The sequence below is a fragment of the Struthio camelus genome, chromosome 4 (assembly GCF_040807025.1).
Source record: "Struthio camelus isolate bStrCam1 chromosome 4, bStrCam1.hap1, whole genome shotgun sequence".
Lineage (NCBI taxonomy): Eukaryota > Metazoa > Chordata > Aves > Struthioniformes > Struthionidae > Struthio > Struthio camelus.
The window spans coordinates 48,764,960-48,837,048 of NC_090945.1; positions in this window are offsets into that span (position 1 = coordinate 48,764,960).

A 72,089-nucleotide genomic window follows, 5' to 3' on the forward strand; every position below is an offset into this window, starting at 1 on the left:
ATCTAACCTCATCCCAGCTGAAGTCAGTTAAACTTTCCTTCTCCACTGCAGAAGTAGAATAGGACCTACTGAAGTTTCTTTAGTATCTAAGGTTGGTGTGAGTCAACATAATCCTGACTGCACAATCAGCTCCATCAGTGCAGAAAACATTGACTACTTCACTACTTCCCAAGGTATGTGGTGAGGTATCTCACACTGGAGTGCGAAAGACAGTCTGTGAGACAGAAGATACACTATGAAACAGGCATTATTAGCCATAACAAGTGAAGGGGAGGCATATGTGACTGATTTAGCTTTCCAGATTAAGATTTCAAAGACTGCTGCAATAGCTTTCCAGATTAAGATTTCAAAGACTGCTGCAATGCTGAGATGTATATCTGTGACTTGATCTTTTTCATTTAAAATATATTCTTTGACATCTTAAAATCATTTGTTCACTAACTGAATATATCTCCAATATACGTGGCTTCTGGAAACATGTAATAAGAACTATTTAATTTTTTTTGTATTTCATTCATCCACTACAACTGCTCTGCAAAATCATTGGAAATCTCATGATTACCAGAAATGACAGATTATAATTCTTAAGCCTGACTGAATTGTATGCAGCAAAGGACTAGGACGCTGGAGGAGGCAAAGACAGTTCAACATAAATAACAGAACTTTCTAGGTCCCCCAAGTTGTCAAGAGAGCTTCCATTCCTGCACACCTCTGAAGCCCTGAATTTTAGAAACCTGTAATAATCAGAAGTTGAGAATCCATTGAGGTCGTAGTGTTTGAATCTGTTTCAAACCTTTTGCATTTGTGCCCTCTACACTAGGGGTCTGCTAGTCAAAGTGTGGAGCTCATTTAATATGCCAGCAGAGACCCAGATGCATCAGCGATTCCTTTTCTGGTCCATTTTGATCCCTCTACAACAGCACAATAGAATCATATCAGGATTAAAGAGCTGCTTCATTCATGTTAGTGTGTCTTTATAATTTACTACATTTCATCCTTTTTTTGCTAGTACTCACGCCTAGGGCAGAAACGACATTCTTCTGCTTCATTCTGTCATTTTCCAGTGCTTTCAGCTGTTCTGCGGTGTTGTTATTGATGGCTCCCCCTGCCTGTTAATACTCTTTTTCTGGTTCTCTTAACTGCCTTTTTCCTTATACTAGCTGGTTTCCATTGACAGCTTCATTGAGAATGTGTATACTGGTTTCTGAAGTGCCTGTCTCAAATGCTTCCTTTCTAATGTAGGCATGGTGGCGGTTTTTCAAAAGTCCTCACCAGTGATTAATTTTTTCTATACGTTACACTAAAACTTTATTGATGTTTCTACCTGAAGAGGTCTTATTTTCTCCTGAAACACAGCACTTGAAAGCATTGTACTTCCCATATATTATCACTGAGGTTATGCTTAAGCCATATAATTCACTTTTTTGTCTTAGTGATGGCTATTTATATTCCTGCACATCACTTTCCTAGTAATAACATCACTTCATTCTTAACAACTCCATTGGATAGCATGGTGCAGCTCAGGTAGGTTAACTGTTCCATTTGCTCTATTTTTTTCCCCCTCCCAGTGGGATATTGGTGCTTAATATGTGAGTTGCAAGAAGGTTTGTTTCAGCTTAACTCATTTAGAGGTTTTTTGGTCTGTTATTTTTGTCAGATTGTCTTTGTTTAACTTTTCAGGGTTGTCACCTACTGGCATAATGTCTTCTAGACATTTGCCTCTGTCTCTGCCTTGTCGGACATACAGCTGTTTGCTACAGCTGGACTCACATGTGTCACACGCACAACAACAAGATAATTGTTTGCTTTTCCTTACCACCTCCTCCACTCCAGAAAACACTTCGTCATCTAATTAAGAAATCAACTTAAGCACAAGCACAAAATAATATCTCTAAATAGATTTCTGACCAGAGAAGGTGTATGTTCCATCAGTTTGGAGCATGGATGGAACTGGCTGTCAACTGGACCAAGTAACATGGATTGTGTGTCTGAAGAGTGTTCTGGTTTGTCAGACCTAAACCAAGTCTCATCCTCCCTGCTAAATACAACCAGAATAAAATAAATTTATATGATATGTTGCCATATCTATTTCACAAAAATAAAATGCAGTCGCTTAAAAGACTGTGAAAACATAATAATTTCACAGTGATTGAAGAATTTGAAATGATGGACACTACAGAATGAAAACCTTTCCTTCACAATGAACTTTGGAGCTTCTCTCCTTCAAAAAGCTTGAGTAAAATTATACTGGCTCATCAAGAAACTAACAAACATGATGATAAGAATGAGTATAATGCCCAGTGAACAATGAATTAGATATAACTTTGCCATCTTCTAAATTATATTTCAGAATTTCTCCTTGTTAGAACTAGGGAACTTCCATAAATCACATTCTAATACCACTATGTAAATAATAACAACTTTGGAATTATCAATTGTTAAATGAAAGAACTCAGTAGGTTAGACTTCTTTCATGTACAAGAAATAACATAATAAGTTTCTAATGATTCTTCTTACTTAACCTCACAAAATGATTCAGTTCAAGTCAAGTTAAAAACATTTGGATGAATAAATACTTGTCCATGAGGGATAAATTTATAGTTGTTAGAGACTGTTTAAAATATTGCTTTTTATTAAAGAACTTTTTATTGCTTTTGTCTTTCTTATTGCTTTATAAAAAGGAACTGATTAACTTCAATTTTACTGGCAGTTAAAAATAAGAAATGAAATAAAATTTGTTGTAAATCAGTCATCTATTCATAATATAAAATTTCATTTAAAGAGCTTACAACTAGAATATATTGACTTATTCATTGAAAACAATGCATCCTTTGAATTTGGCCTCTAAGTGTGGTTGCAAATTGTCAATGAGCAGTCACAAATTTTACTAATGCATTTCATTATTTAAAAAACTTTGATGGATTCTGCATGTGAATATATTTATGCTTATAGATTATTTGTGAACTCTCTGCCATATTAATTCATTCAAATTTTCAATAGGTAGATTTTTTTTTCCTTTGGCCAGTTACATACATCGTTTGTTGGGTTTTTTTGTTCTTGTTGAACAATATAATAATTAGATGTACCTTTTGGAAAGTTTAAAATCAAGCTGAATCAATCCATAAACTTTCCATCTGAACTTCAAGCAAACCACTTACCTTTTCTGTAAATGTAATCTGTAAAATAAAGATCATACTACTTTACCACGCAAGGCTGTTATGAGAATAGCTACAAGGAAGATTGCTGAAGTGCATAGCTATGACAGCGGCAGAGTACCAGTATAAGTATAAAAATACCGTAACCAAATAGTCAGCAGTAAAGACGCCTAAGAAACACACTGCAGTCTTTTATCTTTCATAAGAAGATGTGAAGCAATATAAAAAATTAGTCCTAATATGGAAGAAAAAAAAATTCAAACTCACAGGCTATGGGATTTCCTTGTATGTTTGTCACTAACATTTAGCTGATCTTCAGAAAATTAACACTGACAGAAAAAAAAAAAAGCATATACATCTTATGCATTTTCTTTTTATAAAACTTTTTATTAATTTATTTTTCTAAGATTCATATAGATCTGCACAATTTGGCAGACAGCCATGAGCCTTTGTCTCCATTTCTCGGTAACGTGAATGCTTAGCGTCTTGGTCGAAACAATAAGGAAGCATCAAGAAGTCTATAGACACATTATTTTTCCTACCCACTTCATGAATTATATTAATGTGATTCATTTTTGTTCATTGTGTTATGCTATCACTAACCTTTCGCCACAATCATTCATTATACATAGTTAAACCATAACTCTCTGCAGAGGCTATGCTTTCCTAGGCTTCTCAGTCTCTTTAATTGTCATACCACCAGCAAACTGGAAGCTTGCTATGTTAAGCAGTGACCAGGTAACAGCATCAACATATCAAGCATTTCATGTATCAAGCATTAATTGAACTTACGGATCTTATATTTTTTGTCACTATCCTCCATCTTTGACGTCAGTTACAAAATCTAGGTATATTATTTGTCCTAGCTGAAGGGTGAAGTAATTTTTTGGTTAAAAGCTGTCATCTAAGCTTATGTATTTGTAATTTTTTGGTTAAAAGCTGTCATCTAAGCTTATGTATTAATTATTTACTTATTTACTGACATAGTAGGCTCATGGTACTGTCTCATTAAGTGCTTCAGTTTTCAAGCTGATAAGAAACTTCTGATGAATGGCTTGTGTGACATATTTCACATATCTACCAACAGCATTTCTTTTCACAAATTGCTCTCTACATTTGTCAACATCTGTCAGTATTACATCAAATTACTGACAGAGTGGCTTTGTCTATTTGTCCACTTTTTGTCAGGAACATTTAATTTATCATATAAATAGCCTCTGCTCTGGGGTTCTGTCCTAGATTTTAGGGAACATTCACAGCACAGATACTCTTTTGCTGCAGGAACATATGCATTGTCCTTCTGTTATTTGTACTTAGCATTACAAGTCATCACAAGAAAGATAAGGATAAAAGCAGTATACTCATTTTTGCTGTGGACAGACACAGTAAAGTCTCTACGCTATTTTGTCAATATGGCAAATATTTATGTTTACAGTATTTATACATGCTGCAGATAACCACACAGCATTTCAAGGACTCAGTCCTTTTTTATTAGTGCCAAAACAGAGGACAGGATGAAAGTAACCTAATTTTCCCAGCAAAGAAGCTAGCTATTCAGTTTATGCAATTTCTCTAGACACTGTAAAGGAAAAGGTGGAAAAGGAGGAAGAGCAATGAATGACTGCTCTCTCCCTCCCCCAGCATAATTAACTGGCAGAATTTAGGTGAGATACACTACGCACATAGGAATTTGTGTAAAATTTCATTATCATACTACAGCTATTGCAATTTACTTCTGCCTGGCCTATATAAGCATACAGGCTCCTCAGCATCCATGCAGTTTGCTGCTGCAGAGACAGCTATGCTCTGCATGGCCTCTATGGCCATGGCTGCTATGCTCCAAAGCAATAAGAGAATGTCAGGCTGTTTTAATGTGATACCCTTGTTTCCCAGTCACTGATTTATGACTGCCTTCAAATTTTTGCTGGTGCTGGGATGCTTACCATTTTTTTTATGGAAGACTTCCAGGATATTCGAAAAAGACTATGTTCTTAGCAAAGACTCTTGGGTCTGCTTAGAATTCCCTGAATTATGGGAATTTTTCCACCACCTATTCCATTACCTAATATTCCATATTTCCATTGCCTATTCCATTAGGTAAAATGGAATAGGTATACTGACTGCTCTATTCTTCCTGTTTTTACACTTCCATTTAGAAGTCCTGATCTTAGTTTGCCTTTCTCCCCCCCCGCCCCAACCTTTAATACATTCACAATGACCTGGTGCCAGAATCATTACAATTTAAATATTTAGATTTGTCAGACAGCGTTTTCCAGCCACTGAATTGGATTGCTTACTGATGCATTTGCTGTACATGGGCATCACACAAAACTTACAAAGCATTTGCAGAAAGTGTGTTTTTCTGTGGAAATCACAGTTTGAATCTCTCTCTATCTAGCAGTCTTTACTTAAAAGTAGAAAATAAAATTAAGAAATCAAACTACCCCCTTGCTTCACAGAAGACTGCAATTTTATGGCCATTTAGCATTTTTTAACCTTTTTGTTTGTTTGTTTGTTTTTCTTGCCAAGTCTTTCCCTGAGCCACAGATGCCGTTTCCTATTCAGCTGCTGCTCTGTTTCTTGCAGAAACCCTGCAGATCATATGGGTAACATTCCAACCCAAATTGGATCATTTGAGTAAGCAATAGCTTCTCAAAAATCTGTTACTGCTTCCTTTGCATTCTTTACTTTATTCAGTTGTTGGTTTTGTTTAGGTTTTTTTTTTTTTGACCAAAACTTCAGATCCTTAATGCAAACTAATAAAAAAAAAACCCTAATGTAGACTTTGCTGCATTTAACTTTGTGTATCTACAGTCTCAAAAATGTTGTTATATCTAAAATCATAACCAACACCCCACCCCGGCATTTCTACTTTTGTTGTTTCACGCACAATGCCATTGCAATGGTTCATTCCTTTAGTCTTGACATATTACTTCAAAAGTAATTTCTTCTTTCTAAACTAACTATTACTGTTTTAATGTTCATTGTAAATGAAAATCTTTGAGTTTCTTCCTTCCCAGTATTTAGAATTTAGAACCAACAGTACCTGTTTATGTAGCCTGGAGACAATTTATTGGAACCTTTTAAAACTCTCAATGCTTTTTTCAATTTAAATGAATAATTCAGTGTGGTAGAAAGGAAGTGATTGAAATATTGCTGGCCAAGGGCTTGCAATTATATTTGGGCAGACTTGAAAACTGGACTGGTATGTACTACTTTATAAATGAACCTTTTAACCCAGAAAAATCATGCTCTAATGTAAACCTTAGTTCTTCACAGTTTTGCTATTTTACAGTGTAAAATATGTTAGGAAAAAGAGTTCTAGCAGTGCAGAGTGAGGCCAAATGTGATGATTTTGTCACAGTGTTTCACAAAACCCTAGTCCTTCCCCATCACACACACATACTGTTTGTTGTAGAATTATTAGAAGTATTCCCACTGCTAAGTCGCATACTTACATTTTAAACAAACACGACCATATTTCTTAACTTATCAAAAAGGTATGTTTTCCAGCCTTCCCTTTGATGATTATAAGCCTGTCCACTTTTGTTGTCTGCTGGAAACCCTGGAGGTTCTCGGAAAAAAGAAAGCGACAGAACTTTGGGGACCTGACCAATCTGAAAATTTGTTTTTCCTTAGTTTTCATGACTTTCCAAGAGCTTCAAAGGCCTTAAAGAAATTGTGTTGTGTCAGAAGACTCCTGCTGTGCTATAAAGGCTTAAATTTATCAAGATGGTGTCTGCAATTAGTGGACCCAATCTAATATGACCTAAGTCCATAAAACTGATATAATTTTTGTTAATTTTTTTCTAATTGACCTCTGATTTGTGACAATCTTACTTACTTCAGTACATAACATAATATACATCATATATTGTATTGCCTGTATTCTTCATTAGACTTTGAAGTGCAGTATTTCAATACATGCACTTTCTGTTTGGTACACGTTCCTTAAGAAGACAAATGAATACTTTTGGGTCATTTCAGCTTTCTGGTCACTGCTCTATCATGTAGTATTCCTGCAACTCAAATGTTTCCTTTATTCTCCTTCTGGCAGGGTTTTGTAAGTTGGAGAATCCTTCCTCTCATCTGCCCATTTCTTTACTGTCATAACAATACCATTTTATATTGAAAATTGGTCTAGTCTGAAGCTTAAATATTGTTTACACTTTTTATGGTTTCTATATTCCAAGTGAAAACTAAGATTTATGATGCCCTGGAGAGACCACTTGGTTTCAGTCCTTCAAAGAGAAATGTTACGTTAAAGACAGTGTTGGTACCCCTGCAGCGTATCAGGAATTTATTATGAAATATAAACTGCAGAAGAAATAAAAGATAACAGTGAACATGGGTAAGGAACTGATATAGTGTATTTATTTTCTGTTTTAAAGTGTCCTTACGAATATTTATTGCCTTTGTGAAAATTACAGTTTCTGAGCATAAAACTGTTTTTAATAGTTGAGCTACTTTTGCCAAAAACTAACCCTCCACCTCATGTCAAGTTCTCAAAGCATTCTGTGTATATCACTGCTCAGGAAGTTGTTAAACACCTCCAGAGTGTTCATCAGCTGTCTTGTAACAGAAAGATTTGTCTTTTCTTTTTTTATATAAAGTTTCAATAAATTCCACTTAATAAATGTGGCACATTTTTTAGCATCACTGTAAGTAAAAGCAGCAAAGATTTTCAATCAGTTGATACTATGTAGTTTATCTTTCTCCAGCAAAGACAGCTGCTCATGAAGCATTCTTTGATTAATATGAGAAATCCCTAATAGGGAGCTTTCATCTCTGGTATCCATTAAATTACAGGGCTATGTAGCTGGAATTGTGTCTCATCATCCGAGGCTCAAATCTGGGCTTTCAGCACAGCTACTACAGATGGACAGTCAACAGGTGCACGAATAGAAAACATCAAGGCAAATGGCAAACACCGGTCAGGCTAGATCAAATTGGCAAGTGCTGCTGAAAAATAACATGTTAAAGTTGAGAGAACAAGACTGGTAGGTATCAGTAGAGCAGCCACAGAGAGAACTTTTGGACACATTCACGTGGCATTTTGGAAAGATTCGACACGGCATGGTTATAGCAGGGATCACTGGCAGCTGATAAATGTTGATGAAGACAGTCAGTGAAACGGGGTGACTGACAAGAACAGGCCAAACTATGTCTCCTATAATTACATGAAATAGTGAATCAGGCATGTAAGTAGGAGGATAACTGTCAATGAATTAAGAAAATGAGCAAACCTTTTAAAAAATAACGGTAGTCTAGACAGCTGAAAGCCAGTGTTACCAGCATCAACAAAGTCAGAGGGAGAGCAGCTATTGCTTTTAATAATACAGGAAAGAAAAAGTGGTGGACTGTTTTGTGGAAATGCTTAGTTTTAAAAGTCTTTTTAACATTGCTAGCTCTGATTATACTAAATTGTTGTAGTCAAGTAAAAGCATATTGCCACTGAAATACCAAAAACTTTCTGGAGTCCTGTCATTACTTTTCCACTCTCTGAGGTACAATCTTAAAAAATCGGGGGGTGGGGGTGTTGATCATCACTAATAACAGGTTAATACATATTGTTGGATGATAATCTCTTACATTTCTGAGATGCCTCTGACATAACAAAACGTTATGCTTAATGTAGCATAAAAAATGTCCAAAAAGTACCGGTCTGCCAGTTACTTTAAATTTTTTATCACTTTGCTATAAAATATACTTTAATTCAACATCACCTTTTATTAAGAAATTATTTTGCTACTATCTTTATTAATAATTCATTATTGTAAGCTTAAAACCACACCTTTTTCTGATTTAGTCATAGTGGTGTGGTGAGGCTATATGAGCAAATAAGCAGCTGTCACCACATGAACAGGTCCTTTGGCCTAAAGGAGCCCTCCAAATGCCGTCCCAACCCTTCTTGCTAGAACACTGACTAGGGCCTTTGTATAAGTCCCGTTACGCTCAGTGAACTGGAGCTCAATTTCGTAAGTGACCTTAAAATTGTCGGCAAGGGATTATTTATGCTATAGAGACACTCTAAACACAGTGTCTATTTTTCTCTAAACAGGTTTCTTCTGAAGGTATCCTTTTAAACCTTGACAAAGCATAGTGTAACGCTACTGAATCTCAGCTCTATTAAAATACCTCTAATGAGCAGCCCTTGCTTCTCCTTCCATAATGACGTCACAGAAATAGTTCCAAGACAATAGCAAAATACTCTTATGAAATGTGATCCAACAGCTTTTACTCCTAGGATCCATTTTGACTTACAGTCTTCTATATTCCACTAGAGTGCAATTCTAAACAATTATTTCCATTACTTCAGAAGGAAGCCTGCACTCAGGGTACCTGCAGCGTTAGATTAATACTACTATTTGTAGCACGTTATACACCACTATACTTAATTTATCAAAAGAAAGACTGCGATTTAGTCTCACCATCAAAAATCATGAAAGGCAAACGTGGAACAACCAGACAACATTGCCTCACAGTTTCCCCACACCGTACTGTACGGCTGTAAGGCAAAAGTATTTTTGCAGAAGGAAATAACACGATGCGAACTGGGTCATGGTAATTCTTCTTTCAAATGCTGGAAGGAATGCACTGAAAAAGTTATACAGCCCTAGGATTTCTGTGCACTATGCTTTACTATTTGTGTCTACTCTGAGAGCAGGTGTTTGCAGACCCTAATGATACAGCTTTGTTAGAGCCTGCCGGTATCTGAAGAGCACCAACAGAATCTCCAGAACAACTGGGGCAAAGATGCAGACTAGTGATGGAAAATGTCTGTGGTTTTGTCACAGCTATCAACAGAGCAAGAATTAATGTTTTCCTGCTTGAAGTCCAGACATGACTCAGAATTTCACCTCAAACCATTCTGCTGTTTTGTCAACAAACTCTTCTTTTTGGTGTATCTTAAATAGCTATCACTTTTACGTTGCATGTTTGCAGAGCTTCCATTAATTTCACATCCTGTTTAAATTCAGATACTATGTCAAGCACAGACATTTTGTTGTTTTAGATTATTCATAGAGCCATTCAGCTGTTTCAGATGATGCTATCTTGTACGACCTTATTGCATCTCATGACTCAATATTGTCTTAAAAGCAGTTACAGGAATTTTCATTTAGCGAAGAAATGCAGACTGTATTTCTTTTATTTGACTAAGCTGTTTCCTATTACTTATTGTACTCTCCTGACAGTAATAAATTTCATAATGGTTTCTAGATTTCAAATCAACTATTATACTATCTAGATGGAACAGTAAATCAATAATGGATGATATAGAAATCATATCTAATAGCTGGAATGCAATCTTTTTGCCTTAAGGCGTCACACTCAGTGATCACTGTAATATTTATTGAGAAAACTGCAAAATGCTATAATATCAATAATAAATTGGCATGAATATATGAAGACATTTTCGTAAACACAGAGAACAGACCTGGGAGGAGAAAAGCTGCTCTTCCTGTGTGTGCTCTTACAGATCCTTCTCAGTGAAAGCCTGATTAATTAGTGTATTTTATCATATAACCTCGTTTTCTACCTTTCTTTTGGGGCTCCCGCTTTCAAAACCAGATAAAACTGGATTACAGCTTGGTGAAATACTCTAACAATAGCTGTTAACATTTATATTTCAATAGATCTGGCGCTTCATAGTTCTGCTTAGGAGAAGTTTCTAATATGATAATTTCTTATGTATTCATTTTTATTTTCTACTCAAAGAGAAACAGAATAAGTGTATGGTGAACCTTGATATTATGGTCAACATGACTAGAAAATTACATATTGGTACAGATGCAGTAAAAAAAAAAAACTTTATTCTGGTTCTGCACTTCATGCTAACCTTCTTATTCTCATTGGGTAAATAGGAGACTGGAATTTACAAGGAATGTATAATCAAGCCCTCGATTGCTTACTGAAGGGTGATACCAAGCATAACCCACTTTTCAAAAGTTCATATAATTGCAATTTGAATTTTATTGTCATTATTGAAAATACAGCATTATCCTATGAAGTTCTCTAAGTAATTACATTTTCATATTAAAATTGATCTTTTCAATTTAAGCAAAAAAAAAAGGAAAGAAGGTAAATATTTATTGCTGCACTTTCCCCAGATTTTGAGAAAAGTTTTGGCAACCAAATTTGGCAACCAAATTGGCAATCAAAAAGAACAAATAAAAAAAATCTATTAAACAAAAACTAGCTGAGGTATCCAGGAGATGTCCAAGGAATGAAATGGCAACATTTTCACTTTGTTGAAGTATTTATTTCGCCATTTGACTAGAATTTATCCTGCCTCCCAGATGGGTTGACTGACCTAAACAAAATGAGGGTGGATATAGAGCCCTAGCATTTTCCCCCTGTTCTCCACATCCCTGCTGCTTTGCAGAGAGAGAAAGAAGTGTGATGCTCATGATTTATTCCTGTGGCCAGTCATAAAGGTCAATGAAAGTCACACATCAATGAAAATCTTTTGTCAGTGAAACTTAGAAGCTGATTTTCCAAGACAGAGAAAAAGGAACGAATGCACTTTCTCTAAGAAGAGTTATCATTGAATCATTTTCATTGGTACACTTCTTGGAGAGGTATTAAATGATCTGCCTTGGCATGTTTCAAAGATAAATAATTTTACTGGTCGTCTTCTCTTCTAGGCACCAACATTTATCACAAGCTAGAATCAGGCAAATTAAAGCAGGAAAAGGCATCCGTGATTTAAGCAAAGAGGAGAAAAATTCTATTTTGAATTAAACTGATTAAAATATATCCAATTTCTTTAAATATGAAATATATTCAGAAATACAAAAGTTCTTTTGGGGGGGAGGGAGTAGTGTTTGCATGTACAAAACTGATTTTTAGCGTAACACTCAGACGATTTATCGCACAAGATAAAGAATCAAATTCAGGGAGTGCTTATTTCATTTGATTATTAGCTGGTTACTTCTGACAAAATAATGCACATAGGAAAAAATATATGGAGTGCTCTGTGTATCATCATCTACTAGCCAAAGTTTCAGAAGTCTATTTTCTGTGAATAATCTTCTTTACATTGTACATATGAAAGCTGACTCTCTTATGTGACAAAGGAAGCTTGGAATACTTAAGTATACATGCCTGTCTTACAGGCGTCATAAAAAGAATCTGCTTTTGCAAGTTGTTTGCTTCATAATATAATGCACCAAATGGCTTGCTGAAAAATTGGACAAATTCCAGTTGAACAGCCACTATTCAAATTGATAGTGACAGCTCATTCTGAACAAAAATGTTATTTTCAAATGATTGATATGAACTCAAAGGGGTGTGAAGAACTATCATGTTCTTATTGCTCATGAGCTGTTGACAGTTTGGCACATCTCTAATGCTGATTAGAAACAAGCCAGGACACTGCAGTTTGCATTCCCATTAAGCTTACAGACCACATTAAATTACTTGATTCACATGAACATTCAATATACCAAAATATGCCAAAAATTTCAAAATTGAATGACCTCTGTATCCAGTAGCTCATCATCTATGAGGACAATACTGAGTGACACAAAATTGATTAGGAGAATATTAACAGATATTAACTAAATCTAAGCAAGTGACTTTGATGATACTCAGTTCTCAAGCAAATCACAAATGTTTTTAGAGACATAATGCATGGATAAACGTTTGAAAATGGAACTTTAGGAAGCTTGTATACATTGTTCACATTTGACCTGTAACTAAAAGAATTGATACTTAAGAATGCTTTCCTAGTGTTTATTTACGCATTCCTTAGTTTCCTTATGTAAAAGCTAATGGTTCTAAAACTGTTTTTTTTAAAGTCTTTTATTTGATGTCCTTCCTCAATAACAGTGCTGGCACAAGCAAGTAAAAGAAAGTGTTACTGTAACTTCTGGAGCATATCATTATTTCTCAATTGGAGCCAAGCTTTGTGCTCTGTAAAATGTCAGTACTAGAAAAGGTAGCTCTCACATCCAACCCACAAAGACTGCTGGGATTTCTCTGGCTCCAGGCCACTGTGATGGGTTCCTTTGAGATAATTCCTATTTACTAACAGATGACTACTATTGCTTCACATTACCCACAAACGCCCCCAAATGCAATGCTCACTTTCAATCTCTGAATTCCAGGTACTGCACACCTAACTGCCGACCCGAGACCCCAACATATTTCTTTTTTTTAAAACATCAGTGTTGTTACTTCTCAGTCAGGCAGTAGGAAAAGAATCTCAGAGAAAATGAGAAGTTCCCCTAGGCTGAAGAAAGCGCTCTTCCCTCTTTAAGCAACAGGCAGGTAGAAACTAGTCCCCAGAAGACTGAGGATGAGCACAAGACCCTGCCATCACCTATTTAGGGAGTTCAGCAAGAGAATCACTGTCTTGTCTTTTTAGCTGCCCAGCAGTGAAGGAGGCCATCTTTCCATCTGTTCAACCTTCAAAAAACTAAATGCACTTCTTTACCCAACGAGACAACATACGGATGCTAAGCTCTAGGACAAAAAGCTTGCACATTTTCTGTAGGAAAAACAACTATATCTGGTGCAGGACAATGACAGGGACAGTGTTCACCATCTCACATCTCATGTCAATTTTGCCAATACAGACCATATAAAAGGTTGTATTAGTTAGTTCTAATCTGCTTGATTGAACAAACAACTAACATAACCATGTTCTGAACATCCCCATACACAATGTGCACTGTATTCATTATCGACTTTACATTCACCAATACAGTCTTTTTTTGGGGCATGAAATATGGATGGTTCCCTATGCTGTGAATCAAGGTACAAGCTGAAACTGACCCACAGAGTAAGAAAAAGGGAAAAGCACCACAGAATAAGAATGCGAATTTACAGATTGAATTCTTGAACTAGCATAAAAAAGCATATTGAGTAAGTCGCTTTGACCAAGGAGAAAGTTTAACTTGGATGTCCAGCACTTACGTAGTAGGTAGCTCGAGCTCTCACTGACCTTGGCAAAATCATAAGGTAACATGGTCACTAGAGTGAGTTGCCACAGAGTATTGTTCTATGTATAGTATTTTGCTTTCCCTTTCAATATCAGATATTTTTATTGTTTCCCACAATATTGTACAATTGAATGAATTTATACATTTTGCCACTGCATACCGAATGCAGTCACACAAAATCTTATATTGGTTCAGTTCCTTGATACAATATCCCTCAGGTGGAATATAAAAGCAGTGATGAGACACAGCAATCCCTGTTCTTATTAGTTCTCCTCTATATTCCAGTACCAAAGAGGAGCTTTGAGTGTACAGTGACCTTCTACACTAATAATTATGTCTTATGTGAATAGAACCGACTTTATTAATTTTATTATATTAAGATTCAAAATATAAAATTATAAAAAAGATTCAAAACTCTCTCTGTCACTTCAGCCTGAACAGTAGATCCAGTTTTAGAGGATACATGAGTAGTAGTACCGCTATTTCTACTTTAGCAGGGCAATATCTTGAAAAGCAGCAAGAACAAACTGTTAGGACAGGAGCAACAAAATGGTAAGGCCAGACTGCTGCTATTTGATTCAGTGCCAATAGCAGCAAAGTCTGTCAGAAAGGCACAGTGGTACATACATATCACAAAACCATAGATTTGTATGTGAAGTAATACCATTTTTTCACAAGATGAGATCTAAATACCAAAGAAATAGTTAAAGCCATTGTAGAAATGCTCTGTAATATCCCGCTTAAGAAACAAATGACAACCATCATTTAATAATTGCCATAATCTCTTTATGACAGCGGAGGATAAGTAGAGATAATAAGCAGGTTATTTCACTAAGAATGACTTCATGTTACATTTAGGCTCCTAAATAAATGTTTACATTCCACAGACCCCAGTGAACCTGTGGTTTGGTAACTGCCATGGATGTAATGAAAGCATTCTGCATTTAGTGTCCACTTAAGAGTTACCAGTTAAATGTATGGCTACACGATGTGTGTGGTGGTCCTAAGCTTTGTAAACCAATCAAGTCTAATATTGATGCTAGTTGTCACTTATAGCTTAATAAGATTTAGGAGAATAAATTAGCAGACGGATTTATATAGATCTCTTTTATATTCAGAATCTAAATGTATATACATATATATATGCAAGGTGCACTCTTGTTTCAGTCTAATATATCTTCAAAAATTGAGTATCTTCTAATAAGATGTACTTATTTCCAAAAAGCCCAGTAAATACAAATGTTCCAGGCACTACAGATTTTTTTTTTGTTTGCCTTCTAGAGCTTCTTTCTTATTTTTTCAGTAAGAATGCACTCCACAGCATTTTTCAAAACTGTATGAAAATACATAGAAGTTGAAACTAAACACAGAAGAACACACGTATGTCTGATAGTTATTTTTATACATACCAAAGCTACTTTTATTTGTTGTTAAAAAAGCAAAACGAAAGCAACAGAAGTCTTTTGACTGCCTTGAAGATATCTGATGTGCAAAAAGGCTAATTAGGTAATCACAAAGTTACTTTTGTGTTTTCTAATTTTCACAATTTTTTCTATTAATAATCAGAAAATGGCAGTCTTGGCTACAGTCTTTTATGCTGAAAAATCCTCAGTAATATTCTATAGCTCAGGATTTTTTTTCTGATTTTTCATTTATTATGAAAATAATTATACGGTGGGAAACTATGAAGTTAAGTAAGTATGAAAAAACAGGTAACCACAACTTTTTAATGTTTTTTATTTTTTGCTAAACAGAAAGTTTTTCATACTTTGGCTGTTCATACCCTGCCTTCCACAGGGGAAGAAAGAAAAACAGACAAAAAAATTTCCCCAAGCCCATTCTCTTAATTAATGACAATGACACTATTGTTTTTTTTAAATGCTTATTTACTTTATCATTTTTCCTCTTTTTTTGACTGGAAGTAAAACTGTAGTAACATCAATATTTTCATTCTGATTGGAAAAGTAGATTTTTTCTTTTCCACAGACTGAAAAAAGATGGCTTTTTTTTTTTTTTTGCATTTTTGAGATTTTTGTAATAGCAAATGGAAAATTGCATTCTGTTGACCCAAGACAAAAATAAAGCTATTGGTTGGAAACAACTGCCTGAAGAGTAATGCTTCACTCGAAAAAACATATCTAATTTGATATAGCTATATGAAATTAATAGTAAAGTGTTAGATTAAGATTGTTTCTATGTTTAAATACACATAGTATGTAAAAACTTAGGCAGTAGTTGTTTTCCATTCATAAGAACATATTTTAGTCTGAATGTCTTTGTACTCTGGTATTTCATCGACAGTTGTCACAATTGCACACAGTAATTCTGCATTTGTCTATGGACAGTAAATATAAGCCCATAAATGATGGCCAAAAAAAGTATGTTCCTGTCACGAGAACTCCTTTTTGAAAACGTAGATCAATTTCACATCACACGAGATGATAAATAATTTCGTTATTAGAATATGTGTAGATATTTCCAGAGAAAAATAAGAATGAAAGACGTTTGGGTGTAGAAGCACTGAATATAAGACTATTGTGGATAATGCCTACAGTATTCTTTTTCAAGTGAAACAGAAAATGTTACAGAAAGATAGCCAGACATATAATAGCTCTTCTGTGGTACAGTGTTTCACAGTGAAAAAGAGGAGCTGCTGTTTTAAGGAAATATAAAACAAATTTTATTCTCATTGTAATTCTACAGTTTATTTACTATCTCACTCTACACTCAAACAATACACCACTGTGGGAGCTACGAGTAGACTACTTCCAGTACAGAGTCAAGTTGAGACATTTCTAGCAATTCTAATTGCTATTCCTGATACTCTTTGCTGTTGGATTTACGTTTTGATACGTGTTTTTAATAGCTAGCTGCATATGGGGGAGAAAACCACTTTCATTAACAATTATAAATCTAAATATATTTCCAAATATATTGCTACTTTTTTGAATTCACTGTACTTACGAGTGTTCTGCACTTTAGAGTTTACACATGTGATTTCAGGCACCTTCATTTTTGGTATTCCAGCTTTAGAAAGCTTACCCATACATAAAAAATGGAACATCTGAAACATCTAGTCATATACCACATTCTTGAACATTTTCTTCTACTAGTCATATTTTTTACGCATATACTTGTTTTTAAAGTTAGTGGAAATACTTTAAAGGTATTGAAGAACCAGATTTTGCAAAAAAAAAAAAAAGAAAAAAAGAAGAAGAAAAGTGATCTATCCTTCAAGTCTAGCAAGATTTTCAAATTATTCACTTGTCACTGTGAGGTTTGGCACTGCATCATCTGACTTCCAGTCACCCATTTTCCAAAAAAGAATCTCTGTATCCAAGTTAGGTTTCTTAGCAGCCTGGACCATTCATGCAGAGACCTACAGGGCCTCAAAATGGAATTCATATTCTCGCCAGCCAGCACACTGATATCTAAGCTATCTTATCTGGAGACAAGAAAAGGTATTATGTAGAGGAGGCTTTAAATTTCACTCTTCTGTGGATAGCTTTATTGCCTTGCAAGAGGTTGTTAGATTACATCAGGATTCATACAGCTTCAGAGAGCTGGGTATAAATCCATTCCTTCCACAACACAGCAGAAAGTCACTGTTTTCTTTAAAAATTTTGAGGGATGGTACTGCAACTTACCCTTTCACAGAGCAATCTGGTTAGGCCACCCACACACTTAACTTTAGCACCCTCCTCAGTGTTAAGATGTTAAAAAGACACTCATTTCTTAGGAGAGTATCTAATGATTAAGCTTCAGGTGATTTTCCTTCTAAAGCTGTGCCACCATGCACAAATAACTTCAGAGTCATCAGACCATAACTTTCTAGCTCAGTGAGTAGGGCATTTACCTGGGAGATGGAAAGACCTGGAGTTGGATTTCTCCCCCAAGCTACTCTGTGCAATTTTTCAGCAAATAACCACTGAATAAAATATCAAAACACATCTTGTTAGAAGGATCAAAAGCCAGTAGTCTTCCAAGGAGGCCACGAGGCCCCCATCTAGACCAAGGCATCTGCAGGAGGAAGGTTATCCAGCATTCCCGCTGCAGAGCAGTCAGAGGCATTGCAGCTGGGGAACTTCCCAGGGAGATGGCAGCTGCTAGTCATAACTCCCTAAAGCTGAGGAAAACTGTGAATCTAGGTCATCTTCAATCAGGTTAAATTCTCTAAGCAGACTTCAGTATTACGAAAAGAGGATGCCACCCACATAGTTTCTTCCATTTTGAGATTTTCCGATAAAGGTATCTATGGTCATGTGTTTTGTTCAGGGTGCAATGCTTTCAGGGTGTTGTAATTTTTCTCAGACCACACTAACTGCTGGAACTTGCAGAAAACAAATGGAAAAAGAGTGCCTGCTTGCAAAACATCAGTTCTCAAAAAAAATGGGTTTAGGACAGGGAAGAGATTGTGGCATTCTGTCCCTAAGAAGCATTATTAGATAAAGCTTGAAACTACAAGACTTGTGGACCTGCAGACTATACTTTTTTCCTATTTAAGCAGCTTAAAATGCTTAACTCTTTTCTAGAAGTATTGGGCTACATAACTAATTCCCTTCGACTTCAGCAACATTCAAAGGCACTTAAGAGAGAAAAAATTTGTCACAGCTAAACACATTTCTTGCAATGGAATGAAGAAAGCACAATTACGTCTTAGTAGCAGTGGGGTAATCATTGCAGGGGCATGCTGAGATTTCTTTATCAGTGGTTTTGTTATTCATATCTGAATAAATAAATAATTTGACCACAGTTAGGCATAGTTTCATTCATAATATTAGATTAATTCTGTTTTCCACTTAAGGCTATTCAATAATCATGGCTGCGTACAGCTCACCTCTGGAAAATGCTAATGGCTCTCATCCAGCCTACACCTAAGTTTCTCTGCAGGACAGTAGATGAAGCGAATGGGCACTGCCAAGACACTGCCTTAACATGGAGTCATATGTAAAAAAAGCTTATACTAAACCTTTTTATAAAACTTACCAATCAACACATTTTCATTTATGAGAAAAATCTTAGCTGTTGAGCTAACATCCTTGTGTCTGGGAAATAAGTAAGTGAAATAATCTGGAAAGCAGAAATTTGTTCATCCTGCATTAATTTCTCTAGGATGAAAAAAGCTAGGTCTTACGCATTAAATACTTTTAAGTGAAAAATTCTAAAACTGATGCAATAAGTGTTTTCTTATCATAAGGTGTTTAGGTAAGCCCTACTTTTTTCTCAACTGTAACAGCAAATAAGAAGCAGTTATAATACTCATGGAAATCAATGAATAATTTTGTACATAACACTCTTGGCCCAAAGTTACCACTGGTGTCAAAATTTGGGGTATTAAGACGAAGTTCATTAAAATGATTTTCTTCCATCTGGAGAGCTTTAGAAGTAACAGTCAAATGTAAAATGTGAAACCATGATTCAGGAAGTGGAGATCTTCCTGCATGAGAACCCAGTACATCCTATAAGCAATCAAAGATAATTTTGCCACTAGAAGTACACCACTGCTATTCTATATAAATTCTATGGCTTTCTGCCAAAAGTACAGAAATTAATTAAGCATAATGCATGTTCTGGAGTTGGCAAGAACGTCAGTTTCTCTCCAGACTGAGGTCAAGAAAAGAGTGGATCTTTCTGTACACTGAAAATTTGACATTAAAATTACATTAAGAAACAGAGTTTTGGATCAGGTACTTTCAGATTCAGTCTGACCCTAAAATATTAATTCGTAGTAATAAGCTTGTGTTTTCTTAGTTCTTCTACCTTGCTGTGCAGCACAATATTTATTTAAAGTAAAAATATATGAAAAATAATTCTATTATGTCAGATTTTATTAAGCATCTTATCTACTTACAATAGGTTGATGAATGTATCAGTGGAGTTTCAATTTCCTCTGACTATAAAGTACCAGGATCAAATTAGAGACAGGAAGAGATCAAGTCTTTGATCTAGCAATGATTTAAGTGTTGTACTTTTACATCAAAATGTGACTTTGGTCACTTTTCCACAGAATACTGTAAATTCTATTTGTTAACAGAGTAGAGTATTTCAAGAGAAACAGAAAGTAAGTTTAAAACGTGCTTTTAGGGAAGGAAATAAAGATCACGAGCTACAGTTTGTTCCATCATCTTCCTAAAATCTATTGTCTTTAGGGAATTCATTTCTAGGAGGAGAAAATCCTACAAGGAAGTTGCTACACTATTATGCAATTAGGAAATATATATTTTGCCTGTTTGTGAGGAATAATACACATTAAGTTCCTGAATATGTTCATACACATACACATACAAATACATATAGATACATACAGAGAGACATTTCATGAAAAAAGGTTGAAAGTGAAACAGGCAAAAAGAAATCAAGTAAAGTCTATTGAAGGTAAATGGATGCTGACCAATTTAGCTCTTATAATTATAGCAACTGGATTATTTTAAGTGTTTAAAATGGACCAACAACTTCTTTTTGCAGATTCCAGAGTCCTTTACTATTTCAGTATGCTCTTTACATTTTCTATATATTAAAATGTTTTCCTGGCTAAAGTTGGCAAAGACGGTACTTTTTCACATATTCCATCTCATAAGGCTTTACACTAGCCCATGCATCTAAGCTGAGTGTCATCTTGTTGCCTTTTAGACAAACTCAGTATCATATATTGGCATGTTACTTGTTTGTAAAGTGTTCCCACTTTTGACTTTAACAATGTCCCACCAAAGGAAAAAAATTCTCTCATAATCATTTACTTGAAAATATTTTGCATGCAACAACCAGTAAGGAAAAAGCTGTTAAAAATGTTAATTTGGAAAATACATAATTAGCAAACAGCTAGCCAGCCACTAGCCACAGAAAAGAAAAAAAAAAAACATGCTTGGTTTACTTACACCAAGATTTAATTTTAAAATATTTGTTTTCCTTTTTTCCTTTGTATCCTGCTGACAAATTGTGCGTGCTTGCCTAATGCACGTCAGATTTAGGTTTGGTATATGTCCAAAATGTCTTCTATCTTAGGTTGCATTTATAGGAGAGGATTTTAGGCTAGAAATCATAGTGAGGGGAGGCACTGTTAGTTTTGTTCTTTTAATATACTTATACCTTTGTTTGAAGATTTCCTGGCAATTCATTCAAATTCAAATACCTCCCTCCAGGATCATTAATCCTAACTTATCCAAGAAGCAGTCTTGACTTTTTATTCTTGGTCTAGAGGTTACTGAAATTACTAAAGTGTCTTTGCCAGGTATGTGAAGACATTTCTTGCGAGGTATTCAAATACTATCAAATTGTTAACCTACTGTAAAGTTCGTTATCCTTTTGTAACTATTAAGGCAAAGGTCAAATCTGTGAAAATTTTCCCTATACAGATCTTTAATTTAAATAAATACATTAACGGCAATCATACTTCAAGTAAACATGGGAAAAAGGCCTGCTGCTCATTACTGGCTTGTAAATGAGATGAGATACAACATCATGAACATTGCTTATGCCGATGAAAGGCTAGCAGGTCTCTGTCTCTAAATGCCGATGGGGCTAGCCAGAGCTGTGAGATCTTTTCTCAGTAGTAAATGTTTTAAAAAAACTAAAAGGATTTTACACCTGAAGAAATCAGATGATACGCCAATCTAACCTCGAGTACTACATATTTTTCAAAAGTTAACTTGAGAGGATTTGGCAAAACAGAACAGGAAAAAGAGTATAAACTGATTTCCACCTGCACATTGTATACTTCTAAGGAAGTCCTTCTTTTTTCTAGACCTGGTTTTGAGCAACTTGATGACTTCATGAGCTTCACAAAACTGCTCAGAATCCTCCCTAATTCTTACAAGTTTTCCTTGCATCATAATTGAGGTCTGTCTCTGTGCTCCATCCTTCTCTCAGCAATATCTTAGCCTCTGTTTAAACTTCAGGCTTCCAGCTCTATATTGTGCCCTGCTTGTTACTGTAGCACCTTTCAGTCTTTTGAACCTTTTCTTTCCAAGAATATGTAATTCCTCACAGTTACAATTTCCCTTTCTTTCCACTTGACCCATTCATCTTAATTTTTTAAGCTATGTTCCTATAAGAAAAAACATATCAAACTGATAACAAACATTGCAACAACTCAAGGGGATGTTGTGATACTGCCAAATCCAAAATCTAATATATCTTAAGTCCCATGCATTCTGAGACTAAGAAAATATGAAACTGAGATGCAGCAATGGAAAGCTAAAGTTTTTGATTCTACTCTAAAAAAGAAAAAAGCTAACAAGAAAAAAGAGTTTTTTCCCTTCTGTAGATCAACATATGACATTATGCATTGTTTAAAAGATATATTAGAAAGTTATATTTTAATTTTGATCACAGCCTTTGTCTTCTATAAACACGTTTCAGAGATTGTGTAAGTTGCATAGGGATAGATGAAAGGCTTAGGCACAGAGTAGGGTGATTCAATAAGCTTCTGGAACTAGGCGTTTTTGGCATTGCCAAAATAATGAATGATGGTTGTCTAGTGAAAGAATCTAGTGCAAGAATCTAGCGTAAAAATATAGCGCTGCAACAATTTGGTATGGTCAGGTAACACAGGGAGGAGACAGCGGGTATTTTTTTTAGAAGTATCAGTCCATCTTTGTATTTTCTTCCTAGAGCAGTGCTAGTTATATTTTATATATTCAAAATGGGAAAAAAAAGGTATTTATTATGTGGTAAACGCTCAATCTATCATGTCACCCACTGTGCACAACCACTGGTAATTTCATGCATTATTATTTGTAACAGTGTGGCAACATAGCAGTACACAAAGTTTTACAGCCAGGAAAACATACTTAACACAAAATATACAATTTATTGTGAAGAATTCTTCTGCATTTTTAAGATTTCACATTTGTTCAAAGTATGGTCAAAAGGCTAAGTCTTATACAGCTTTCTAATGTACTCCTGTTTATTTCTGGAGATACCTCTAGTGTGATCTTGCTACTGAGGGAAGATCCTATCTGCTACCTGTGTACCTCCTTGATAAACTCATGGGCATACAACCATCAGACATTGGTAGGTCTAGGCAATATAATATCAGACTTGAAGATGTCTTTGAGCATCTCATGATTTAGCTAATATCTAGCAATACACGCAGGTTCCAATATATCTACCTCTGTTTCACTGTCTCTGTGTGGTCTCTCAAAAGCTAACATACAGCTCATACAAAGATGTGAAATGTCTTTGCTAACCTATTCCAGCTACATCTGTACCTAAGTAATTCTAACAGAGAATCTGAAATGGAGATACTATTCAAACATAAAGATCGCATTGGAACTGCCGGCTGAAATAATACTTTGTTTTAACAATCACCTGAACATAATTTCAGAGCAATTTTAGTCATAGTTACAACTGGGGAGCCAAGAAGGAGAAAGATGCATGCTTGTAAAACGAACTCCAAAAAACACTGACAAAGAGTCTTTTGCAGCTCTGACAGAGATATCATCTAGACTAAGATATAAAATGGTCTGTAACCAGATTAGAGCTAACACATTTACAATGTATGGTATAGCCAAGGAATTGTGTTCATTAATAAATCCTAAGCTGATAAAATGAAAGCTGAAGTTTCAGACAATTCTATCTATTCTGTTAGATGCAGCATGCCTTATCACCTCTTGACTTTTTAAACTTTACATAGATTGTTTTCTTTTAGCTTTTTCTCCCCCTATATCTTCAAAGCAACCAAAGAGCCAAAGGCTATGTGTGTCTGAGGGTTAGAATGTTTTACTTAAAAGTCTGTGCTTGGAGTCGCAGTTTAGATGAGACAAATTCTCTCTTTGTCTCTGTCTTTCCTGTTCTTGGATTGTCATCTGACTTGCAATCATTTTTCTTCTCCTTTCAAACACCTACTGAGTTGCCAGACAAAGCCCTCATAAAACGTGCATGAAGATAGGTATATTTTTAATTATGATGTAGAGATTTTCAGATATACGAGACAGGATGTTGCCTATTATTACAGAGATAATTAGGCAAATGAAGTTTTATTACTTTTAAATACGAATAAAACAAGGAAAACGTGTGAAATAATATACTGAAATAATTAGGGAGTGCTAAAAACATTTAAAATTTAAATACAGGTTTGCACAAAATAGCTTTCTCATGGTTGATACTTCTTCTTATTGCATAGCAATGCTTGGACTTTAAGACCACACTAACTGAGCTTTTGCAAGCTGATCAGTGCCAGAAGAAAAGAAAAGAAGTGCACTTCTTATGTTCTATGATAGCAGTCCACAAGAAAACGTATGCCTGCATCAAAAATTCCTTAAAAGAGAATAAAATACATTTAAAAAGTTATTTTTATTTCCCTATGCCCTCTCTCAAAAATTTCAGTCCTTGAGAGTATACACAAAAAAGTGCGTTCAAGAGATAAAAAATATAGACTTACTGGTTCTAGAAATAGTAGTAAATACCAATGATGTGAAAAGAGGAAGTATACGATAGTTAGGAACTCAAGATACAGTGAGCTCAGCTATGATGGATAGACTTTTCTGAAAGGCTTTTCCATCTGAAAAAAAGCAATTCCTTTGTAGTATAGACACATCACATGGTTTAGTAGAACATCCATTAGTCAATCTGATAGCAGACTCTGTAATTTACTGTCTGCAATACTAGCAATAGCGCCCACATTTATGAAACAGGTCTGAATAATTTTTATACAAAAGCTTGGTGCGTACCAAATTCCAACAAGAGAAGACTAGAGGAAGAAGTAGTTTTGAGAATGATGGTGTGGGTCCTTTCATTTTTTCAGGAGATGATATGGCCAAAGTTGTCCCATCATACTAGTCTGAATGTACCAAGTTCTGAATTAACCAGTTGCAGTCTGAAGAAGCACTTATTAAAAACAACATATGTCATTCAATAATTTATGAAAATATGTGTGCATACATAGAGTTCCATTCATAAAGAGTAAATTATTGTGGCTGAGTCGACTGAAAGAAGGAAGCAGTATCTTTCTCTACATCTGAATACTTGTCTTCTCCAAGATAAAAGAACAAAGAGCAAAAAGAATCGAGGTACAATCTGGCAGTCAAGTGATGAATTCAAAATCCAAATTAAGTACAGCCTTGTTCTAGTAGCCCCAAATGTGATCTGGTTGTGTTATCTTCCTAGCAATTAAAGCTGAAAACCCTATCCTCCTTTCTCTCACCGTTCCAACACCAAGACTGAAAAGAACCAGGAGAGAGAAAGAGGGTAGAGCAGCCATCCACTACCATTCTCTACCAGTCTCTTGAACAATCTGGCATTTGGGATTCGGTTAGTCATACCTGTTTTACAGCTGTACTATAGCTGCCTCAAGAATGCCTGCAAAAAAAAAAAAGAGTAATAGTGAACAATTCTATTGACTAATTGTACTGAGTAATTTTGAGTGGGAGACAATGCACATGAGTATTTACCTTCTGCTGCTCTCTGGAGGTGCTGTGGAGCCACTTTTTCATTGCTGTCTCTTGGACTAGCACTCACCCAGCATTATAGGTAGGACCCAGTCCCGTCTTCATTGTGCCCTGACAATTTAGCTGGGCTCCGCTGGGAATATGAAGAAATCTGTCTTGCCTTGAGCATTGTGAATGGTAGAAAATAACCAAAGCTAGACTGTGCTTTAAAATATTTTAATTCTTTGCAAACTTGGCAAATCATTGCAAAAGGTCTACAAATATTTTCTCCTATTCATCAGTACTGAGTCAAAGCTTTTTTTTTTCCCACGCAAGCTTAGTTCAGTCATTTTACAATAAAGCTAGCTGTACACTGAAATAGTAAAATCCCATGTCATCTGACTATTCTACATATATGATTTCTACTGAAGGGAATAAGCATTGTGTTTATATAACTAATGAGGTAATTAAGATCCTGTTTCTTTTTTTTCCTGTGCCTGCTGGTTAATTCTAAGATTAGTGTTCAGTTTAATGTTGGGCTTCACACAATGTTTCAATATCACGCTGTAGATAAATTGTTGGAGTTCTGAACATTAAATCAATAGGTCTTCTGTCTTGTTCAAATAATCAAGTTTCCCTTAGGCGAGACCCATGCTGATCCCCAGTGTGAAACTCGTTATGTTTCTTGTGGACTAAAATATGACATGTTATCTAATAAATTATTAATACCACATGTTATAAACACAAACAAGTGTACTTAATAAAATAAGAGTTCTTTTTTTTACTCTTTTTGAATGCAGCTTCGAGGCAAATGTTAACTTAAGACAATATAAGTCTTTTCTATTAAAAACAAGAGACTCGAAAGGCCAGATTTGATAACAGAAAATGACATACAAGAAATTTATTTCAGATGTTAAATGTGAAGATGGTGGTAGGACATACAGATACAAATATAAAATATTGTAAGACAAGCAAGAAGAATAGAAAGAGTAAGGAAAGGAATTACAGCTAAAGGCAAGCTCTCATGCTAAGCACCAAATCCTGTGGAGACTGGCAAGAGTAGGGCCTACTACGATCAATAACTTTTGAAGAATCAGGCCCTACTAGAGTAAATGATTATTTCAATTATGATTAAAATAGTACTTTAGAGAGAATAGATGAGACTCTTCACATTATCACTCCAAGTTGGAATCCAACTAAAAGCCTGAATTTTTGATAGTACTGCTTGCTTTGAACTCTACCAAAATAGAGCTATTACCCCCCAAGTTTTGTCTTATTTATGTGTTTAACTCTGGAAAGTCTAAACTGGATAAGCTGAAATGTCATGGAGAGAAGAGGGTACTGAAGAGAAACTATTCATTGGCAAATGGGAAGATGGTTTGAAGAGAGAAGGCTGCAGAAAGGTGGTTTTCAGTCAGAAGAAAAATAACTAAAATATTAAAGAAGTTTTATGAGCAATGGAGAGAGATAGCTGAGAGCTGGTCTGGTGCGGAAACGATCCTCTTCTAAGAATCTAGAGACTGTTCACAACCAAAATTCATTACAACATTTTTACTTCTTGTTGTATTCTATTTAAGTAGTAAAGTGAAAAATGTAGAAAAAAGATCCAGAGGGAAAAAAGAAAGCTAAGGTTAAGCAGAAAGAGCTCATAGTAAGACATATTATGTCAATGGGAGACAAGGTTTTATCACTTCACCGTTTGCAGTCACAATTACTCATGCAACTTATGAGTTCTATATAATTTTAGACCAGTGACCAATTCTTAAATATATTTTACCTGTTCAAAATTTCCAAAAAAATACAGGACGATTTATCATTTAATTAAATTAAAATCTCTGAAAGGAAAGTGATATGATGGTTTAGTCAAAATCAAAACTGTTAAGAGTCTGGATATTTACAGTAAAAATTACATTAAACCACCACCAAACACGAACAGATCACTTCAGTGCTTTTTCATTTGTCTCCACCTATAAAACTATTGCATATACAGTGTTAGTATTAGCTTAACAGCTATACCCTTCATTATAGCCTCTGACACCCATTCCAAATGACTGGCCATTCATTTTTATACAAGAAGCCACAAACTAAATGTATTTAGATCTTATTGTATGATTCTATGTAGAAGCAAGTCTCGAAGAAGATGCATTTTTCATGACCTTTTTTCCTCCTCACGCTTCTCTTGAGGAAAGTTAAGTTAAAGATAAGAGCAGAAAATTCCAAGTTGTGACAGATTTACCAGTTAAATGGTATTTTATCTGAGCTTCAAAAAGAGAGCCATTCGATACCACAGTGAGTGTGGTACATGGTCTGTGATTCCTTTCACACTTCATTTTGTTTATTATTAAAAACACAGATGAATGTAGTATACTGTGTTTTACTCTCAGGGGAATAACTGCAATGTTTTCCATTTTATGTAACATCTAACACCATGAATCCTAGCCTACTACCCTTACAGATTCAATAATAAAATCCAGGTCTGCCAATTTGTATGTATGAATAACCCCATTAGATCAATATAATTACTGAGATTAAGCATATACAGGAATATTTGGAAAATGATTGCTATAGGCTGCAAAACTGATTGAACAAAAATCTTACAAAAGTTTGCTGTTGTTGTAACCTTAATTGACCACTATCACCTTAAAAGGAAAGCTGGTAATATGTATAACCACATTGCAAATCATAAACAAAACTTAGTCAAGGCTCAAGGCTCATTTCCATTTCTCCTTCACTGAGAAAAACTCTACAGACATGGTTCTGCCCAAGAACTCCACTTCTTATTCAAAATGGAACATAGTGCATTTGAGCTAAGCATGAAGGTTGTGTTTGCAAACTGATGCAGGTCTTTAAAATACTGAAGAAAAGAATGCCTACTATTATGTTCCTGCATCAACTAGAAATGCTACCTTCAGCTTCTCGTGACTGAATGCTTATGTTTCTTCCTTGCTGCTCATATGTAACTTCTGATTTTCTCCCTCCTTTCTTTGAAACATGACTGTATGGAGATGCTGATGATGCTAATGAGATGCTGATGATCCTAGGGAGATGACAACCCACTGAAGGCAGATAGTAGGTCCATGAGCTGCTTTTTGCCCACTCTGCTCAGAATGAAGGAATTACTACTCCAGTAAGAATTCCTGTGCATTCTCATAACCTACTGCCTAAATGCATCTTGATGAGACAGCAAAGACAGTAGGTTAAAAAAAAAAAAAAAGAAAAGAAAAAGTCGGCAAAATCAAAGCTGTAGTGACACAGTCCTTTTAGTAGCAAGTACCAGCAAGCACCACAACAGCCAGAACATATGTAAAAGTATTTTCCTAAACATTCTTAAAGCACTATTTTATTGTAATGTTTTAGACTTTTTTTCCCCAAAATGATAAACTTTTGTCTTATCTCCAGTTGGCAATATTTCTTAATGCTTCTGATGAATATTAACAGCCTTCATTATAACTTCATAGAGTGATTGGCTTGGGATTGTAGCTAGACTCTGGTCAGGACTACATAGGCTCAACAGTACTATGCAACAAAATAAAATATGTTTGAGAATTTCATCTCATAGCCTTATGAAACATTACAAAAGCAATCTAACTGTTCACTTTGATCTTCACGTTTTATTGTTTACATTAATTCAATTTACTCACAAAAATCATCTTTTAAAATCAAGGCATCTTTAATTGGCTTTGAAAGTGTATTCTAACTGAATCTTCTCAGATAACCTTTAGCAATTTAAATAGGTTAAATTTTAATGTCATTTATGTCAGAAAGGTGTTCAAAATATTATACTATTAAATATTTAATGATACCATTATGGAAAATTTAGATTTTTCCCAACCAGACTCAGGAGGCCAGAGGTATCATTCCACACTAGTTCTGGAATTGTTAAACAGGTCTACTGAGATTTGCACTCTTTTACAAAATTTAATAATATGGTTTAAGTTGCTGCTAACTTTGCAAGATATAGTATTCTCGCACAGATGTGACTTAATTAAAAAGTCTCTTGTGAGGCTGAATGGGTTTCAGGGTGCTGTTTCTGTTCATGTTTGTATCATTTAGGGAAATTTGGATTATTCAAGTACATGTATACTCATAAACATAATGTACTTAAAAGACTGCAGTCAGTCCTAACTACTTCATAGAAGTATAAGAAAATCATATTTAGATGTAAGTGCCTTCAGTGGCTTATATCTACCACACTGTTATCACTAAAAGAATTTATCTGTGATCCTTGACAATCAAGCAGTGCAGTAAAAACACTTGCATTATAAATCCAGAGGAATATTTATTTTTAAAATTCTCTATAGACTGCATTTATTAAGTATTCCAAAAGAAAAAAATTGCATAAGAAATTTATTTTATGAGTCATTGAGAATGCTTTAAACAAATTTTCATTTTCAATGGTAAAAGAATTGGCAGGCTATTATCAGATATCAAAAGAAATACACAGCTGTGTTATAAGCTACTCTCCCTTTCCTTCAAGGTAAAGAAATGTTAAAACACTTAAAATCAAAAAATAAGAACGTGCATTAAAATCATGCTGTCACTTAAGTAGCAGTAATTATAGTGGAATATAGAAACAGAAGCCTCATACATTATAGCAATTGTTAGAGCAGTAGAGAGATGACATTAGTTTCTTACCTCAATACAATGCAGCCTTTTAAAACATTCTGAATTTTCTTCAAAATACGCTCCAAAGGAATAGTTCATTCTCTGGTTCACATATAAGTATGTTGAAGCATAACTCAAATGCAACATTTGTAAGGCATATTACAGTTAACTCTTTTAAAATTACACCCTCTCAAATTTACAAAGAAAAGCATCATAATGATAATACACTGCGTAGATTTATCTAGTAAGCTCTCCTATTTATTGATTCTTTTAGATTGATCCACTGTTAAAAGATGGAAGTTTTATTCCGTTATTGCAAAAAAATCCCAAAATACTGTTTTTATCACTATTTGGGGAAGTATTAAAGTAACATAATGAAAACTATATAGAAGAAAATATAAGAGTCATAAGACTGAAGAACTTTTAGTTATTTACAAAATATTTTTCCATCTATGTATTTCTCTCTTTCAGAGGTGAACTTTGGATTTTAGAATGTTTCCATGTAAATAAATAGCTTGCAGATTTAAAGAACATGAAGTCAAATAATTCCGTGTACTTGTGCTTAATATGCTGCCAAGTAATATATATCAAATATTAATATATTATCAACTGTAAATACAAATAAAAGCCTAAGCAGTCTCTGAAAAAAGTCAATTGCTTTGTGAAAAATAATAGAAGAAAGTAAATGAAAATTCTTTTATAAGTTTTGCATTAACCATCAGAATCATCCTATAGCTGAGCAGGTAAGTAGAACTTAAATTTGTTTTAGTATTTTCACAATTAATTTGATTCTCCCCTAGACATAATCCTCACAGGACTATAGGAAATAAAACAACTCAACCTGTTGAGAAGAAAATTCAGTGGAAAATATTATTATAACATTCATTATACTTTGTATAACATTCATTTTACTTTACATTTAACATTTCATTTTACTTTGCTAACAACCTCTGTGTCTGCCCATGTGGAAGATGTAAAATTCAGAAAACAATGGCAAGGACAAAAACGCAGGTACCCATCTGTACAATTATTGCACCATTTTTGCTTCTGGTAACCCCACACAAATGGCCAAGATCATAGAAAGAGCGGGTGGCATATAACGGACGAAATCTATGATGAAAACCAATAGAGTTATCAGATGTGTGTCTTAACGGGAGCTGCAGTCCTAAGTTGTAGAACAGGATAAGCTGATGACAATCTGTAGCATTTTTCCATCAGTTCAGATTCCCTTGTAAGAATTCCATCTGCAACATAACTTTCTCTTCCTTGCTTCAGGACAAAACTGTACAGATGAGAATTTTTGCCTGAAAGGTTTAACAACACTTCAAATATTATTTCAGCTGTAGCAAAAAATATGAAAACATCAGAGCTCTTACTACAGCAGCTGAACCTGAAAGTTTGTCTCTTCTGGAACGTGTTATTAGTTGCAGAACTATTTCCTATTGGAAATATATGAAATAACTCATAAATTAATAGGAATACCCTACACAAAATAATTTTTAAGTACAATCTGCAGTTATTCCTTCTTCCAGGTACAAAAATTTACCAAAGGCAATACTGATGTGGTTTTGTCAGCAATTAAGGAGGATAGTGTTTGAGGTTTTGTTGCTTTTTTTCTTTATGTAAGTAACCTACACATGTTAACTCATCTATTTTAAAGTAAAAATTACCAGAGAGTAAATGAGAAGTCTGGGGATAAAAAGAGAAAGTTCTAGAACTTTATTTTTATGACTGTTTAGCTTAGAAGCTGCATTATCCCTTCAGATGTCAGGTTTTACTTGTACAACTGCACTAAATGTTCCATAAAATACTTAAAAAAAAAAAAAAGCATGCATGAACTAGATGCTGGCAAATGATAAAGCAATCTCATTAGACATATTGATCTCATTAAACTTTGTACAATCTTTATGAGTATATGAACATTAAAAAATTCAGAAATATCCTGTGCTCTGCTGTACCTTCATAGAACTTTTTTTTAAACTCTATGGATGTATGGTTGAGCTCCAACCTCAATGGAAAAGTGCTGAACTACTCCGCTTTTTTAACATATGTCTCCCAAAATGTTAAATGAAAGGTGATAATAAGTATTTGAGGATATAGCTTAAGATTTGGCTATTCTTTCCTTTCTAATCAACTGAATTAAGAATACAAAGAACCAATATTGCAACTGATCAGGTATACACAGAAAATACTGAATAATTTTGAAGTCTAATGATAGAAGACAAAAATGTAGAATTGGAAAAAAAAATAGGACATGCTATTTCAGGTAACCAAAATTTGCCAGTGCAGACAACTAAAAAATCACATAAGAAGGAAAGCATGGCCAGGTTGATGTGTAAGGCATTTGCTTTGCATTGTCTACAAAGAAAATTAAATACTAAATGAGTGATCAAGGTTATATTTTTGGAAATATCAGGACAGTGGCTAGACCGTTAGTGATTATGGAAAAAGTACTTAACAAGGTTTGAGCATGCAGCAAGAATATATAGGATTCCAATCCATGCATTACACTGAAAGTTGATGGGGAAAAGAAAGCCACGGAGTCTCCTGACAATAAACATAAAAGTAAAAGTGAAGCAGGGAAAACCTGGGAAGAAGTGCAAGACTGGGCAGGAAACTAGCTTCTGAAGAAACTCTCTCTTTGCCTTGTGCGCCTTACTGCCCAAGAAGAAACACAGTAAGATAAAAATTTCTGCAGAGAGGAGTAAACAGCGTATGTTAGACTGAGCCCACTGTACTATAACATTAAAGTTTCAGTAGTCTACTACAGTTTTTGTTTTATTTATAAAAATATTTCTGAGCTTTAAATTATTAAAACTAGTAGAAACAAATTCAAAGGTATCTCCTTTTGACATTTTGGATAGATAGGAAAATTCTGCAGACGTAAAGAAAGGTAATATAGTTTTTTGGATAGTGATTCTCAATTTTTTATCGAGTCCACAGGGAAAACTGAGATTACTCCCAGCTTGTTCTTTAGATGTTGATAAACTGTAATTACTGCACAACTCTGTGCTAAAAAAAAAGAAGGGTAGCATCAAAATCCTTAAGCAAACAGTTTCACCCAGCTTTTACACTAACACTAGCCAGTCCCAAAAAATTACTGAATAAATATATGTGTTTATTTAGATATATTTTTAGTCTAGTGAACTAGAAAATTCCATTTTCTGTAAGTAACAGTTTAGTAAAGTAGAGTAATTTCTGGCATTTTCCAAATGGGAAGAACTGTTTTATTCATAGGCTTCTAAATAAGTGAGAGTGAATGACAGCACTAAGAGCCCTAGCTTTAGTTCCTTTAGGTAAAAGAAGAACAAGCTATATCAAGTTATAAATGGCTGTGGTCTAGCCAGTAATCTTACATTTTACTCACCAGATCAGGCAGAACCATACTAGAATGAACAGTGCTGCTGGTTTGTCTCCTCAAAAAAGAGTAACGAAAAGGTGCCATTTGTCTCTGGGACAAATCTTCAGGGGTGTAGGATGCTGTTCCCCCTGAACACACATGCTACATTACATGTAGGAGCTTACATGTCACCATGCATCTGCACAGCTGCTCTGGTAAGTACTAAGGGTTTTTCTTCCTTCTCCTCTTACCAACTCAAAAGAGTTGGTAATCTTTTCCTCCACAGTCAAAAATCATCTGAAAATGGCTGAACGTCACTGTTCCCCTTACACAGCTCAATATGAAGTCCAGCTATCTGGCCCTAATTCTTTTCAATGTAACACTAGTCACTAATAGAATCATAATTAAAGCTAATTGTCTTTCACTTGTAAACTTTATTTCAAGAATGTTATATAAATCTCCATTTACCTTAGTTATTTCTCTAAAGTAATGTAATTTTTATTTCCTGATCCATCTAACTTGATGTTCAAACTTTCTCAGGTATAAACTTTCTTGAGATAAAGTTCCAGCACTGTGTGTTAGAACTGAGTATGTAATTCTTAGCTGAATTTAGTGAATACTGCATTAAAATACACATCCATTGTAACACAAATTTGTTATAGCTAGCATATATTAGGTACAGTGACAGAGCAAGCTAAAACACATTCCTACATACGAAGAGATAAATGTTTTTAATCAGCCTCAAATGCAGGCAGATGCTTCCCCAATAACTGTGGGCAGGAAAGCATTGCCATTCTTACATCAAGATTATGAGACAGCATTGTAAATCAACACAGAATCTAAAATTAGTGGTGAATACAACAACAAACATCTTAAGCATTTTCACTCATTTCTTAAATTGTCACTTTTTTTTTTAATATTGAGTATTCAGTGTGGATTTAGAATGCTATTTGGAGCTACATAGGTGTACATAGTTTGAGAGCTGCCTCTCTGAGACCTACATCTTTACCACTGTAATGCTGCTGGAGCTAACATCAGCAGAGTTGTTTAAAATAATTTCAGTAGAAAAAAGGGAATTCTTACTGTGGAATCATCCTTTAGTCAAATCCTTGTCCGTTATAGATTCCCCAAAATAAGTTAAGCCATTTGACTTTTCAGGACTCTGTGTGGCAAATTTCAAGCACGAGGTATTTCCTACCAACCTCACAAGCACACTGATGTTAAAGACATCTAGCTTGGCTAAACATTGAACAGTGAGAGTTTCTGCTGCTCTGACCTCACGCTCTTCGGTGTTTGTTAGATAACTCCAGCATCCTAGCTTCACAATCTAGTACGTTGTATCACTTTAGCTCTGCCAAGACCTGACAAAATAACCAATATAAATAACATAAAGCCAGCCCCCAAAGTGGAAGTGTGCCTCCCAGCCAATCAGCACTAATAGAAAACGTTACTTGAGAATGCTGCTCTGCCTCATGTAAGCCTTAGACTAAGTTAATGAGCTGCATTTTGTGCTTTCCGAATGGAGCATTAGACCATTTCTGCAATTTCTTCTTTCCTCTGCCTACTACCATAACCACTGCCTTGCTGGGGTAGGGCTTCAGTCTGCCATTCTACAAGAACAGCTTTTACAAGCATGTTGAACCGTTCTTGTGAAAGTGGCAGTCTTATGTGAGATAAAGACAAAGAAGAGCTATATGTTATCATTATAATGTGGGCGCTTGACTGAATGTCACTTGAACAGTTCTCCCAGTGCCTGCATGTAGACATTCAATACGACAGCCTGAAATCTTTGATCTCACTTCAGAATCCTACAGAAGAGTCTAGTGGTAGCTATGCAGTTTCTCATACCTGCCCGCTCCTTTTCTAGGGAAGGGAGGCTCATACTGTCCTGTAACATTTTCCTGGGTCTTCGACATATCTTTTTGGCAGGCAGTAAGTACAACTTGAACAAAATCGCCAGGCATGAACCACATATGATCATCTGTTAGTGCCACTAGAATTGTCTTATTAAAGTGCCTTGCATGGTCTTATAGTAATTTGCTATACAATACAAAATTTGATAATGTGCAGTAATTAGCTATAAGGAATCAGTACATCCTTGATGTGTATATTTGTCTGTACTAGGGAGGAGAAAGGAGGAAAGAAGAAAGGACTGTCCTTTTGTGTTGTCGGAACAACTGTATTTGAAGAAAGAATGAAACTAGCCTATTTGCTTACCAGTTTAGGGAACAGAATCAGGGCTTTTTAAGAAATCTTCTTCATCCAGTTAAATAAAGCAGGATGATAGTCTTTCCCCCTTCTCAGTGCTTAATTCAGTCAGCACCAAGGACTGACAGAACAGTTTAACTCTGAAGAGATTTATGCAGCATTTGGCAGGTTCACTGAATGACGACAAGAATATTTTTAAGGCCTCAAAAAAGTCACAGCAAAGGAACTTGGATGAATTCTTTGTGTTTCATTACATCTGTATCAACTTTCTTTTGCCATAAGCTTGAATCCAAATATTACCCTTCTTCCTTCCAGAAGGCATCGCCAGCTGGCTTCTTGCATTTAAAAATCCAATGTACAGAAAACAGAATGATAACTACGTGATAAATCATTTCTTGATTTGCAGTGTCACATTTCTGAAACTGCTTACCAGTTATACATAACATAGTTCCTTCCTCAGTTCACATTTTGCAATAGAAAACTGTTCCTCCCGCAACAGCTGAGGCTCGCTGCTTATGTTTGAATTTATCTTTGTACAACCAGGAACAAGAAGGACTAACTCTAATTCTTATCAAAATCAACAGGAATCTTCCATAAACTAGAAATCATTTTTATACTAATTCCTTCAGAACTGTGCAGTGTATATATTAGATACCTGCAGCAATACAAAAAGTGGAAGAAAAAGTAAGCCTGAGTAGCAAAATCTAAAACCATTTGAAGACATATATCACAATGAAGACAGGGCATCATTACAATTTATATTTATACGATATTTTAAACTCTTGCTTGCATTTAAGTTCTTTCAAGTGTAACCTGGAATTTCCATATTTGCCAAGTACAAAATCAAATATAATAAACACGTGTTCAACTCATGTCATACAAAACAGCACTTGTCAGCTTGTCAGGAGGTTAGAAGTATGTAATGAATTTATATCCGGTGTATGAAACGTACTTAAAGGGACACCCTGAGGCATAGTTAATGAGATTGTCTTATGTAAGGCTATCTGGTAATATGATCATCTCTAATGAGATTACTCTGAAATAATCCCTTTAGAAATTAAATTAATGATTGATATACATTCACACTGTGAGAATACAGAACTGAAAAGTGCTCAAAACTCAGAGGCAAATTTTAAGTTACTATCAAAGGGTGTCTCTATCCCTTTCAGGGGGTAAGTTGTCATGTATATAAAAATGTACTGTGTTAAGACAGAGGAGGCAATAAACAAGAAAACTAACAGGAAATGAAATGTTGCCAAGGATAGTATGTTATCTCATTGAGTATCAAACATCTTTTGAAAATGATAGGCAAATAATTAATCAGGAAACAGCTCCTGCCTGGAGCCCAGTATTGGATACTGCAGGTGCTAGAATCAAAGGAAATACTAAAACTGAGTGCTGAATATGCTGCGTTGAAGAGGAAGGGCAAGGGAAAATGATTTGCCAGCCTGCTGGGAGAAAGATACATAAGTAGAAGAGGAGAGAGTGTCAAAAAAGCACATTGCAATGAAAGGTTGCATTCAGCTCTATCAATCAGAGACAGAGGTAGGGGAAATCTTGTCAAAGCTTTAAAATGAAAGGTTAAAATAAAGGTAAGGAGGAACAGTTATAGGTCATTACTGTTTTAAACCATTTATTTGTATGCTGTTTGCCACTGAGAAAAGCTGAACTGTTTAGAAGAAGCTTCTTTCAGCCACTTGATTGTTGTGTTATTAGGAACTGCACATTGTAGCGCAGAGGTTCTCACGCAGGCTATGGTAGGGATTTAGCGCAGATTTTATGCTTATCTTGTTGACAAGCCTAAGCAATCACTAGGAGATATTGCATAAAGCATATCTCTTTTTAGGTTTTCAGCAATGGTATTCAACAATGAATTTCACTGTCACAGAGATAGAGCCCAGGAGCCTGCATATCCTGAATACCCTGACTCACCTCAAGTTTTGCCTTAATGGGCAATATTTGGTCGCATTGCTGTCTTTGATGAGATAACTGTAGAAGAGCTTTTCTGCTCTGTTACTTATGGTACTTAGAGGCTTTTTCCCCCCCTCACAGTAAACACATTAACTGAAGAAGTGAGGCACCATCTCCTCTACTTGAAGGGTTTCGAATATCACCTAATTTTGCTTTGAAGTACCTAAACATAAGCATTGAAGTGATGTGTATCACGTTTCCAAAGTCAGAGACCTAACAGAATATTTTGGTGCCGAGGGTGCAGAATCCCCTTTCTTGTCCTTGTCTGACCCCCAGCTACCGCAGAACCCTGCGTGGACAGAAGTGCCCACAGCAGGCAGGACTCTAGCTGTTAGGCACTTCATCCAGGAGTCTCTCTGAGCAGCTGTCTTCACCCTGTCTCTGCAATAGCTTTATCTTAGGCCCTCCGTTGAACGCTTAGTCAGAGAACATTGTTTGGTACTACATAAAAATGGAAGATTTTAAAAATCCTGAAGCGAAGAACAAGTAGTTAATAAAAGCAGCACAGGGTGACAGTAGAAAAGAATATATAGGAGATGACAGTACCTTTTTTATATGCCGAGTTCCATAGAATTTGATGTGTTCATTCACTTTAAAGGGCAGGCAGAAAAGGACTAACTGCAACAGTGCAATATGGGAATCTGGGAGCTACCGCACATGCAGTGAAGAGTACGTGGAAGCAAGCTGTGATATGAGATGGTAACTTCAAGATTTGACTTTCCCAATCGGGCAAGGTGCTATAAGGCTTCCATCACCATGGAATACCAGCTGAAACAAGACACTAAGCAAAGGACATCTCCTTGAAGTACCCTAGCTTTCAAGGGAGCTCTGAGTCCTCAGTTCTCACACATTTATACTTGGTAAAGTGATGCCAAACTATACCAAAGCAGCAGATTTTACCATGGAACCACAACACCAGAGAGAAAACACTAAATATGCCATAGACACAGCTCTAGAAAGTATTTTTCTAAGCAAGAGTTTTTAACCCATTCTTCTATATACAGGATTTCTAATTCTAAGGTTATTTTCTGCCTAGAAGGCACATAATCATTCTGATACCTGTCTAGTTCTGTGCTGTTCCCTGCTTATGTTGCCATGAGCAAAGGGTGCGAATTAGAAGGAACAGATTTGTAGAGAAAAGCAATTGGTTCTGAGAACCTGAGGTTCACAGTAAAAGCATTTCAAGGAATTTCACTTCAGACCAATTTTAGCCATGTCCTGTGGGTGGACAACCTGTTAGAGCACATTAGGTGCGCTCCTCGAATATGTCCTCCAGTTTAGTTTCTTCCCAGAGGAATCCAGAGCATGTGATCTGAGACTGATACGTGATGTGAAACAAAGTGGGATGGCAGGGACATTTGCTTCATAAGTGCACTCCTGATCTCAACTAAAACATTAATGTAGACACACCCCCAGGAGTGCTGAGAAAAGACCAATGAGGTTAGTTACTTTTCTGATTTTAGCGCATTAATATAAAGGAAGAAAATCACAGCACTACATCTAGTACAGGGAAGTGACTGACTCTATCCTCCCCTGCAATTATAGGACTGTTCTGAAGTCAGTTGTGCCTAAATGCTACATTAAGCAATTTTCAGATCGGTAAAGCTGACTCGTAAGCCAATTTTGCATATGATTTTTTAAAGAGAATCAGCCAACAGTATTAATTTCAATTAGCATCAAAAGATTAAGAATCAAGGCAGAATTTTCATGCCTATAAAAGGGTGCTTAATATGACAGCATGGATTCCTTTACTTGAATAAGGAAGGAAAGGACTGGGCACACACTCCATGTTTCCAGAGCTTATGGGACTAATAGTACTTGTCAGCCATGACCCTGCAGCCTGTACTTGTATCAGATGAACTAAGCGGTCTGTAGGTCATAATCTTATTCAGTCCCAGGCAATGGGCTACTAAAATTTTGAATTTTTTAGGATGAAGTCGAAAGTGTTGAGACCCGCAGGGGTCTTAGCTTCCTTATTTATTGCCCATTCTCTAACAGTGAAATCATGGCAGGTATGGTAAGGAACTAGACTCCTCCTTAATTGAGGGCTTTCTCTATCTAAAACAACTCAGCTTGACACACAGGAAAGCAGTTGCCTAAACCAGTTAAACTTTTGCTTAATTTCTATCCCTTTGCCACTACTCAAAAAGTTTAATAAAAAGTAACTGTAAAACATAAAATGTATCTGCTAATAGTAAAACAATAAATAAATGGCTATTAGTAATAATCAAGACTCATTTCATATTTGACTAAGAAAAAGCTATGTCCAAACTGCATTACTGCAAATCCCCAAATTGCTTTAGTCCATCCAGAAATCATATTGGATCAGACCCCTTTGTTCACACTACTGGCTTCTGACCGTTCTCTTAAGAGTTTCTGCACTACATAGTGGTCAGAAATCACAATGAATCTGACTTCTCATTGAGTCTTACAATAAAGAAGGCATGATTATAAAGCTGTTGCATGTCCTACAGCTGGATATATGGCAACTGCATAGCCATTCTAATTCTCTTCTGAATGCATAGGAAGCAGCTGACATACCTATGCTTCTTTAGAATGAACTCATGCAATTATACAATTATAATGGTTTAATCTCACTTGCACAAATTTCCTTCTTTGTTGGAAAGTGAAATCGGGAAAGAGGTGCTTTGTTACATGCAAATTGACCACTGATGTTCCCAAATTTCTGGAATGTCAGAAGAGTATAGTAGTCACCTGAAAGAATACATTACTGATGCTTTGCTTGCTTGACTTTTGCAAATCATCTGATAGCATTCATACCTTTAATACATGTTTAGCAAGATGTTCCCCATTATAGGATGACTGCTGTCTTATTCTTGTGCCCATCTCTTTGGACGTGACTTGCTAGCTGCTTTTGTATTGCTGTCCCCAACATGTGTCTGGGAATCCTATCAGTCCCAAATAAGACCAAAAGGTCACCAGCTTGCTCTATAGAGAGAGGGATGCTAATCCTTTCTTTAGGACATTGTCCATCCAGTGTGCTACCTAAAGATAAAGAAGTCACCCCACTACAATCCTTTCTGCTCTCCATATTTCAGAAGTACTTCCATGCTGGATCTGTTACCATCAGCGCTCTTGGGGAAGACTGCCTCCCACTGTAACAAGATTAAGTTCACTCACAGTTTCATAACTATCTGGACACTATCTTGGGATCCCAGCTGGCTTCCTGCCATCCTGAAATCAAGATGAAGCATCTGCTATCCCATTATCTAGTCTTAGCATATGCATCCCTTAAGAAAGGATATTGTGACATAACCAGTGGAGCACGAAAGCCCTTACTGACTTAAGGACCCACAGGGCTATTGCCATCTGCTTATTAATTAGGTGCACTAGGTCCTGGTTGTTACACATGGAATGAACCAGGCTGTTTGGTGGTTCACCCCACCATATTGCTACAGTTATGAGGGAAGAATTTTCAGAAAATAGGTATCTTTGTTTGAATTGTCCAGGAAAATGTTTTCCTCAGAATAAATTTTAAACCTAAATCATTATCCCATTCTTCTACTACATGTATCAAATAAGTCCTCTGGTCCTGCTCAACTGTAAAACAGGGGATTAGCATTATAGGGCAGATTGACAGCTCCAACATTCTTCCTCATATTTTCATATTTTTACTCATCATGACATGTTGGTGCTCTTTTTTTTTTTTCCTAAATCAGTCAAGATCCCCTACAAAATGTCCTACTGAACTCCACCATTCAGGAAGCAAAATAAAAATGCCCTAATGACATCTTTGGATGTTTGAATATAAGCCTTTATATAGTATCTGTTTGTTTAAAGGATATCCCCAATAAATCCCCAAGCAATCTGCATGTCTGTCCTGGAGCAGTGACATGGGACTGACAGGATGCCTTTTGTTACACTGATATAATTGTGTTTAAATTCCTTATAGAAGCATATAATTCCTGCAACTCCAGATGCACCCACTCCATATTTTCATCTTCTATCCCTCGGAAGAGAGGATCCTCTACTGAAGAGGATGTGTCTGGAGTCTTTTCAGGAGCACCCTCTATATCTGGGACTCAAGAGCCTCAGCATGCCTTTTGAGCACAGTGTTACCGTAGAAAGCCCTAGCCCATTCCTTCAGAACGAAGGCAATTTTAATTATTTAAATTTAGTTATTGCTGCGCATTATGACCCCTAAAAATGGGATGTTAGAAGGTTCTTATAGATGTTTCTCAAGTACCTGTGTCAGTTAAGACAGATTACTGAAGAAACAAATCCATTCTTCTACCTACAGAATATTTTCAAGATCTGAATCAGTTCCGTGAAACCTGGAGCAAATCAGAAGGAATCTTGCAAGTCTGAACTTTAAATCTTCGTAGAAATGAATTATGCATATCGTTTATATATACAGTTTTTAGCTTCAGAAATAATCTTGTAGACTGTTGTTTATGAAAGACAGGGTGCTCCAGTGCGTTAATGTGAGTTAACAGCAGTGTGTGTGAGTTAAAGTTGCTAAGCAAATGAATGAGACCAATCTATAGGAAAACAGGTAACAGATAGGCAGACGACTTCTTCTCTGTAATTGGTATACCAGCTATATGGAAATTAGGAACTTTAAGCCAGGAGACAAAAGATATCCTGCTAATTCATCAGCTGTCCAAAATGAGCATGAAGTAGAAGTTTGAATTATTAGGTTGAAAGAAAGAGTCAGCATGCACTCTAATTTGGAAGAAATAAATTACCAGTAAAGAAACAAAATTTAGTTTTTCTGGAGATATTTGCAGTGAGGGAGATAAAAGCATCCCCAATAGATTTGAATAATGTCCTTTGTTGTAAAATAGATGGAACTGAAATACCTACTTTCTAGTAAAACATGAAAGCTGGTGTATTGCTATCAATACATTGAGATTTGAATAACAAATCCTTCCAGGATTAACCCTCAGCCTCTCATTGCCCTATTTAGCATGTGAAAAAGGTCTTTTTGCAACAGCAGAGAAAGCTACTTGTGCACTGTACAAGCTACTTGTGCAGCAGCTTCTTTCTTTCAGTAGATGTTTAGTTAAACAAAGGTTTATTATTTTTTGGACCTAAATTAATGCTTGTTTAAATCAATGCGAGTCTTTTTTTTAAAATAACTTTTATTCAGGACGTGCAAGTGAGTATGTACAGAAGGAATGAAGGATGAAATGTCCACTTGTGTGCATAAGCAATTGTCTCAGGACTGTGCATTTCAACAACAACATGGCACTGATATCTTTTCTTTTGATGGGGTTATCTAACTGTAGACAACGTTTCCACTAGTCATATTTGATCAAATGTCTCTTATCTGTAACCCAACTACAAAACGCTATTAGCGCTCAGGATTTATCCCCCTGCCTTAGGTCTTCTTGCAGACAATTGAATATTGTTCTTTATCAAACAGACAACCTTTCTTCAAGTCTTTAAAGAACTGGGAGAGAGACTCTTCACATCCAGCAATGATTACTACTTAAAAAAAAGCTTTATTTAGGTATACCATGATACATTTGAGAATAATGTTGTTATAAGTTTAAAGGTGTATTCTACATCATAGCACGCTTTAAGTAAAGTTAAATTATTCACTTTATTTATAACTGTTTATGCATTCATATATATACATATATACATATATATATAAAAACACTCACAGTTTTAAAATAGATTTTTTATAAAACATCATCACCTTATACACATTAATGATTCCAGAAAAGTACATTTGCAAGCCCTCTAAATAAGGAAGGCAATTTTAAAAAGTTTATTGATTTGTCTGAAGTGTTAAATGACATAATGGCCATACACTAAAGCATTGAATAATTTAAGTAAATCAATGTTTTCTGAAATTCATACAAGTACAAACTGTACTGGGTGCTAAAATAAATCAATATAATAAAAAAAAAAAGTGGTATATAATGATGAATATATAGGCTGATAATAACCAGAGGTGAAAACTCATTTTGTCATTGTAACAAACAACTTCCAGTCATCTTTTCTATACTATTCCCATCAGAAAACATGATACTATAGAGCCAACTGATTTTACTACTTAAATAACTTTTCATTTGCAAGGTACCTCCACGCTCCCCGAAGTATAAGTAAAGCCCTTCTTCAAACTATCATCCTTTACGGCTGGATATGGAATAGTTACACTTATTTACTGCTATTAGTATTATCTCACATAGTTTAGGATTTTTAAATAATGACATATATTATAGGCCTAAAGGAAGCATCACTTCTGGTCTTGAACACAATGGCTGTATTAGCATTATTTCTAACCAACCTCTCCAGAAGGTGAGGGGACTGTTTCAGATATTACTACTTTTAAAAATATATACATATTTTTAGCAAAAACAATCAACTTCTGGCTATCTATTTTAATGTAAGGTCTTCCAGAAAGTTAAAATTTTGAAACTTTATTTTTACAGAACTCTAATTCAGAAGAGGCATTTCAAAATAATTGACCAGTACTTCTAAACATAAATCACACTTTCTGCATCGTCTCTCAGCTGATCTCATAGTACTCAGCAGCAGTTTGTTACACCAGTTTGAGGAAAAAGAACTCTGTTTGGGTTTTGCTCATGGTGAAGGGAGAGAAAAGAAGTACATTATAAATTGCCTTGTCCCTCTGCTTTTTATTCTAATTCAATCATACAAGCAGTTCAGAGTGAATTTGCAACACTAAAGATATTATATACAAAGCTAGGATTCAGTTTGATGGGGTGTCTGTTTTATATTACGTGAAATGTACTAATTATTAAAACATCGTATCTGTATCTTATGTTATATTGATAAAACATTGTTTTATGAAAATAGAGATTATGCTAATTCTACATGACAATGATGTGCTTTATTTTATCATTTACTTTCTATGAGTTATTATTCAAAATTTTCATACGCTTCTGAATAAAGAATTGACTCTATCTTTGAAGTTATTGATAGAAAACACCATATCGTAATGCCTCTATTGAGAAAGACAAATAAAGCCGTACTAGTTACTTGTTTTTAGATGAAAATCTTGCTTTAACTAAATACATTATGCTATATATAATTTTGAAAGGTAGACACAGTCTTTTCCTGTAAATGAGTAATTTCAAATTTCTTGCTGGAAGATCCTATTATCTATTTTCCCTGAATGTCATGGTATTTACTGGCTTCTCTATAGTATGTTAAATTCTGAAAAACATTTCCTGTCATTTTCATTTTGGATTATTGCCAGTGAGTTGTCGTTTTCCCATTTTCCTAACTACTTCTGTACCCAGAGTTCATGTAATTATATGGTGAATTTCACACAGCTAACTCACAAGGATTTAATATATGTATGCAAATATAAAACTCTGTTTTAGAAAAGGTGGAAAAGTCTGTGTTAGCTGCATCCAACTGGCATCAGAAACAATCTGCCTGTCGCAAAATTCAGCTCTTTTTCTTAAGAAGCAACAAAACATTAAGATGTCTTAGAAATGACAGATTACAGACACAGTTTACCTTGTCATGTAATCCTTCCTAACTCACTGTCACACAACAAATTGTTAATATGGATCCAATTGAACTTCATCCACTAAAAACTGCAAAAAGCTGTAAAAATCAAAACATTAATATTTCCAAAGTCAGTTTAGTTAGCTTTCCTGGAGAGTCAGTTTTTAAATATTAAATATAATTTAAAAATTTATAAAAATATGTCCTTTACAATGCAGGGGCCAAAAATTAATTCTTGTGACAGGATAGATTTGGTGGGGTAACTGTGGGCAGTGAGGAGTGTTTTAAAAGAAAAAGGGACAGTATTCCTTAATTATTATTTTATGTGAATTGTAATGTATATAGACTATGAAATTTATATAATATTTTTTTAAACTTTTTGTGCCTGTGTTATAGCCTTAAAATGGAATTTGAGATGATCATTGTTAGAAAATTTTCTGGATTAACTAGCATCAAATAGTGAGAAAGTGGTCAAAACCTTCAGTAAGAAATAGTCAAGAGGGCATCTATAGAAAATTACAAATGTACTTAAATTATTTGCTGAGAAATCTCTATTCAAGGGAAAGCACTTTCTTCACAACCACAGAGGATTTGACATGGAAATTGAATGTTAATAAGAGAATATATAAAACCATTCTATCTATTTTCATATGCCCAGCCACAGAGAAAAGAACCAGCTCTGCAATCAGTGTGACACAAACAGGACAGGGTAATTTTCCATTTATATTGTATGGGTTCATAGCAGTGAGAAGATTCTTCTTATTCTAAATTACATTCAATGACTTAGAAGTAAGCATACAAGATTCCTGCTTTTGTTTATCACTGAGCAGGAACTCTTGCCATTTTAGTGCAGTCTACGCTACAGCCAAAGCAGAACACTGCAAAGCTTGGTCGGAATAACAGAAGTACCTCCTGGCAACGACCTCCTTTGGCGTATTATTCCTTCCTTCTTTCTTTTAAACCAACATGCAACTAGCAAAATATATATTTTTTCTTTCCTGATTTTACTAACCATTGCTATAAGCCTACTGTATAAGCCTCATTTTCACATTATATGTAATTCAAACTGGAGATACCAAGTGTTATTCAAAACAGCAAATCCTCTGAACTTTCCAGGCAAAATTTTCAATGCCCTTTATGAAGGGAGAAGTGGGCAAACAGAAGTACACGTCACTACAAGTGCACTTCCATTTAATCAAGTATCTGAATGCACAGAATGGTAGCCTTAATTGTTTGATTTCATGGACGTAACTTTTAGGTCAAAGAGCAGACTTGTAGACAGTAGTTAGTATTTCCTATAATTAATTTGCTGCACAGAGGATGAAAATTAGTATACCAAATACTTCCTCCTTTGTGCTAGGAAAAATTGCCCCTTTGTGTTTCCCTTCCACTTCCTGACCCAAATAGTCTTCCTCCATATTTCTCTCCAGCTTCAGCAATATCTGCTGGTTCCTCGCCTCCTCATCACACACTGACCTCTGCAGAGGTCTCTCTAATTTCATGTAATAATCAGGTACTGCTCTAATTCTGTCTGATTTCAATCTCTTTCCTTAGTCTACGGTAGTAAGTACTGAAATACAGTCTGTGTCAAGGACAGTCAGATAAAAGCATCCAGGACAAAATGAAAGGGCAATAAAGAGTTAGCTTTAAAATAATCCAGAACTATGAGCTTAACTACGAAAGTGCAAGCAAAATTCCTAGTTCACATAAAGTTGTCTGGGTTCACAACCTTCCTGCTGGGAGCAGAAATTCCAAAAGGAGATTTTGAAAAATAGCATATAAGTATATTTGACACTGTAACCCTTACTAAATATTCATTGATTTGAGCTTCAGTGAAAACACTGGCAAATTTAAACATCTACAATTTCCAAATTTCTACTACTTTGTGGCTTAATAAAAATACCACTGAGTTATAACATCTTCTTTACATTTACATGTTGTCCTCCACTAGGAACATGCAAATCATCTTGGTACGCTTCCATTTTTGATCTGTAAGTTCTATACACATTGTCAAATACTAAAGTACTGCACACTAGTGTTCTTTCAGCCTTCAGCTATAAGTTGATAATGAGTAAGAGTTACTTTCAAAGCAGTACTTTGAATTCTTTAAGTGGGGATCTCATAAGTCTTCCCCGCTCCAGCAAACTCTTGGTGTACTGAATGTTCTGGTTTCTCCAGTATACTAAGTTACTATTAAAATTACATACTAATTTTTGTTTAGACCCTAAAACATCTACACTGCTAACAATCCCAAATTTTTCACATCCTGAACCTGGGCCTCATAATGGGCCTATGCTGGGCCACACTCATGACCTGTTTGTGGAAGAAATCCAACAGTTATCATATACATTCACTGCATGTTATGATAGGCCCAACAGAGGTGGTCTATGAGCATGTGTTCACACAGCTGGGAAATGATGCAGGGAATAATTTGGTTAATTTCTGAGACTCCTTGCTGAATACTGGTAACAAAAGTAGCACTCAGGAGAAGTTTTGAATGCTTTAACAGTTCTAAGAGAGAGGCTTTCAAAAGCTGCACTAACGGGGGAAACATTCGAAGCCAAAGAGAATTACAACATGGGCACAGTGATTGTTTTTGAAAATATATGGATGGATCCAGGATTTGTTCACTGAAAATACAGATTTGCATTTTTTCCCTTTTTCCAAGTCTGCTTTGCAATTGAAATTGTATAGTCTGCCTATTAAACTTACTGGATGCGGAGGGCAAAAAATTTCTGAAAGGAGAGTAACTAAACTGAACCTTGACAAATAAATGTTACAAGCAGCTGACAATGACAACGGGATAAATAGACCATGCTAGCAGTTGGTATTCATGAGTAAATGTAAAGGAAATAGATGATCAAAATTCTAAATACACACCCACTAAATCATGAGTATGGATTAGCATTTGCACCCTCAAATGTCATTTTCTGCCACAGATATTTACCATAAGTTCCCATACTATGCAATGGTGATGGCACCATCAGCTTTCCTACACAGAATTTCTGAAATCCAGCGTTGAAACTTTGGCAATATGAAAAGAAGTAAGAGGATGGCAGAAAGAAGAGGAAAGTAGTTCTCTTAAGAAGATATAGCAGTTATTATGTGTTGTTGGCAGCGGGAGTGCTGCTCATAGCATGTTGATATTTAGATGTTTAAAGAAAGACTATGGGGAAAAAGATGAATATTCAGTCAGCTATGTACATTCTTATCATTAAACTTAGGGAGGCATATAATGAGTTCCAAGCGAGCAATGAAGGAAATAACTATCTTTATGGTTATTTTTCTACAAATGCAAGAGGACCAGTTTAGGGTAGGAACCTTTGTCACTCTATTCCTCCAGAAAGAAATTCTACAATCTATTATTGGAACTTATCATATGGAAATACCACATTAGACATATTAAGAACATATTTCGTGTCTAAAATTGCTTGCCTGGATTTTCACAGAGGTTAACCTAAGTGTCCTACAGTAAAAAGTACTCAACTATCTCGCTACAACTTTCAAGAAATGGGTTTTGATGTTTTTTAATGCTAGATAGTTACCAGAGAGTGTCATACAATTAATAATATATATAATTCATACATATGTCCCAAACTTTTCTGGAAAACAGAGGTCAAATTCTGTGTGGTTTCTGCTTTAGAAATATGAAAAGAAAATGCTAAATCCTATTTTTCAGCATTGCTTTGATTTTTAAGAACAATTGTCACTTGTCAACAATTCTTCAAAAGTTCTGAAAAAGTTATCACCTTAATTTTTTTATGGAATATTATCAAATTAATAATATGTTCTTTAAAGTATTATTTGAATATGTTGACTTATTTCTCAATTTTTTCAATTTTTTGAATGTGGCACATTCATTATGTATTTCTAAAGTAGTCTGTAGGTAGCATTGAATTCATAATATGAGCTCTACAGCTAATTGATTCTTCAGATGTCAAATTACAGTGTTCATTTATTGATAGTAAGTAAAACATGGTAGCAGTTCTGCTAAGAAATAGTAAAGGTTCAAAACTGAACATATGTTTCTGTAGCTAGTCATTCATGTGACTTTGAAACTTTGTTTCAGTCAATACTCATGAATCTTGATGTGATTAAATTGAAAGATAGGAAATGATCATTTTATGATAATGAAAACTGATTATGAAAATGATCACTGAGCAATGTGAGCAACACTGGAGCATTTCATATATAGATTCAAGAAAATATTTATGAAGCTTTATGAACTCATAATGAATTCAGTATTTATTGCTTTTCAGAGAGTTTGGCAAACATTCACTTATTGTTCATGATCCCTTTCCTTCTATTTTTTCAAACAGAATCATTCATCAATTGATTTGGTTTCTGTGCTATTACTTTGGCTTTAGAATTCAGTTATGCATTCAAATATATTACCCTACTTTGTTTGTTAAATTGCAGCTGTAACACAAATACGATCAAAAGCCTTTGTTTTCCAAACAGAATCTCCTTAAATGCTCATTATGTCTTCACGTGCATATCGAAATTGTTCCTTCAGGTGGGTGTGGAGACAAAAAAGGCTCCATGTTACCAGCATAAAAGCCTTCCGGCTTGCTTTTTATTTCTGCCCTTACACTTTTCTTACTTACTCCTTCATACTTTACTGAAGTATTCTATGACTGAATATTACAAATTTTTACCAGGAGTTAAAAAAAGGATTGTAAATTATGTTCATTTACTTAATCACTTTTCAGTTCTCATTTTTTTCCTTCAAAAGATAAATGTGTCCCTTCTGGCCTTCTTTTCAAAGATACTATCATCAAGAGGATAAATATGCAAGAGCATACCTAGTTACTTTTTAGTTGCCTTTGTGTTTATAGATTCCTATCTGTTGGTAGTCAAATGATGAAGACAAGCCAGGTGATTAATTTTTCCACTGCGGTAATCCCATTGATTTAGTTCCTATTCATGACATTTCATATTGTTAACAGTCAATGACCCCAAATTAATATAGAAACTGTTTTGGCAAACCAAAGCATAATCTGACAATGCATTTACAACTGTGATCGTGTTCTTACTGTGCTGAGACTGAAATGTCAATTATTTTGGGAATGAGGGAATAGTGCATGTATATTGGAAAAAATTATTATATATGATTGTACTTGAAAACTAAACGATCTTTACTAGAAATCAGCATTATAATGACAGTGCATACAGCTACTGAGAAGAACAAATAATTACTAAATCCCTTACATAAAACATAAATATTTTTGAAAAATAAGAAAGACAGCATGCACAGCTACTTAAGAGAAAGATAGCACGGTAAGTACAAAACACCTATCAGAAGTCCATAAAATGAACCTTAAAGAACTAAGGAAGCAGTATGCCACCACTTATCTATTGAATTACAACTTTAAATCACATTAATGATGGTGACAGCTATATTTCTCAAGAATAAAATTTCTTTTTGTGGTTTTGGAAGTCGAAGTTTGGGTAAAACCCAAATACTCACTTTAGGAATGTGCTTTTACAGTAGTGAGTGAATCCCCTTGCAGCCAACAACTGTAGAGTAGCTACAACTGATTTTTGTACATTTCAGTGTGGTTGCTGGTTGAGAGCTGAGATCATGTACTTAGTTTTTGTGTGCATTATACATCCATCTGTTCCTCCGTCTGGCAAAAAAAGCATAGAAGTGCTTCATAAACTCTTTTCACCAATACACCAGTTGTTAGCTTCCTGCTGATATCCCTGGTATAGGCTTCATTGGGTAATTATTTCAAGCAGAAAACAACCAACCCACATGTTCAAAAGTAATTACTAGTTCAATTAACTATCCAGAAGCAGGTGATTTTTTTTCCTTTTAGGATCCAGAAACAGAAGGATTATAATATTTGTGTATCTTAAATGTAAGTATTTAGATAGCATCTGTGTAATTTTATACCTACACAAATTTTGTAATTGAAACAAAAACGTAATACTAATAGAAATGTTACATATTAGATGAAATATAATGAATGGTAACCTGAGCTTTCCCAGCTACTCCTTGTGGCAGATGCAATATTAGGTCTCCTCTTACTTAGTATTTTCATTAATGATTTAGAAGATGTGCAAATAGATATGATAAAATTCATAGACCTTATTAAATTGGGAAGAACTTTGACAGTTAAGGACAATAATAACAGAGACATGAGAAATATGAGAAATTCAGGCAGGAAATAGCAAAATAACAATCATAGAAAAGCACAGGGTAATACATCTGGGGAAAAACAAACCAGAACCAGGACAGTGGGGCAGGAAGGAACTGTAAAAGTTGGCATACAGAAAGAGATTTAGGGGTAGTAGTGGACAACAAACATGAAAATAGACGTGAGTCAGAGACAGAAGCAAGAAAGACGCACTTTATCAAGACCTTCAGCAGTTGACTATCCTTCTTGGAACAATTAAATCCTAGCAGATCCCATGTTTCTCTGTGTCTACTTACTTCCAGTTTTTGCATATTACTTTGAAGGATAAGCAATATATTACTGAGAATAAGCCCCCATAATGCCTAGTCTTGATTAATTTATCAAGTTTTAAAGGGTGGAAGCTCCACTATTTGGGGTCTGACCACAGTAACAGGACAATATACTAGATAAGTCACAATAGGGAGCAAAGCAGTGTCAATACAAAGATGGCCTTATTGGTCTCCTCTCTCTCTGGAATCTACAGTTCATCATTCAGCACCTTTCCATTTCAGAAACTTGCAAATATTGGTAAGAATTTAGGAATATTTTGCCCAGCTTTAAATATAATTTCAGATTCTTAACCTTTAAAATTCAACTTCTTAATATTGTACTGAATTACACAAACGTAGAAAGACACTCTGAAATACGTAAAAATATTTCTTTCTGATGTGATGCTACATGTGGCACAGTATGCAAAATGTTTCAATTTGTGAAAGAATTTTCCTTTTTGTAGCTGTTTTACATTTTAATCATTAGTCGGTGTTTCAAAACATGTTTTCATGTCTTGGTATTTTTTAGTCATTTCTGTGTGATCATACACAATATATTAATTGACCTTGCCTTCCTCATACTACATAGGGCAAAAAGCAAGTGCTCCATCACATAACATGCTTATTGTATTTTTATATTATTATAAAAATATTCAGTTTATTCTGTGAGCTGTCTATCAGGTAAACAGATTTATTAGTTGATACATACCATGTGGAGATAAACCAAACACTATCCCATATATCAAACTATTTTTTATACAGGTGAGACAAAATATAGCTACAGGACATAACTTCAATGAGAATAGTGCTAGGATTTTAGGAGATGGGAGCTTTTTCATACAACTGCCAGGAAGAGAAAAAGATGGGACATATCTGAATAATGGACGTGGTGCAGGCTCTCACAAAATTACTGTATACTCCAAACCTTCCAAATGCAAGCTACCTCTCATCCAGAAGCTGATTAGTACACAAATGTGTAACTGAGCCCACAATGGTAAGTTGCCCCTCTGTATAAAAGGTGACAGATAACTTACTATGAAAAAATGGACTTCCTAGACACGTATAAGCATTGATTCACACCTACCTAATGCTTCTCTGAGTCAATCAAGAAAGTATTTGGAGGATATGCAATGCAAAGCATGTCTATATTTTTGGCTGCAATGCAATGTAGAAAAGCCCAAATGGCTTCTAGTATAGCAAGCAAACTAACCGATTTGGCAAGTAGATGAAATCCAGCTAAAGGAATAAACAGATTCATGTGAGACAATTTACTCTGGTGAGAAAGAATAGAATTTCAACTCTGGTATCAATAAACTTTAACCTTTAACCATAAGAAAAAAAGTGAAAGTGAAAAGTAATTTTTTCCCATTAATAAAAATTTCTATGGTAGAATGAGGAAGAGAGATTGTCATTATTATTTAAATGAGATTTTTAAATATGATTTTTAACTCATATGTAAAATCTGAGATTGAACTTCTGCACTAATATAGGTTCTGAACCGAATAAAAAATCTGTGATTTATTGATGTGTCTTTGTCACACTCTAAACCTTTCTAAAATCTGTGTGTGTGTGTTTGTGTGTGTGTGTGTGTGTGTGTGTGTGTGTGTGTGTGTGTGTGTGCATATGTATATATTTAGAAATATATGGCTTTACTTTTATCAAATATTCATCTCCCTATTTTTTGGAATATTTCTGACTGAAAAAAGAGTCAGAAAAAGAAATGGGAGAAATAAAAACATCCTTCAGATAATCAGAGTTTAAAAAGTAGACTGAGACGGTAGGCTTGGAGAGAGGGAACATTTGGAAAGCAAAATTTAACTACTTGAAACAATTTTAACGAAGATCCAAACCACATATAGTTTGAAGAGAATATGCATATAGCGGAAGAAGCAAGGAATTTTTTAGCACATCAATCTTAATTTCTAGCTGAGGAATGTCGCAGCAGCCTAATGTGAACTCTCTTTCATGAGAGGTGTGATGGTTCTAAGACCCTACATTTTTGTCAAATCTTTTTTTTTTTTTTAGAGAAATACTTTCCTTTTCATCATAAGGGCTTCCTTTAGGAACGGAATTGTCTGATCTCAGGATTCAGTTTACCACTGAAACTACACTGTTAATAAAACACCCTTTGTCGCAATTTTAACTGTTCATTTATTTGCAAGACTTCACTATTAGACTATTCTTTTCTAACATGAGGAAAAAAAAATTGTAAATATCTTGTCTCACAACCTGCAATCTAGTGTGGCTTTTTTAGCTGACAAAGCCAAATTTGGATCTGTGTTACCATCTGATGCTTTTCAAGTTTTTAATAATCTGTATCTATAGGCTTGCTTTTTGCCCTGCTGTTCCAGTGCATCTGGAGACATAATTACTGATATTTCCAAAGTAGCACAGAATACGTGTGCATGCATGAGAGTAAGAGAAGGAGTGTGTGTGTATAATTTCAATTTTATCCATTCATTTTTGCTTTCTACTTTACAGAAATAAAGGAGAAAGTAATGCTAGAGAAATAATTTTCATTATAATTCCTCCCAGAATAGGCAATAGTGATAGTCTGCAGTAATGCAAGTGGGCTATTATGTCTTCCTAATCTATTTAATTCATCTGAATTGAAATTTATTTATTACAAATAGTTCCATGTTTGCTTATGTATATTGAATACACAGGTTTTCTAGATACTGATTGTTTATTTACTTATCTATCAGGAAATGATAGGGTGCTCTCAAGCCAGTTTCTAACACAGTAATGTATAATGTATAAGGTTATGAAGCATTAGAGGACTGCTGCCATGGTAAGACCTCATCCTTATTTTAATGGGCAGGATATTAACGCGCTCCATAGTTTGAGGACCTGAGTGAGCTTTTGCTCTATTTCTCCTAATCTCTGCAGATGATTTCTCTGGCCAGTTTTGCTTTCACCCTGCAGTGGCACAGAGAGCACATGTCCATGTCTGTGCCCTACGAAGCATTCATTATGATTTGAACACAAGCAATCTCCTATCATAAAACAATCTTCTAGTCAGCTCTTCCTATCCTGCCCACCCCTTCCCCATCACATTAAACTAGCTGTTCAGTGACAGAGTGATGATCAGATAAAACATGAACAAGGGACTGATTCCAGTCCCTTGTCTACAATATTCACAGTGTAAAATCTTTAGCTTCGCAGAGGAGCCTGAAGCCTTCACCCTTGTGAAGAGCTTGCAAAGAAAGGGCTAAGACCAACCAGACCCAGAAGTTATTCTTTCCTCTGCTGAGAGATTTGCCTCAGCTCAGGTCACTGGCAAGGCAGGGAGGAGAAATTTTCATTTGCAGTGCCTATTGGATTTTGTTTCCTAGTCTGTCAATCTTCTGACTTCAAGAAATGGATTTTAAACTCATGGTACCTTTTCAGAGTCTATATTCCATGGGCGGATTGAATTATGAAGAGTTTTAAAGTATAAAATACTAACAGGATGAAAGAGAAAAGGATGTTGAACTTTTCAGAAGTGCCAAGTACCTCTAGTTCCCATTGATTTCACAAGGAATTGAGTCCCTGACGTATTTGAAAAAGTAGGTTGTGTAGTTCTGGTGTAAGAGATAATTGCTCAAAATATGTAACAAACTTAAATCAAGAAAAAGCCCTAGCAAATACTTCCTGTTAATTGGTGTTACTACAATATTTATTCAATGTTTTAATTGTCATGTTATTTCCTTTGCTAAATGCCACACATTGGGTAGTCCACACCAGTGAGGCTGGAATTGAACTTCATTAAAAAATTGAAGTTTAAAACACAATAGTGCACTGAAAGAAATATAAAACCCTATAATTTTGTAATTGTTTAAAAATTTAATTTGTGAAATTGAGCAATCAAACCTTTTTTTGCTGCCAATTTTCAAAGTATAAATAATGAAATATAATTATTCTTCTCTGGCTTGTTATAAGGGAATTTATCAGCAGTTGTTATTATACGCGCTTTGTCGTGATGCCAGAAGTGTTAAATATTGCAATTGGCAAGAAGAGAATGTTTAAGAAAGCATTTAGAAAAGACTAACTGCATTCCAGAATTAAAAATATCATTTTAGTTTAACACTACTAGAGAGATGACTTGATTGCAATGTCATATATTTTTCCCACTTGACAAAGCGTTTACAAATTCCATTTAATTGTACTGCTTTGTGCCTATCTTGCACAGAAAGATTACATTATTTCTCAACAGGCTTACTATTATTTGTGATATCTGAGTGAATTGCCAACCTAGTGCATATTGTAAAGGACACAATTCCTGCTCCAGGGGACAAAAAGCCTCAGCATTGTATTGTGTCTTTTAAATAAGCTCTCCATGGAAAACGGAGCACATAAAGAAAAGAAGCAAACCACTAAAGAGAGTGCATATTCTGTGGAAGCAGCTCGGATGGACCAGGGTCCCTCGGCTGGGAAGATCAGGCTTCAGATTTATTCAGATTATGTGGAACACTTCAAATGAACCATTTGGGAGAACACCAAAGGCAGTTCCTCCACTCCTAAGGCCAATTTATATTGATTCGGTAGCACAATTGCACCCTAAAACAATTCATCTTGGTGCCACAAGTTCAGGAATTAGTTCTGCGGTCCCCTTGCTCTTTCTTTGCCTTTAGGAACATACTTTTCACTTTTAGGATACTATAGTGATGGGACAGGTTGCCCAGAGAGTCTGTGAATCTCCATCCTTGGTGTTTTTCAACACTCACATACACAAAGCTATAGCTGACTGGCCTCATGTTGGCAGTGGTCCAGCTTCAAGAGGGAACCTGGAACAGGTGACCTCCAGATGTCCCTTCCAAACATTTTGAGGATGTCACCATTTTCCCCTTACGTTAACTACCTCGGAATCACCAGTATAGATGCAGTTTCCCTGGTTTTTCAGCAGAATTTGCTTCTGATAGCAGATAAAAAAATATTATTCTGACACCTGCCCTAAGATAGGCTTCTTTGGCTGAAATATTGAAATATATGAACCATTCTTTTTTCTTTCCTTTTAATTGCCAAGTAAAAAATAGAATTAGAAATTTTTCAAAAAATAATAGATAAAAAGCAATGAATCAAAACTGTATTTATTTTCTAACCATATCACAGATAAGCCTTTCATTACTGATAGCAGTAGTTTATAGTTTAGTAGCAAGTGAAAGTGATATCTATTATAGTAATAGTTTATATTCTCTTTCTAATGACAGCATTTGGTAGGATCAAAAAAAAATTTTTTTACTTCTGCCTATCATGACTTTTTTCTAAATATAAATAAATGCAATGTGTTCCTGACTATACAGATGAACATACAGAAACTATAGTTCACATGTCTCTTAGCGCTATCTCAAAGGATTATCAACTCTTTCAGTTCAAACTCTTGGACATAGTCATCTTGAACTCACATTGGCCGAAGTACGTTTAATTGTAATGGGAACAGGGGCAAATTTCATGAATTTGCCACGGTTCTAGCGCTGTGATCTATCTACTATTTACTTTATGGAAAGGAAAAATACTTTGACAATAAAGATTATTGCTATAGCTGTAATTTCATTTTACATCACAGAAAGTAGCCTTAAGGTCATATCCTTCCTCCCATTCCTATACTCAAAATAAATTAATGTATACACACATGCAAGCAAAGAAATCTACTTCTAGATGGCACACTTTATAGCATCATATCAATAAAAGCCCTAAAAAGTTACTTTTAAAAAAAAGAGACTATCAGATATTTCTTTTTCTTCCTGTTTTCTTGACATTGTAAATTGACGGACCCATTTGGGCACATCATGAGTAAAGAGTTCACTGGACAACTAAGAGAACTACCTCAGATGAAACTGAAGGTTTTGTATTAAGTTATGATACAACTTCATGACTAGCATGCAAACTGAGGAAATAACAATCTGTACCTCTACCCTACTCTGGCAATTAACAATTTCACTCTTTTATAGTGTATTAATTTAATTTTATCTAACTGGATAGATTTAATACAGAATCTAAACTAAGATAGTAGCATTTACAGATATGATCTATTGAATCCACTAAGAATAACTATTTCTAATTAAAAATGCTGTCAAAAATCTGACTAACAACATGTCGCTTTTCTTTTTAATATTCAACAGTAATAGGCTGAAGAAACATACTTTATTTTATAATATTAATGAGGTAGTACTTTACATTAGTATATTACAAATCAACACAATCTAGTAAATTAATACAGGCTGATATGACATTAACAGTAAGATAAAGGTTATAGATTTTGACATAGGTCCTTTAAAGAGAATAAAAATAACATTGTTCAATATATGACTAAAATTGCCTGTATGTTACTGCCCTTTGAGCTCTTCCAGACTGCTGTGATACTGTGCTGATTTGAAAAGAATTATACTAAAATTGTCATAATATTACAGACTTGATAATTTATCATGTACTATTGTAGCTTGTCTTTATAGGCAGATGCAGTGTAAACTTTTTAAAAAGAAATAATTGGTCATTTCCATTTTTATCCAGGGTCATTAAGATTCATAGAATGACTAGCTACTAAATTTAATTTATTATGAGCTAATTATATTAACATTTGGCATACACTAATAAGCTTTATAAATAATACTCTGGGACTTAGCAGGGAAAGATTAGTAATTCATTCTCAGACCTAAACATATTTTTTATGCTAAACAAGAACTCACACTTGATTGATTATGATGAGATTGAACAGCACACAGTTTTATGACAGCATAGTGACCATTTTATGACCATACTTCACTGGTGAAATTTTCGCATTAACTGACAGGAAGAAAAAATAAATACTCCATTTAATTCCACCTATTGGTATTACTGCTTATCTAACAACAATAAAAAACAGCTAAAATAAAAATCTTTTAGCTTTTCAAAGCCATGTTATTTTTAAAGGTTAATTTCCAAGAAAAAAAGTCAATAAGTAGAAATAAATTCAGCTGTGCTTGTTAGGGTTATACTGCCACTTTTTGTGCAGACTGCTCAACAGGAAGTCTCTTTTTCCAGAGATCATTATCAGCATGAGTACATGTTGTTAGTGCAAGGTTAAAAAAATGCTTAACCTTTTTGGCTACTTCAAGTAAATGTAAATACTGAAAACAAAACCAAGGGTTCCACCAAGAAAAGTAAATGAGCACACTTCTACCAAAACCTAAACAGTAAGCAATGCCACTCTGTTAAAATTTTGTCCATCTGTTTACAAGAAACCTAAGGGCTTAAATATTTTCATTGTACTCTTATGAGAAATGGTAGAGCATCTGATTTTTTAAATGATTTAGTAGGATTCCGGAGGGACAGTAAGAACAAAGGATGCAATTAGAGGTGGCAACTATCGATTAAAATGCTTATCTAGTTCACTTAAAGAACAGAAAATGATAAATGACATGATTTTATCATTGGACAGAATGTCAAAAAACACTGCTGTCAGATCTCTCTAGTGTGAACTTCTCCAGTGAAGTTCAATAAGTTTTGTGATGGTTGAGACAGAGGAAAAATATTGTTATTAGTGTTTCACAACAGAAAACTGGGAAAGTAACTTCAGATATGAAAAGAGAGTAAATTAAAGGTAGAGGTGAAAAATCCATCTGATTCCATGATCCTTTCTAGAATGGACCACTAAAAATATTTTAAAGAAATTGAGAGGTCAAAGAATGGATTTTGAAAAATTATTGCTAACTATTCATTACTGTACTGTATCTTACAATTTTACTATGAAAAGTTTACAGCTCCAACAATACAAATCTTAATAATTTATTTTCATTGGCAAAATTAGAACTCAAGAGGCCAAATTAATCTCTGGCACAGCAATAACGAATACAATGAAACCACATGAGGGATGATTTTAGCTCATAATGTTTGATGGATTTCAAATTTTGGCAAAGTAATTTCTCCCAAATCTCATTATCTAAAAAGCAGACTCAAAAGCAAAAGAAATATATATATATGTATATAAAAATACACACACACACACACACACACACACACACACACACACACACACACACACACACACACACACACACACACACACACACCCCAAAAAAGAGAATTAGGAAATGAACTAAAGTTGTATTGACTATATTAAAACCAAATAACCAGACCAAAACATGAAGTAGATGAACTCCTAATGCCGAATTATAAACAAAAAAAAAAAGAGCAAATAAAAATAAAACAAGACAAAATTTTGGGTAACTTAAATAGAAAGCTGAATATAGTCATCCTCTGTACTACTCTTAATCATGAGCAACTGCTTTGCAGCCAAGCAATAAAACCTGTGTAGTGGGCCAATAATCCATGAAAGAGGTGAACTCTCTCTCAGGCATAAGTATTTCAACTGCAGATTAAATGACCGTCAGAATATTTCCTCATAGCTAGCTTATTAATAACAAAGTAACCTTCTTTTGCTCTTTCTACATGTGTAATATAATAACCTCCCCTGCAACCCCAGAAACAGTGCTAGAGCTGAGCAGAACCTGCTCTTTCACTTTCCAGTTAGTGCCAAAAACCAAGTAGTGCCCTGGGACATTTGAGGACGTTCCATTCTTTCTTGAAACCTCATGGTTTGAAAAGCACAACATGAAATAAAATGTCCTAATCAAGACCTGCATGGGATTAAATGAGTTCTTTGAATGAATCAGCAGTGGGCCGAAAACTCCTGATTTATGTTTGCAGCTCAGCAGAGGAAGTAGATGCTTCTGCATCAGATATGTCATTCTTAGATAATATATTTTTCCAGTGGATCTTGATATTTATTCTGAAGACAATGTAATCTGGCAACGCAATCAGAGCAACTTGGCATACTGATTTCAAAAGTAGTTGCTATTGGTGCTAAATAAGCTAGCAGATGGCTCAAATATCTAATTTTAGTTTTATATTCTGCAAGGTTTTTATGCATTATTTCAGTGAAGTGTCAGTATTTCTGGTGCCCAATTGTAAAATGAGGATAATAATGGTTCTGTGCATCTTTAGAGCATTATGCAATATTTTGAAGTGCTATCACACCAGGGAAAAGTACCTTAAACAGATTTGGATTCTTCTTTTTACATGCATTGCTGTTAAACAAATAATAATGGAGTGTGGATATTAGCCAGCTGGGGCCAGACTCTTACTTATCCTCCTTCAACTAGCACTCAAAAAAGGGCAGAAGTTTCCTTTGATTAAAGCTGCTTTAGTTTTCATCTGCTTTATCATGCACCACCTTGTATCACCCATTCTGCTAAAATAGGCTTCTGGTATCTTTCAGTTTGTTTAAAACTAAGGTTTTACAGTGTCCATGCATACGCTGTACAGTGAGGTCACTAGAAGACCTAAGAGTGAAATTTACAATCTCTTTCCAGTTTTCAGTACCCCATATCCAAATGCATGCATCCCCTTTATCTTATGTTTACTTTAACTACCTCTTTCCCTAAAGAAAGGGAGGAGAAAATCATCATAGCTTCTATTTTCTGTTTGTAGAAAGCCCTATAAAGACAGGATGAAAGATAAGAATGAATCAGTGTTCATTTTACTTTTTGGCAAAAATATGCAACAAGACCTAGTGAGTGTATATAAGTGATTTGGTCGAAGTTTTGGGTTTGGTCAAACCTAGGGAAGTTCTTACAGTACAGTACAAGCCAACTTTCTGATCATGTACATACCAAGTACCAAGTTCTCATAGTGCTTTTAAAGTTAATACTACAATTTTATTTTGCTTCAGCATTAGTATAAAAATAACTTATTTCTGGAATGCGCTACAACTTGCACCATAAGGTGAAATGAAAAAGCGTGGTCCCTAGCTGTGCAGCTTCTACAGACTTTATAGATAGCAGTGTTAACTCAAGGTTCTGGCCCAAATTCCAGCTTAGATCATTTCATTCCACAGAATTAGATCCCTCCATAATTCTTCTAATTATTATTCACTCTGAGGTTAAAAATTATTGTGCACATTTCCTAGTGCAGAATCTTAATGCATTTTTATCTAGCATATCGACACATTTTGCATCAGGGCACTTGTAACTGCATTCTAATTACATAAAAGACTTGGGATCAGGGCAAAAAGTGTTACTGCAAAAAGCAAAGCATTAAGTATTATGATCATATTACTGTGCAGAATGTTTTGACTGAAGTAACTCGGAATGGTTACCAATCATGCTTGAATCCTAGCTTATAAAAAGTCTTATAGAAATGTTTTTGTTAAATGTGGAAGAAATATAGATTGCTTTAACAAGGTTATGACAAATGGGGAATTCTAGGACGATGAGGGGGTTTAGGCTGTGCATAAGCTTTAGTGCTACTGATGCAGGTAAGCATTCCCATGGCTAAACTGAAGCATAAGCATTTCTGCATAAAAAGGCTGAAGGCCTCAAATTTTGTAAAGTGAATATAAATGCACAGATACTGTTCTTAGAACTTGTCCGTTTAAAAACAGGTTTAGAAAAGAGATGTTTCTCCTCCAAATGCAGCTTTTGTGAATAAAGCTCTATCTACGCATTGCCCGTTTTTGTTGGAAGACTGGATAAGGCAAAAACAAATGTAAACTCTTACCATAGAAAAATAAAATACATACAGTTTATACTTAAAAGGTGTGATGTCTCTTCAATGTGTCTTGCAGCGGAAAACACTACCAGAAACACACCACCAGTTTGTACAGTGCACAGACTTCAGACTCATTGGGTACGAACTACTTCCCAGTGACTTCCAAAAAGACTGAATTATTGTAAATATTGTGTGCTTCCCAATACTATCTGCAACGTAATGCAAGATTGTAAACAACTTACAAAGACAACTGTCTGTGCAATTACTTCTAGTACCCAAATTAACCCACTGTTATTTATGATGAACCTATTTCAAAAAAAAAAAGAAGAAGAAGAAGAAGAAGAATTTTGCAGGACACGGACAGTAAGTAACTGCAGGACTATCAAATAGTTCTTAAAAAAAGTCTTCCAAAAACCAATGCCTAAAACTTAACATAAATAAAAAGTGCATACAGGAAGCCCTATGCTTCTCAGCCACACATTCAAAAATATGTTTTACAGAATGAGTGCACTCATTTGTGTAGTATTTCTCGTTAAAAAATGAAACCAAATCAAAAAAAACTCAAAAACCTAAAAGCATTCCAGAAATGACATTTCCTTTAGGGAATATCCACGTCCATTAATATCCATTGAAAAGTTTCTAAGATTAAAAATTACTATTTTCTATACTGCATGACTTGAAAAACTCCTTGATCCTGATTGGATTTTTTCATCACTCAAATAATGACTGTGTAGAGCATAAAAACAATGGGGTTATTTTAGTACAAAAACACATACTTCCCTTATTTTCTTTGACCTCATCTTCACCTTGAATGCCCTCCTCAGCGAGTGTTTGGTTTAGAAGCCTGTAAATTTAACTGATGAACTTGTGTGTTCTTTAACTACCATCTTAGGTTCACAGTAAAGAAATCTCAGAATTTATTCTAGAAATGACCTATAACCTCTTTAGGGAAAGGCTGCAGCCTGAAGAGGAAAGAAATGCAAATATCTCAATAAGGAATAACTTTCTATATTGACAACCTTGAAAATATTTCCATCTGATTGTTATCTTTAGTACTTAATTAGGATCAGGAAGAATTTTCACTACTTTGAACAAACTAGAACTAAAGTACTCTCATTATGGTTACAATTCAGTAATAGCAAGCAGTGTTTCTGTACCTCAACAAAAATGAGTTTTAATAATGCACTACACTATATTTAAACAAATTTTTTTTAAACATGTCTAGGACTGATGTGTGAACCTTAGCTACCATAACAGAATTATTCACACAGCTGTGACAGTAATGCTACTCAGTAACGATGGCAACCTGGTAGCACTTGTTATGTTCAAAATGTTTACAGCTGTTGGACCTCCAGTGCCAAGGCTGTGCCCCACCTCTTGTCATCGCGCACGGTTGCCCCTCTGCATCACGTCCTCTGTCTGCACTTCTCAAGGCCTCTGCTATCGTCCCAGGCCTCTGTTTCTCTGTGCTGGGTCATTGCGTTCATCCTAAGTGTCTCATTCTACCTAGAGCAACTGCTTTCCCCTGCTACCTCTACAAAACTATGCTTGTACCACACAAAGAAAAGCAAAACAAATAGATATTTTGACATTGGGTCAATTAGAGAAACTGCTGTCACAGCTGTCACAACTAAACCAAGTAAAACCTGCAGACAGGTCAAGAAAATTTCAGACAGCGCAGGCTTGACAAGCCTCAGTCTTGAGGCCTTGCAAACTCAGTACAAAGCTTACAGCCAGTGGATGGCAATGGCAATACTGTATTACAGGGCTACATGATTGCACACAGTGACCATTCTCCAAGCTATATCTGCGTTCTGTTTAATGTAAAAAGATTGTAACATTTAAATGGAGGAGTTTTGAACAGAAAAGAAATCATTCGGCATTCTTCTTAAACTCTCCAAAGAGCCACCCCCCTTCTAGCTCTAGACTTGCCACTATTTTAGTCATGTGAAAGCCAACGCAACTCTACCAAAATAAACAGTGATTGGAAGCAATATTCATCCCCCTGTCAAGCCCAGTTTGTCTGCAGTTTCAGGACTTCCCCAATTTCACATCACTCTGTCTATTCTCAATTTTACTTTCTCAGAGGAAAGTCCTTCAGCTGAGTAAAACTCAATTACATTGCATCTCAAATGGAAAATAACACTAAAAGAATTTTATTGTCTTTAAATACTACAATTTTTTTTTTCACCAGCACGAGGGTCCCCTCAGTTTTATTACTGCAGGTGTCTCTAGCAGAAAGCTTTTTCCTTGGCCTGCTTTGATCTTAAGCCCGTGACCAGTAAGAGTCTTTGTATGCTGTAGTTAGACGCTGTACCACCTAATTTTTAACCATTTTGTTTCCACAGAGGAATGCCAAAGTATATCCTGAGGTACAAAGGGCTACAGAGCAGAGATCAGCATTAAAGACAGCCTGAGATACTTTGGTAAACAAATCCTCAAAAGCATATGTTAAGCTATGCAACACAGCCAGACAAAACTTGCTGCTGATCCAAGTAACACAAATCTGTTAAATTTAGCCCATGTTTTTTTTTTTTTCATCATCTGAAAAAAATGTGATGACAGCACTGTGAGTTTTGAGAGGAAAGTACTTCTTGTTTTGTGTTAGGTTTGGGGCTAATTCCTCACTTTAAAATGAGATTCATTTTTGGAGAAACAGTTTATATTTTTCCATTCTAGAAGGAGAATTTTTTTTACCCACTTGGTGCAGTGCTTCTTTATGTCCTTCTGAATGCTGAAATCTTTTTCTCTTTCCTTGGAGAGTTAGTCAGGCACATCCACACTGACAAATGGAAAAACATAGGTTTGTTATTGTCTCCTAAGAAAAGCTGAAATTGAAGTAATTGTAATTGGAATAAAAATAGGTTTAAAACAGAATCAAATCATCTCAGGGGTCCCAGAGTCACCCTTGCTGAAGCCAAAAGATAGTATGTCCAGCACTGAAAAATACATGCTGCCTGATGAAACACTGAAATATTACTGCAAGTAAGACTATTAAGAAAGAAATATGAAGTTAGAAGGCGACAATGAGACAATTTAGAGAGATCTGGAAAATAACCTCAGCTTCTTGAAAACTAATGTTTTGTTAACTTCAGTGAAATGTGTTTCCCTGTTAACAGTTTTGACTTGCAATATACGGCCTAGACAGTCTTGCTGCTCTGTATTTCAGGAAGAGACAAAAGGGGTCACTGCAGCCAGCACAGAGAACTGGGGAGTATTTGGCTAGCTCTCAAGTTCTAAAAACAGAGATTTCACCACACAGACCTCACAAGAGTTCTCTTAAATTTTCAATACCAATTTCAACCTCTAATTAGCTTTTCCATCTTCCTTCACAACATTTTAATTCTTTCTTATTAAGTGTTTAGGACTAATCATTTTCTTGTGACTATTTTATGCAAGAGATCTCTGTGTCCAACTATGGCACAAAATTTTCCCACTTTGTCATCTGATTATCATTTCTAGCATTTGCTAACACTTTGCTTCAGAAATATAAGTTAAGCAAAGGAAATACCTGCTGCTAAAAAGACAGTGATTTTTAGTATCAAAATATATACACAAAGTAGTTTCAATATATACCTCCCTTTGTTCGAGATCTTGGATAAGAAGCAAAGGACAACTTGGGACAAGAAATTAGCCTGAGAATATGTGCTAATATTGAGTCTTATTATAAGTTTTTATTATTTCTACTCTCCCAGGCATGCACTGCCACTTACAGATACAAAAAAGTGACAGACCTCTGTCATTCAGATCTTACTCTCTAAATTAAACATGGCAAAGTTTATACTACGTTCTTGTTTTGAGAGAATCTACAGGGAACAGGAACATGAAAGTAAAAGCAGTGAGAAATTATAAGCTAAGAACTTAAAATCATTCTCATCAGCTTATTTGAAAATATATGGAAAGAAGAGATCATTTTACTTATGCCATAATACAGTAAAATGCCCTATGCATTAGGAAGAATAGAGGTTTCAAAGCATAAGAGGGAAATGAAGCATTGACTGCTTTTTAGTACTATTATTGCTAACTTTTTAGCTTGGATACTTGAAAAGTCTCTCACAAATCAGTAAGAAAAAGGGTGAAAAACCTGGGTGGGCTTAGGTACAATGAGCTTGAATTGAGGTGAACTGTGCCTTTGGTTGTGACAGAGAATTCTCCTCAAGTCAAAAATATTTTTATCATGAATGCTCCTTTAAGACTATACAAAGTACCGAAAGAACAGAAATCCGGATAGCATACACAGAATCTGTAACTCTGTTGTGCAGATTAAATTGAGCAGCCAATTTATAAAGGGTATCATGGCAGTATAATAGGATCTCCTGTAACAGGACATCATTAAAGGTTATAAAATGGTATCTGCAACACTTGACTGCCTTTTTATAAATCTACAAGTAATTAATAAGATGTCGTTTAATTAATGTAGTTCTGTGTTAGCAATTTACGTGTTTGCATTAAGGAATGATCTAAGATAATATATTAATGGCCCAAATTATCTTCTGAGTACTGTGTGCAGTTATGTTGGCATAAACCTGGAAGACCTTGATTGACCTGTCAATTTAATAACTAATACTTGCTAAAGTATATTATGTGCAGTTATAATTTTTGTTAATGTTTTCCTATATCTACCTACAGAATTCTTATGCAGTCAGTCTTAGCTCTCTTTCACCTAAAATCAAGTGTTGACTATACTGTGACCAAATGACTGAGGGCAGTGAGGCTCTAACTGGATGATGAATGGAGGAGAATATATCTACTCCACTGCCAATAAGGGTTTTGCTTCTTCCTTAAATAAAGCTTCATGAAGCCTCATCATCCTTCTTTTCTATAACCTTCACTTTTCGGTAGCTCTTTATAAACTCTATGTAAATGTTTCTTTCACTGAGAATGCTTAGAGAAATAGGAAGAGAGTTCATCTCTTCAGGCCTCATTTTTCTTTTCAAGATTTGCCTTAATTTGGCTCTAATGTTACAATAAAAGGGAAATTATATATTCATCTCTACAGACAGAAGTTACTTTGGCCAGTGCTTTCTTTCTGGAAGATACAAATACTAAATATCCTTTCCTCTCTTTCTCTCAACATCTTTTCTTAATAATGGTAGCATCATACCAACAGTCCTTCATCTGTATTGACTGTAAATTAAACAAGTTTATTAACCAAATATAACACAAGAGAATTTTAAAAAGGCATTAGTGCCTTAGCATTATCTGGAGCCCGTTTGGACAAGTAGTTTCATAAACAAAACCCTCCCTTTTACTGATTTGAAACTCAGCAGGAGGGGAAGAGAGATGAACCTCTCTGAGGTTTACTAGTAAAAGATGAAAGACTGGCTCACTACTGGTGAAGTATTACCTGGATTCAGATACCCTGAGTCTTTCCACAAGCAGAGTTGTAACCTTTCTCAGGTTTGACTGTAAACAGAAGAGAAACAGAGCACTAGATCATTTCGCAGAACAATTTCCCTTCCCTGGAAATGGGATCATCCTCTCTTTTGGTTTTAGTAAAATATCTGGTCGCGGAGGAGGAGACACTTCCACTTTCCTGAGGAGACTCCACGTATCTAGTTTGACTTCTGGCTCTTCAATTTCATTCTAGCTTGACTCTAACAACTTGCAAACTAAAGCATAACTTTTAATAAATTCAGACTCTGAAAAATATTTCAGGTAAATCCTTTTTTCAGAAGAAAGCAAAACTTTCAATGCTGCCAAATGATCATAATTTTGCCCTGTTTTTTATAAGGATTTCAAGAATGTTTGATGTGGGAGTGAGCAAGGAAGAGGAAAGAAAAAGAGAATAGAAATGAAGAAAATATCAATGTCTTGGTATTGTTTAAATTAAATAATTTTATTTTTCAATAATCTTTAAAAGGGGAAAATAGTGTATTTGGAGATTATCAGTGTTATTTCTAAATAAATCAAAATAGAAAATCAAAAAGATCTACTGATCTTAAATACAAAAATCTAAGTGGGTTCTGTGAAATATTTCCTTCACATTCCGTCCTAGATTATTTTATTGGGGGGAAAGGGCAGGCGTAGATTTTGGGTTTGCCGGAAAGGAATATTTAAAATGTTTGGAACAGCAATGAACTGAGTTCCACAAAACACAGTAATCAATAAATAATCTTAATGAAAAATATTGTTCTGAACTGAAACATGAAAGCTAGGGAAGGTACTGCTTCTACATTTACTGTAATAGAGAATCACATATATTTGCAAGAAAGTTTTCTATTTGAATTTGCGTGGTTTCATCTTCCTGCCAGCTGTCTTTGTTATGTCCTTTCCTGCTAAATTAATGGACCTTTTATTTTCTCTCTGTGAAAATATTTATGGACTGTAATTAAATCACCTGTTCATTTTGACAAGATATATAGGTGGGGTGCTTTCAGTATCTCTAAATCCATCAGACTAATGTCTGTACGTCTCTTTTATTTACCCTGTTCATTCTTTTAATGGTAAATATCATAAATGAATTTCAATATTGGCCTGATTTATACTATCTATGAAGCAGGTCAATATATAGCAAATATTTAAATATAAATATTTAGAGATCAAACCAGGTAATTGTCTTCCTAATGCTATCTCATGTTTATGTACCCAAGGAGTGCATTACATCATATCTATATGATGTGACACACAAAGATCCTAGTGTCCTCACTGACCCTACTTTCAGTTCACGCATGCTGCCTTCCTCTCTGAAAACAGGACCACCTTTTTCGTGCCCCATTTATATGCATTTTTTGTGCACATATCATTTTTCTGCATTCAGTTACACTAGAAGTGCTTTTTTTTTTTTTTCCATGTCACATGAGGTGGGCACGGACACTGCTGTGAACATCACATCTTAAAAAATGACTTGGTTAACAGGCAGTCACAGGCCGAAAGAATTCATATTGGAATATTTTATAAAATGCTTCCTGACCAATTCTCCTCAGATTCTGAGAACAGAAACTGGTGACTGATGTTCTAATGGAGTTACAGAGGTATACTTACGCATCACTCAATTTGTAGGAAACTTGCAATTATTAATATAAAATTCCTTCTGAAGGTTGCTTACTGGCATAATTTACTGACATTTAAAATTACAAGTACAATATAGAATTGTCATTTTGGACGTATTTTTTTTTCCACAAAAAGATTTCAATTAGAAAATGCAGTAGGAGGGAGAACAGAGCCTCAGTAGGAAGAGATAATATGTGTTGCAATGTCTTGGAACAATAGAATCTAATCTCAAATGGAAGCCTTTATTTAGAATATCTTTCTTTCTGTGTGGATGTCTTAAAAATGTATTATTTAAATACTTCTGTCCAAAGGAAAAAAAAATGTGTGTGCATGCACGTGTGCATGCTAGATTGGGCCAAAACTTGTTTATTCTATGCACACAGGGAGACTTGTTCTTCTGGAACCCAATAAAACTTCTCAGAGACGAATGGCTACCGTGAGGTAGTCCATAATTAATTGATTTATTTTTCTACGATGACCTAGGTTTACAAGGAAACATATTTTTGATTAAAAAATAATCAAAAACTCAGTTTTCTTTGCATACTGCCGTAAATACAGACACTCTACTTAAGTCAAAGGATCTCTGGATTTTCAGCAGGGTAGTTTCAGGACTGGTGTAACTGGCTTCCTGGTTCTGAAAAAGTGTGGCTGAAAATGGGAAGCATCAGCAAGAAGCCATAGAAGAAACAAACAGAGCAAATGCACAATCCGCCTTCACACAAAAGTGTCTATCTCTGATCACCAGAACATATAAAGTCTTAAAATTTTAAAATATTTATAATCATAACATTTTTGTGTGTAAAGAAATACTACTATCTGTTTTATAATCAGCAGCTAAGTTAGACACTTGAAATGCACCTAAGTGGCTAAATGACACATCACTAAGTGGAAACTAGTGGCAGAACAAAACTTTCAGCCTAGTTCCGTAAAGCTTTGTTTCTAAAAACATTTGACCTTTGCTGCAATTTTTAGCTATATCTGAATGAAGAAGCAACATATATATATATATTTAGGAACTGTGACCTTTGCTTGTTTTTAATGAAACCATCTTTACCTCACGTTGTTTGAGTTTTATTGAGCTTAGTGATTTGGAGCGGGGGCGGGGGAGGGGGACAGTATACGAAGTAGGGCCCAAACCTATTTGGAATGGGCAATTCAGCCTATTTTGGCTGAATTTTAAGAACAGGTAAGATCCTGTAGGAACTCAATTAAAATCACATTTCCTGACTTTTCTTTTCAAAGACTGGCATAATTTTCATCAGGCACTGACAGCTACTGTTCTGCAAACATTTCAGCAAGTGCAAATTACATCTCTGTTCAATATATCTATGTTCTATATAAAATATAGAAAGATAAGAATGGACATACTGGATCAGACCAGAAGTTTACCCAGCCCATAACACTATCTCAGCCAACAGCTAATATCTAGGAAAAAGTAATAAGACAAAGATATAATGATATTCTCTCAGTTTCCAGCAATTTGCAGTTCAGTGATTTTCTGAGCAACATGTCATGCCTTTTTTGGTGTTGTTATCTGGATGGATTCCTCTTCCATAATTTTAAGCCATGTAGACTGCTAGCATCCACATGAAGCAATTCTACAGTTCAATTACAGGCGTGAAGAATTCCCTCCTGTTGTTTACTTTGAACTTCTCCCTTGCTAATTTCAGTGAGTGCTACCTAGCTCTTGTACAGGAGAGTCAGTGAACAGTACGCTCCCTGTTCTCTTTCTCCCTGGCTTTCACGGTTTTCCAGCTTTCTCTCATGCCCTCCCACAAGCCATCTCTTTAACCATCTTGAAGAATCTAAGCCTATTTATTCACTCCTCATAGGGACACTGCTCTCTACCTTCCAGCATTTTTATCCTTTCACAAACCTTTTTCAGATTTTTATCATTATTTCTGCTTCATCTTTGAATATGACATGCATTAGCCAAACTTGCATACTGTGTGTAGTATAGTACACAGTGTATTTATTATGAATTTATTCAGTGGTATAATGATGTTCTCTGTTCTGCTATTGTCTTCAAGTCTTAAGTTTAAACAGCTTTCGGGCTACTATTAAGAATTAAGTCTATGTTTTCACGTTTCAGTGCTTGGCTGGCAAATTATTCTACATGAGATTTGACTGAAAAAAATTAAAGTATGTGTTCCTGTATTTTATCTATTTTAAATATATTAAAGAACTAATTAAAGCTTTGAATTGTATATCATTCTGTTCTCATGTATCAAATATTTAACATTACCTCACTTTTCTAATATTTGCTCCCTTTCCTCCATAATATATATTAAGTAATCTCAGAACACCACAGGTCAAAATTTAGCTTAATAAAACCACGAGACTATATTGCCTTCTGTTCAGAGTAGACGTCAACATTCCTTGCCTTTTTTTCAGATCTTTGAACGAACAGTAATTAACTTCCCAGTACTACTCCAAAATTATGCATGTAAAGGATAAAAAAAAATTTGAAAGCTAATAGCCTTACTAAATATAAAATTAATTTTTCACACTAAGACTACCCTAAGATGTAAATATTTAGATATTACACAAACGTTTATTTCTTCAAGACATTTTTCACAAACTTAGTTGAAAATACTTTCAAAAAGCCTTTTAACTTTTCAAAATTATTTAATCATAGAAAAAACAAATGATAGGTTTTTTTTTTGATATGAAAATTCTAGCACCTTAATTTAAAACTTTAGGTTTATTCCCATGTACAATTATCGCATAGAAGGCCAAAAGAAAATCTCACGCAGAGAATAAACCACAGGCAAGATGTTTAATCCGATACCGATGGTTTCTTCGTTAATTACCTCTCAAGGGGCTAGGACGTCGATAGATAGTGATCTGGTATCTTGGAATCTTTGCTGTTAAATGCATGATCAATACTAAATAGAATTTTAACTGCCCATGATTTAATTAGGAATGGTTCCTTTTATCCTGCATACAATACTAGAATCTCACTCAATAAAGTACAAGGGAAGACTGTCATGTTGGTTTTGTATTCACTACGTTCTGGGAGTTTGTAAGAAATTGGGAGAGCAGTCTGTGTTTTTGCAATTGGCCTACAACATGGAAGGAGTCAATCTC